Raw genomic sequence first — 60,948 nt, 5'->3', positions numbered from 1 at the left:
AGATTGTGCTGCTCATATCTGGTAGCTCTCAGAAAATCAGTCTGAGACCACTGTGACCATGACCTCTACGAAACACTGATTTAACCATTCCTCAGCGAGGTCATTGGTTTAGATGGATGCATATAAAAAGCAGAGGACTAAAGCTGTGGCAAGGCTATGACTAAGGCAAATACAGAAAAAAAGATCATAGTTTGGCAATAGTTTTATTTTTTGTATGATTGTTTCTGTAATTGCTCAGAATCAGAATCAGCAGATTTTTGCTCATGTGATCAACATTCATTTAATTGATTATTTTTAATTTGGACAATCTGTGCTGCAATTTCATGATGAAGACAAGGTGCACTCTTGCTGTATTTGAATGCTGCTGCTACACTTATGGTAAAATATTATCGCATAATTATGCACAACTCATTGTGCCAGTTGCATCTTATTTTCGGTGTTGCACATTATCTGATTCGTGTTATTCAAAGGGCCCACATCATGGAAAATCTCTTTAAAGACACAGTAGCAGCGTGTTTAATTCTAAGTGATAGGGATAAAGTGAGGTTGGAAAACGCTCATGCAAATATTAATTATGGACATTTTTGATATAGAAAACCCCACAAAGGTCATTAGTGGACTTAAAATATGCAAAAATTAAGGATATGGGCTCTTTAAATAGACAACAGACTTTTCATTTACCAATGCCAGTTTGGCCCATTAATAAAACCATTTGCCTTCTGTAAAGTACTAAAAATGTGTTAATGTGTTTCATGTGGTCATTTAGCCCACACAGTGTGAGCTGTGGGTTTAAAAAAAGGCTAATAAAAATCAGCCAAACATTGAGTCATCTGCCCAATTGGCTGTGAAGAAAATAAGAATCCGAATCTTCCAAAAAAATTAATGATGAACTCTGCGTACAGCATAAAAATTACATACATTATATACAAAACATGACAGGGAATAGATACACATAGCAATGGACAAAGTTTAAACAGCAATGGTGGAAATTATATTTACTATACAATTGAGCACAACAAAGTATCGATATAGCACACTGAAAACCAGAGAAAGGAGGTTTGAAAAAAAGAAAAGACAGTCAAGTAAAACATACAGAGAGCACAATGGAGCAAAGTAAGAGAAGTTGAAAAATGCAAGGACTGAGATATAGATATCATTTTTCCCATATTTTGCAGTGATAGCTGGCAAAAGTATGTAAAAATGCAGTGAAGGAGGGCATATGGCCATTTCACATACCAATATGTATATAATATCTACCCAAAATACTGACAAGATTCATAGTATCTTAAATGTCAGTATCTAAGTTGTCCTTAAAGTAGGTTATATCACTGCATGCATGATGGAGGAATGTTATCGATTTTTAATGACAACCACGTTTAAATATTGGACCAAAGCAAGTGACATTTGAGCATTTAAAAAAATAGATGATCAACAGTTTCAGCCATTATAAAAGATGCAAGGATCCACTTCAAATGTAAATCTTTTATGTAAAAAGTCACTAACAGGGTATCTTGTTAATGATTTTATGGGTTTCTTTAAATTTTGGAGCAATAGGACAAATTATATAAAGAAAAAGGACTTCTGCCTTGAAGGAACTGATATATTATCCCTTACAAAGCATGAATTAAAGTTCCCCAAAACTTTCTCTTTGAAAACCAAACAAAAACTCTATTATCACATTTTTTGTCCAACAAATTAACAACACCACCTCTTAGAAAAGGCAAAGAAGGTACAATTGCAGAAAAATGCATACTGCTTTGTATCATTCGAAGTAATGGGATAGGAATTGCTTTGCATATTTTGTAATACCCTTTTCTTGAAATAGTAATTTTATACTTTCTGGTAAAATCTTCAACAGATAATAGGTGACCATCTGAATTCAATAAATCATAAACAAATTTTACTCCATTGTCATACCAATCATGTTGGTCATGTTACCGCTAATAGAAAATGGATTTTCTATTAGCGGTAACAGTAACAATAAATATCATTTTACCATAATGTCAAGCTTATTTGTGGAAGTCAGACAGCTTTACAGGAATTTTAGACAGCTCAAAATCACATTTAAGCAAAATGTCAATCCCTCCATCCTTATTAAATACTTTGTTTCGGATATGGTACCACATTGATTGAGGTTGGGAAATACATTCTTTGAGCCATTTTACTCTAAAAGCGGCAATTACAGATTCAAGCTCAATGACTCTTAATCTCCCATCAACATAATCCCTGACTAATTGTGATGTACGTAGGTAGTGAGTTTTGTTCTTCCGTATGAATTTAAATAATATGGACTTAGATAACTTTATTGCTCTTGGTGAAATGCATAACGAATGGCATGGGCAAATGAACCTTGATAAGCCTTCAGCTTTAGACAAAAGACTTCTACCTAGTATAGAAAAGTCCTGCATGAGCCAATGATTTAGTGATTTCTGTACAGCTTTCAACCCGGGAGTAACATTCACGTCTTCTCTGTAATGCAATTTTGTTGTTATTACTAAATCAAGGTATTTAACCTCATCTTTTTGCTATGGGATTTTAGCTTTGGGATTTTGGCTATGCTGCCTCGATCGCTAATGTAAACACCCAGTACTTCGCATTTTCTAAGGTTTAGGGTCAGACCACATGCTTCTGAGAACTGGTTACATTTTGGGAACATAAGGGATAATTTCTGTTCAGTGATGTTTTTATTGCCTCCTCTGGTTTCTGACCAGCAGAGCTCAACCAATCAGCTGTCAGCCAGTGACGTCTGTAGCTCTCAGGAACAATGGCGTCTGTTTCGGAGCTGTACGATGTCACTTGGGAAGGTAAACAGCAGTTTTTCTGTAACTGTGTTGACTTGGCTGTTTTAATATTTTAAGTACGTTTGTTCTAACCAAGTTTTTTGTTTTACATGGTTGGTTAAGTTGTTCAGAGGTGTCTTAATTCATATATTTAAAGACGTCCGAACAAGCTGGGCCATCTAGCTTTAGGAGCTAACGTTAGCTAATGCTGGTTGGCTAGATGACCAAACAACAGCTTTTATGGTCGAGCTCCAGTTAAGACTCTGTCTAAAATGAAGTTTTGCCAGATTTACGTAGCTAAACTGGTTCCCCATAAACTACAAACACGTTAGTTCTGTACTAATCTACGAAGCTGCCCTCAGAAACCGTTAGCACCTCAGTAGCACGTTAGCCTGTAGCCTGATAGCTGCGGGTCTGTACGGGCAGAGTTACAGACAGACAGACAGCCAGCCAGCCAGCCAGCCAGCTAGCTTAGCTGTAGCTGTTGCTACTTGGTTGATTTAGTGTCTCTGCGTTTCGGATGCTGTTGATCAGACATTCTGAATGCAGCAGGTTATCGTTATTAATTTTAAAACAGAGAAAAAAGGCTCACGAATAAAGTTTAAACGGATTCTTGCTGTGGATGCATCCTCACCGCACACAAAGAAACGATAGCTAGCTGCAGTTGTTCAGTGTAACCTAGAGGTTAATTTAAATCTGCATTTAACGGGTATCTAAATAGACACACAACCGAGGTACGCGTCTTGACATTTGAATTGGGGAATAGGGAGTAAGTTGATGGTTGTATGATGGTGTACTGCTAGCAGTCTAGCTGCAAATGTGGATCTCAGAACGCCTGTCAGGATCACGAATCGTTAGGTGCCAGTTTAAGTGAAGTCCCTGTTTTCCTTGAATGTGCGTAACAAGTTAGGCCACAACATGAATACTGTTGAGATACTGTTGAGACCGTTGTATTTACAGTACGTGTCTTGCCTTTTTATTGAGTAGGATAATGGCAGACTCTAACCCTATACCAGTCGGGTCTTCGAGAGGCTTGATAAATATGAAGCAATGTTTTTGTGTGCATTATCTTTCAGAGATGCGTGACAAGCTCCGGAAGTGGAGAGAGGAGAATTACAGAAATAGTGAGCAGATTGTGGATGTCGGTGAGGAACTGATCAATGAGCATGCTTCAAAGCTTGGGGATGACAGTAAGTAGAATTTGGAAAATTGTGACCTTCTGATCCTACAGGTGTCGTCATCCAGGTTTTTTTGTGTCCCCTGTCTGCGACCTTGAATATTAAGTATCAGCCGATACCATTTTGATATTTCCATTTTAATAGATAATACAGCTACATACTACACACTTAAAGTACATTAGCATTAGTAAAACCAATCCATCTTAGGTAAGATTTTACCAGTTAATGTAATAATATTATTAATAATGATATTAGTTGGTAAATGATGTCAGTACTGTTTATAATTGGTTCTGTTTACATTCTGATAATTGGTTAATATGTGCATAATGTGACATTCTGAGCTTATATGTTTCTTGGCCTGCTGTTTTGAAATGATGGGTTTAGTCTGATGGTAAATGGACTGTTTTCAGTGATGTTCATATTAATTTAAGATGTGGTTAGATGGTCTGATCTCATAATTTGGCTGTCAGTTACTTATAAGTTGTTCAGTATTGTGGCATAACAGATACCTTTTGTTTTGTACTGCTCATATCAAATAACTCATTTATAGTGTAGTCCATATGCAGTGATTTCGAATAGCTCTAACATGCCCAAAGTAGCCTGCTCCTTTCTCTTAGCTTTGAACGTACTGTTACTGCTAGTGTCAGTTGTAAACCAGAGGCAGTGCAGCATAGATGGCTTTTATTTTTACACCAAATTTTACAAGTTGCCATTTATCATTTTAAATGGAAAACATTTATACTTATCTCAATGGTGCAAGTTATTCGGCCCGTTAAAAAAATGCCTGTATTGCTTCATATCCTCATCCTTTGGATTTGATCAGGACATCCCTACCTGATGTTGTTGCTTCCCACTTGGAACATCCATGATGAACAAACTTTAGTTTCTGAATTAATGTTAAAAGAATTTAAAGCAAGAGTATGTCCTCAGTTTGCGAAAGAAATTGTTTGGCACTATTATTCAAAGATTGGAGAAAGGGCACTGAATAATGTCAAACACACTAGTGCTGTTGAAATTGGCCAAAAATGACATTTGATTATTCCTTCTAAAAACACATAGATATTTGAATGGTTTGAACCTATTTTTGCTCGTAATGTCCATAAGAGGGCAAACCAATACAACGAGAGACATAACTACTTGTATAGGTGTGTTTATTACAACATTCACATCTTTTAAAAGATCTACTTCGCTACACATTACAAAATAAACAAATAAAAAAAAATAAGTTATGTATTATATAGTAGGACATTCAGCGCTCTGAGTGAGCTGTGCTGTGATAAACATGAAACAACAATTATCTTTTTCTTGACATGAAACAGGAAATAGTAGTCAAACCTCTGGGGATCTGCACTCTTGTTGTGCTGCAGATATTGAGCTTGTGGCAGGCATTGTAAAATCTGAGTTGAGATGTGGCTGTTTGGGTGGAATTCCTGACATCAGGCCATGCACAGTTGGGTGCATATTTTTGAGACGTGCCCTGAAGTTACTTGTGCTGGAATGGTAGGCTAACTCTAGCTTATGTAGCTTACATACAACTTTGTGTCATGGTTCCGCAGTTTTGCTGATCAAAATTTGCTGATCAAAATCCGAAGTATTTCCAAGCAGGGCTTTTTAGATTGCTTGGATTGGAAATCACTCGGTGGCCAGATTGGGTTATGAGCTCTCTGCCATCATTACCACACGGTTGTTGTTAAATTATTGGCTAGTCTCAGATTGACTTGATTTTCAGTCAATGAAAGTGACATTGTGTGACTGCTGTCTGTCATGCAGTGCTGCTTTTTTTTTATAGTAGTGCTCTGCTATAGCCATAAACTTTGACTTTGTGCGTATCATCTTTAAATGTAATTGTTGTACAGGGAAAAGCCATGTACTTTATTAATAATTTACATATGCTTTGCTGGTATGACTTTATATCCTGTGTGATGGTGGAAACGGATAGTTAAATGGTTGCATAACAGTACTGTTAATTCTAGAACAATTTTACATACATTTCCATGTAAAGTTTGACCATTAAACACTGGTAAAAACATCACATTTCCTAACTATGAGACATTTGGAAGATACCTTAGCATTCTATTTTGTACCTGCACGACTGCTCAACTGGTGACTCCATCAGCAGTTAGTTGGCTCCCAGACATGCTGAGATAATAATGGAGGGAAATGGCATCCATTAGGTTGTTTAGCACTACTCCCTTCTTAAATTTTTAAATCATGAAATTTTCTAAGCCTATAATTGGTCATCCAGCTCTCACACAGTATAGCTAGTTCCAGAGAAAAAGAATGAAATGTGATGAAATAAATTTTGAGTCATTTTTAATTCACTGAATTGGGCATTACTGCATGGCTGTTTTGTGTGTGTATATTGTAACATGTGCCATGATAGAGGATTTTGGCTGTATCGCCCACACCTGAATTTACCATACTTTCTGTTTGGTAACTTTTTGTATAATTAGTGGAATATTCTGTGACTTTAGCCCTATCTAGGATCATAATACTAGCAAAACATTTCCACTTCTGTAAAAATTACAGCAGCTTTAAAAATTATAAAATTGATATATAAAATTATCTGTAGAAATAAAGCCTAGTCTAGTCTTGTGGGACTTGACATACTGGTAAATATTCTGTCATATCTTGTGTGAAAAGAGTATTCATATTTTTTATGGAGCACTCAAGGAGGCTTTTACTCTATTTTCTGTGGTCCAAATCAAGCTGAGGGGAGATACTTCTGGCAGTTTTTGAATGGATAACCTAACATCCAGCTTAAGTTGGGCAGATTCCTGTCATGGACATATCCCTTTACTTGTCCTACAATAATAAACTCTAATGCCTGCCTCTCAGTTTTGTTAGAGCGTTTTGTTCATGAAATTGGGAGCTAAGTGAGCAAAACTGGCTGATGCAATTGTTAAATTTTTAATTGTTAAACATCATAGATATACCGTCATATGGTTTTAGCCACATTTACAAAAAAAACAAAAAAACATATGTTAAATGTATGTTTTCTGCTTTTTTCCCAGTTATTTTCAGTTTTTCTGCACTGTCAGATGGTGCAGCAGCGTTAGTTAAGAGATCGGCATGTGTAACAGGAATTTTAGCAAATGTACCAGGCCTTACAATGCTGTGGGGTTCGCTTTATTCCATCAAGCTAGTAATGTAAAAGTAATTCTAGTTTTGTTGTTTTAAAAGCATTTTAAAACCAATTGTTAATAAGTGAAAACAGTGGCGCAAAAAGATTAAAAGTCAGTGTTCCATTTTTCAGAGTATGGAAGTTTAACACCGAGGTCTCAAAATACACTATCCTTAGAAAGAGTAAAGGCTGTGTGATGAGTTGCACTTCATTGGGACCTAATTTAGCTTTGGCTGCTGCTGTCTTTATGATTCATACAGTCTTTTAAGGAGAGGGGTAAACACTTAACACTGCCTGGTTTTATTGAAACCAGCTCTTAAATTGGCTGTGAAACAAGATGGTAATTATCAAAGCGAGACTTGGAATCATAAAAACAGCTAGAAAAAGCTGCAGGCATTTGTTTCTTTTGGCATATCGCTTTTTCTTGTTCAGAAGACTTTTATTGTTTTTTTTTGTTTTTTTTTCCCTCAATTAACAAGTTTCAACTGATGAAGCATGCTCCGTCTGTTAAAACACTCGCCTGATATGGGGCATTAATTCCATTAATTTGGGTACATTAGCTGAACTCATTAATCTGTGTGTTTTTATTGTTGAAGTTGAATCGTGAAGCAAACACATTGCTATGCATTTGACTTGTATCAGCACTTTGTTGGTACCTGAGGGATGTATTTTTATGGTTGTGAATGGTAGCCCCTCCTTTAAAAAGCATACACATCGCTGTTGTCGGAACAAAACCTTGTATCTCCAAAATGATAACTACAGAGTGTCAATGTACCTTAAGTAAGTTAAGTTTGCTGTGAGTTGTCAATACACTCCTTAGTCTCATAAAAAAGACCTTACATAGACCAATATTAAAAGCAGAATCCTTTTAGCAGTAATGTTAATGATGCATGTTGAACGCTCCATCAATCTTTTCTAGAGGTGATGCCAAACAGCATACATTTTATTTTGTCAAATTTGCTACCTGACTAAAAATGGTGTCATTTTGTGTTTCTCTCCCGTGCCCAGTTTGGATAATTTACGAGCAGGTGATGATCGCAGCCCTGGACTGTAGTCGAGATGATTTGGCCTGGGTGAGTTTTTACAGTCTCTCTCCCTCCCTTATCCACTCAGCTCAAAGCCTCATCTCTCACACACGGTGTTGCTTTGTTACCCTGCTTGCCAAATGTAAAATGATTTTTATTCAGCCAGAAAACATCACTCTGTCTGTACTTTGGAAAAACAGTTTGCTGAAGATTAATCCCAGGACTGTGAAAAATGACTTCTGAAGCACAAGAGTTACTTTTAGCTGCCTTGGTGTCAGCTTTATAGGATTATATATATATAAATGCAGTCATTCTTTTCACAGCCTCAGACATTTAGAATAATTTATCTTTCTGTTAGTTCTGACTCTTGGAGTTTTTTATATGTGGAGAAGCAAGTAGAAGTGGAGTCTTCAACTGAAACACTTAGTCAGACTCTGAGGTTCGTACCAGTGGCCAAAAAAAGTGGACCATGACCATGATGGGTCAGCTAGGTTGTGCCACAGAGCAAACTTTTCATTTTGAACAGGAAAACATTAGAGTTGACGAAAACCATTCCTCACCCAAGTTATATGTGTGTTTAAAAAATAAACAAATAAATAAATAAAAAACAAGTAACGGTTCTGTATGGAGAGGGGAAAAAGCTGGTAAAAGTAGCATCCTGTTTCTGCTTTTTATAGTAGCCGATGTGGAATTGTGGGTGCCCGCAGACCAGCACTCTTAAGTTCTCACCCACGTCAGTGGCAATTTTTCATATTGTCTCTCACAGCTGTATAGCTGACCTGTTTATCATGGAAACCTCAAACTGGAAAGTTACTCTTTCATTTTATGGTCAGCAAAAACTTTAAGTGTAATATTGCTGTGTCAAACCAACCAGTCCATGCATTCTATGATAGATCTTTTGAAGTTTAAATATCCTTGGATGTAAATGCTTGAAGCCCAAAGGTATTTTATAGCCCTTGATCGATGTGAAATAACATGCAGGGTGATATAACTCTGGACAAGAACCGCTGTGTCACTTGTTGAATGTGGTAAGAATAGAAGGATAGATGACATTGACATTGAGATCCAAGATCCATCTCCTTAGCTTTTTACATGAAAATTTTATTCACAATTATATGTATTCTTACGCCAAATGTTTTTGCATTTTGTTCAGAGTTGTCTACAGGAGCTGAAGAGGCAGTTTCCAGATAGTCACAGAGTGAAGCGATTAGCGGGCATGCGGCTAGAGGCTCTGGAGAGGTAAGACTAGCACCAGCACCAACTTTAGCAACCTGGCCTTGGGTATGTGGTGGAGGTGGGGATACTGTGATCTGTAAGCAGATCGTAAGTGGCAGGATGAGTGGGATGCGGTCCTGTTTATTTAGTAAGCCACCATTCCACTGACTAAGTGGGAGAGAGAAAGATAGTTTGAGTGCTCAGTCGTCCTGTGGCTCTTTTGCCTGAGTGAGGAATTCCCAGGAAGGAAGTGGTGGCTCCCACTTATTCTGGAGGTCCCTGTTTTTTTCTCCTTATTCTTTCTCTTGCCTGGGTTCTTTTTGTCTCTAGCCCACATGTTTACATCCTTTGTTTCCACTTGGACATCTCTCCATTTCTTCAAAAAGATTAAGAATTAAGAAGAATGCTAATATGTTTCATGAGTCGTCGGTTTCGGCCTGTGTACCATATCAACTTGTTTATCGCTTATGCCATAATTGAGAGTGATTGCTCCTGCACTGTGAGATTAAATAAACTGCAAATTTGGGGCTAATTGCCATCAGACGTGCTGCTTAACTGAAGCCCTACACACATGCACATACACAAAAAACATGCCTGAATCGTACATAAATAAAGCAAAGTGGTGGTGGCGTGGTTGCCTAGTGCCATGTCAGATGTGCCAGAGAGCCGTTGAGCAATAAAGTGGAAGTGAGGGTGGGAGTGGCAGTGGAAGTGGAGCTGTTCAGTGATAATAGGAACCAGAGTCGCTTCTGTTGCCGGCTGTGGGCAAAAACAGGTTTTGATCATGAGGCCCGCGTTTGCCTGCTTAAGTGAAAAGAGAAAAATACAACCCATACAAAAAACACTAACTTGTTCTCATCCTAACACCTCGAATTGATTGGCGTTAGCAAATGAGAGCTTAGGCCATCTGGGAAAATGATATGTAGAACCGTCTTACTGGACGGTGAACATTTATTTGTTCCAAAAAACATTAACACCTATAAATGCAAATAAATATGCTTGATAAGTGTAATGGCTTATCTATTTCCAATCCTACTCTTGATGATGTCCTGTATTTACAGTGACCATACAATAAATGCTTCATCTAATTAATACTTAATTAAATTAAATAATTTGTTCTGCTGTAGGAATTTGAAAAATCGTGCAAAGACTTGAGTGCACTGAGATGTCTGGAACCAAACTGTATGGCTTTCATTCTTATTATTTTTCACTGTGTTCATGTTTATTTGTATTTATTCTAATGTTATATCATTTTTTCAGGCAAAAATGGCTGAGGTAAATAGTTTGAAACTATTTTTGTGGCTACTTAAGACTCTTGCACGATACTGTACATGGGCCAACCTACTGATTCCACCATGATTGAGAAGATGTTTTGTGCTTTAGTTTCACAATGCAGAGCAGGGTGTGTGATAGAGGTAGGTGATGTGGCTAAATGATGTAACAGCAATGTTTTGTAACTATGGTCTTACTTTGCATACTGCGTACCATAATAAAATTAAATTATTTAGCTTGTGTCTAAAATTACAGTAGTGAGTGATTCATAGTGCCTGTTGTAGCAACCTCAGTAACATAAATATGATGTTGCTGACAGTACTATAACTTAGCCAGGGACAGTTTTCTTCCAGTACTGAGGTAGGACATTGTTGCTCTCAGAACAGAACTTCATATCTCCAAAAACATTCTTAGCCTTCAATGTAAGTCAATGTAACAATTTTATTCATGTCATTTTGGATCATTTTTATTGATCCATTCTGCCTTAAATTTTGAGACTGTGTAAACAGTGGCTGGCATGTTCAAATTATGTAAAAGAAAAAGAAAAATCAACAACAATGGAGATGTGAGATTTTTGTCTCAACTGTATATTTCTCACTGCAATAGGCTTTGGCCACCTGACATCTCCATATACAGTGATATACAGTGAAAGGTCAAAGGTGTAAAGCAATTTTTTTTTGTTTACGTTGTGATAATACATCTATTGATGCACCAGGTTTTATCTGTAATACTATTAATTTAACTTTATTACCTTTATTACCTTTTCTTAATGTATTACAAACAACAAGCAACAAGTTTCTGCTTTTAATAAATTCAATAAATCATAAAGCATTTTCCTTCCATACCAAGCTGTATTTCCAAGAAGAAGTACAAAATCAGGGAGGATCTCTGAAAGCTGACTTGATGATAGGTGGTTGGTGGCGGGAGGGAGAGGTGAATCAAGAAATTATTTGTCAATATTGTTTTTTTACACCAGCTGGTACAAAATGACAATTAAAACTTGATGTTTTAGAGGCAGGCAAAAATCATTGCATTATGATAGAGGATTATGAGAAAGCAGTAGTTTGTGTTTTAAATGATAAGTTGAGTTGTGCTGTATATGACCAGGGACATGAACTAACAAGAAAAAAAGGTGTATTTTGATTTCAGGTTGATTTTAAGAGAGCCTCTCTATCACAGTTTGTGAAATACTATAACCAGTGTGGCCCCTTTCAGGAGAACAACTCCCAAGTGAGATCTAATTGTTGAGTGATTTGTTTAGGGGTGAATCAAAGCACATGCAATCATTGCAAATGCAGATCAGCAGTCTTGCCTTTGTTGTTTATGTTCGTTTGTGAGCTCGATTCATTGTTAAACTTCACAAAGGCTCTCGCTACTTACTGTTGAAGCCGCTACAGTAATGACTGTTTATTTCCTTCCTTAGATGACTTAGATCCGCCACTGATTTGTGCTAGTGTTCTCTCGTAACCATAGAGATAAGCTTTCCTGTATACAACAAGTTGATTGCCTTGAGCTTTGCTTGATTTCACCGCTGCCTAATAACATATAACTGGTGCGAGTGGTGGTGACCCTGAAACATGCTTTCTCTTTTCTTTCAAAGGTACGACGATGCCAACAAGTTGTATGATTCAATACTACAAGATGATCCCACTAATACGGTAAGTGAAGAAATAAAGCTGATGTTATAACATTGTGGTTAAAATGTATTGTGATGAAAATGTGCTGAAGTTCAGCGGTATGAATTTGTTTAGTTAAATTCTCGCGTCAACCACAATGCTGGTCTCTCCCTCTCTTTTTCTCATTCTTTCTTTCTTTCCTTCTCTCCCCTTTGCTCCCTTGCAATCAAACACATGCACAGTGTGAGGAAACAAAGTGCCTTGATTTATGTGCCTCGGTAGTACTAAACATGTCAAGCAACTTAAGCAAAAATAAATGCTGTGTCTTTGAAGACTGGGATTTATCTTTTTGCTTTAATATCCCCCCATTGCTGTCAGGTGACCTTAGGTGTTAGAATTGGTCTGTTCTTACTTGCTGTATAGTTTTATACAAAAGTTTGAATGTCCCTCAGCAAATGAAACATTTTGTTGATTTTCTAAGCGAAAAATAAGATAATACATCCTTCACAGTGAACACACTTCTGCACATTTTAATACTGTTTGTTTGCTGAATTTAACATATTTCGAGGGGGCACATAAAATGTGGCCTGTGTAAAAATTATGGCAAATTTTCTATTTTTCTATCCAGTTTGTTAAACTCAACAAATAAACAGAAATTGTCCTCTAAAAAAAAGAAAACATCATATTGAAGTTTGTTCCCTGTAGATGATGTTAACTTATTTTCACATAGGAAATCAACAAAACATAATTTAATCAGCAGTGTTCAGAATTTGTGCGTACAACTGTGTCCTCATAATCAGGTTACATCAGCTAACAGGGTCAGGCTTATTGCAATATGGATGCCTTGTGTAGTTTCTTCAATTAGATGATTTATATTGAGTTTCAGTTGAATCGTTCACAACACCCAAGTCTGCTGGATGTTTTGCCAGTCCTTCACCGCCACTCGCTCCTGCCATCACTCCAAAACTCATTGTACCTGCTGTTAATTGATTCCATACAGACATGTGGCTGTACAAGAAAATAAATGTTTTGATGGGTTTTCAAAAGAAACCAAGACCTTATTTGTTTTGGCTCTCTCCTGAAGACGCTCAACATGTTTCCCGTGCTGCTCAGACATATGGGCTTGCTTAGATACGTTAAACATTTTCGCTGGGCTGGCAAAGTGTGCAAGATGAAGCATAGACATTTGTTCTTTGGACTCCATCTGAGGATTCCACACCTAACTGTCTGTCTGTTTCAAACACACAGAGGTCTTGTTGACAAAGTCAATAAACCCTCATGTGCATTCATGCAGTCACCTCTCTCTCTCGTTCCTTTCTCTTTCTCTTTTTTTTTTGTCTGTCTTCTCCACTCTCCCGCTGCCACCCTCCGACCTATCGTCATTCTTGTCTTGCTAAAAAGATTCACTGCCTGTCCTCCATCACCTCTCATGTTCATTATATCATTACCGTCGTTATTTATTTTACTATCTGTTTCTGTTGGACCAAAGCAGCTACATCAGTCTTTCTCCATTTGAAAACGAGAGATCCTCTCTGTTTGTTTTTCAGGCTTTTTACCCGAGACACCTCCCTATTCCCATGATCACAGTTAAATTGCAAGCACATTGAACAGGGTGTAAATGGGAGGTTGAAAATACCGGAGTAAAATAGATATCGTTAAACCAGTGTGGTCAAATTATTTTTCACAATCTGGTAATCATCTTTGCCCCTCTGTTAACATTCAGAGGGTATGAAAACAATATATCTTCCTTTTTCCTGGTTTACTGATGCTGTCCAAATAAAACATTGCTGGTAAAAACGTGGAATTAATAATTAATAGAAAACATATTTCCAAAAGTGCGAGATTCTTTGTGAACCCTTCATGCCTTAGAGGAACCATATCCTTTTATTTAAATGCATTAATCTACATTTAGAAATTGTTCAGTATCTCTGTGGTCTTTTTTTTAAATGGATGTGGGCAGCACATTAAATTAGGAAGATCATTGGATAAATGCTTGTAATGTAAATGTAAAGCTATCTCTTAAATTCAAGTTTGTTCCTTTGGAAGCTATGAAATGTCCTGTTATTGGCTATCTGTCAGATGTATTGTGTTATTTGAAGAAATCACTTTTTCCCTAAACCATGTTTTTTTTTGTCTTAACCACTGAGTTGCTGCTTCCTTTAAAAGCTTTTTCAAGAGCCAAAAAGTTCAAAATGTAGTTCACCTCCGACCCCCACATGCCTTTTGCACCCTCGATAACAAAGTGAAAGTGCTTGTTCCTGTTACTGTTTTGTACTTAATTGCAATTTTATTTTATTGGTTAATGTTGTAATTTTAATTATCCTTTATGTGTAATCCTTTATTGGTTGCATTTATTTCTGCGCACCATTGTGTCCAGAGGTCGCTGAGTTCACCAGACTGGCATGGGCCTTCCAAAGGAGAACATAATTACTTAATGATGCTTGTCCCTTGTGCCTTGTGAGTAATGATTGTAAGGAAATATAGTGCTTTTTCGGTTAAGGTTATGAAAGTACAGGTGCTCTCACGCCTCTATACTAATTACATGACAAATTGAGATTAGGGCTATTAGAATTAGGGATGCACCATTCGAAAACATATGAAGCACATTAGTACATTTCCAGTAATTTCCAATAAACAATTTGAAATTACTCTTTGATTGGTCACATTAGCATTTTAAACTTTTTAACAAAAAATTAGTTGTCAGCTTGAGCAAAAATAATCAAATAAAGTGTTACAATGATGTTACAACGGGCTATTTAGCACAGCAAGATTTTGGTATAGGTGTGGAAGCATTTAAACACAGCGCGAATGTGCTTACCTGGCTCATGTTGTTTTTGTTATAAAATTGCGACACAGTTTGGCCAAAAAGGAAAGAATGAATTGGCTGAATGCGGATTGCGTGTTTGGAGCAAAAATCTACTGATTCAGATTATGCATGATTCTCATACGGTGTCCATAATTAGCATCATTTATGTCTTACGATGATATTTTTTTTATTTCCGATAAATAAACAATGTTTGGCGGTACTTGAGTTTTTGAGCTTTGATAGCAAAACTTGTGTTGCCTTCCAAACTTCCCCAACATAGCTTTTTGTTATTGCCACATCTGGACTCCTGTGCAATAGCTCGGGTTCATATATTTTCTGATATTGTCGCCAGTATAGTCAAAAACAGCAAAAGAATTGTTGGCACTGGAACTGTCCATGTCTGTGTGGTAGGATTCACTCACTTGTGGGAACGTCATATCAATAGGCAGGTGCCCTGTGAACCATTCTGACAAAATGAGGTCCAGCCCAGATGTCTCTGATGGGATCAGCCTATTTCCTGATGTCCAAACACCCATCTCCTCCCATCAGATCTTGAGTGCTCCTCAAACCTGGGGGCGGGAATGGAACAAAATAAAGCTGTGGTGTGATGTCGACCAGACTATATTTTTTTTCCTTGCCATCCCACACTCTTTGGCAGGATAGCAGGCGGGGTGGCTGAGGTTGTGGTACGGCAGGGGATGACATCATCTAGGTTACCTGTCTGTGAAAGTTGGTTGAGTGAGGCTTATCTAGACACTATTTTCTCAACATGTTCAGTGGAACTGGGGGAGAGAGGGAGGGGACGAGCCAAGAAAATGGCGGAAAATTGGCGACTACTGTGAGGACTTGTGAGGCATCCCAGCATGTGGAGCTGAGATTGGAAACTGAGCTGTTGTAATTATAGGCTGTAGAATAGATGTGGTACCCATCAACCAAAATTGTTGAATCAACAAAAATTGTTCAAGGTTTCTGTGCCATGGCGGTGTCCAAAAAATGTTAGAACTCTTAGCCCTTCCACCGTTTATTGTGTTCCAGTACCTACAGCAATGATCTGGAGAAATTCTTTGTTCATATATATATATATATATATAAGTATATGTATGTATGTGTATGTGTATATATATGTGTGTGTGTATGTATATGTGTGTGTGTGTGTGTGTGTATTTTTTATTCTTTCTCACCCTCCCTTGCTTGTCTTTGAAGTGATATTAGTTTGCTCACTTGCCATACTGTGTATTAAGGTACCTTAATTAGTCATTTATTTTAAAGCTGAATGACACAGATGGCCCAGATGATTTATTGAATTCCAGCTCATTCAGTATTTAATTGGCCTGAAAAAACATGGTATTGCTTGTGAAAGCGTTTGAGGTCACTGAGAATTCTCAAAGGATTAGACACAATTACTATGTAGAATCTGATGGCGTTTACAAGCATAGAGGAAGGATTCTTCTGAACTACAACTAAATGCTCGTCCAATTATTTGTGTGGGTTGTTGTTGGTAAAACTAGTGAAACGAACATTTGTTTGTTTCTATTGATTTGTCTTTGCACTGTTTTAATAAATCTTTGCAGTTTTGGCTCTGTGTATGGATTATTATAACTGTTATTATTTAGTTTAAGTACTCAAATTAGTGAACTATATTAGTTGAGCCACAATTTCCCTTGTAGAGAAAGCGTCAGTGACTTCTATTTGATACCTCTTAAAATAAAAACGCTTCATTCAAAAGTTTGAATGAAAAACTTTTTTTTTAATCCTCCTATGAAAATCGTAGTTTAAATCCTAGAAGTTTAAGAATTGTAGCTTAATATAGGGTGATCAGTATGCCAGTATTTTATTGTAGTTGTGATAACATCACAGTATGCTTCTCTTAGCATGTTTCAGAAATCATCCGTTTTTAAAGACCACTGAAAAACTGCCTGTTTCTTTACAAAGAGAGTAAATGGGGGTGGGTGATATGGCAAAAATATAATTTCCATGATAAATGAAATAACTCTTTTTGTAATAAATCATGCAGTTGGTCGGTATTCTGTGAGTACTGATAATATCCACAATATGCTCACAAAAGCATATTATGTTGCATGGTAATGATAAATGTTGTCATATCACCCAGCCCTATAATGAGTCTTGTTTAACTGGATTTAGAGCAGTGCAGTATGTAAATGCCGAATAGGCATTGTGCATGGTATTTTTAAATGTGACTGCTGTTACTTTTCTGTCTGTTCCAACTTACCAAACCTCAGAAAAATATCACAGTGCAATTTGTGTATTGTGACAATGCCTTAAAGTATCATGGTGTTGTATTTTTGCCATAAAACCAAGATCACTATTTTATCCTTATTAAGTAATGTTTGGTAATTCCTGAGCATGGAGTCAGATTATAGACAGTAAAGGACTGAGAGTAGACTCATCTTAAGTGTGCGAGTGTATGAGTGTATGGTGTAATTCATGTGGCCTCTGGGCCTGTAGAAACAGGGCTGCTATAAAAGCTCAGCTCCTCAGTGTGTTTGCCTCTCAAAAGCGCTAATTCAGAAAGAATCACAACAATGACAGGGTCAGCCTCTCCCGGATTGTTACTTCAAGGAGGGGAAGGGCAAGGGTGAGAGTATTTTTTTATCATGCTTTTACATGTCCTTAACTGTTTTGACATGACGTGTTTTAATCAGTCCAAGTGAATCTGAAAAAGGAGACCGTTAATTACATGATGTACATTTCCATGAGCCCATAGCTTTGATTTAGGGCCTGACTAATGTATTGGTTGGTGGATAATGATCGATTGATAACCTGCAAATTATTTGCTATTGTGAAAATCCTGCCTATAAATGACAGACATTTAGTGGTGCGTCTTTCATTGTAATTTACCTCTGATATACACTTTTGATGGGTCTGATTGTTTCTTGCCAGTCTTTACAGAGTGCTAAAGTGACTCCAGTGGCCAGTTGTGATCAGATTCCGTGAGTGGAGGTTGGGTGCCATGCATATTTACTAAATTAATCTCTCTGTTTGTTGTCAAACCGGAATGTGTCACGAGTCCCTATTCACATAAATGTAAGGGTTGTTACAAATGTTAGATTGCATGGGTTTCTAATGCATCTTATAAACAAAACAGGAGAGGAGATGAAGAAAGAAGCTACAGAGCTGCTGCTGTGGTGACGCAGTCGATTAGATGGTTCTGCATTGCTGTTGGGATTGCATCAGGACCCTTTAATGTTCACCTTACAAATGTGTGCGTTCTCGCTCATATGCTTCTGAAGGTGGTCTGAGTGATGGGATCACGATATATCTCTGATACGCATACTTAGCATTGTCTAATTATGATTGGATCACCCAGGGTGTACGTTAATGCCAGGTGTGAACAGGGTATTGGGGTTTGGTGGTTCATATGAAGCTGTTTTGAAATGTCCTCAGTGTGTGAAAGGTGCCCTTGTATGTCAGCACTACATCCCGGCCTGTTGCAGGCAGGAGAGCTGGTGGCCCTGCCTGCCTGGTTGATGGATAAGTGGATTTGGAGCAGCAGTAGTGTCGGAACAGTTCCAGATTTATGGCTGCTCAGCTGTGACTCATGCCCAGCTCAACAGGGTTTGGTCTGCTGTGTGGGAGTGAGGAAGACCCACTCTATCAAATGCCAGTCCATAAATTATCTCTGTGGCAAGACTGCGCACTTCTCTGGGTAAAGCTGCTACTCTTTGCTCTGCACTTGCGAGTACAGAAAAAAGCTGGCTCCTGGAAAAGTCGTCAAAGCAGGAGTAATGCCTTATGATTCAAATTGATGAGACTCTAATCCGCCTGAAGGTCACGTTAACATCAAAAAAAAAAAAAAATGAAGCGAATGTTCGTTGGGGCTGATGCAAGCTGGGGCTGAGAAGCCCATATGTATGCATGTAGCCCTGAGCTTTGGGTAATGTGCTATTTTCTCCACTTAAATGGGATGAGTCATCGCATATCTACTCTTGCTAAGTGTGCATAGCCCGTGTCCACTCCTCAGTAGCAGGCTAATGATTTATGTGTCGGAGTCTGCGAATGTTCTCTTCTCCTGAAGCCATCGCCTTTCATAGTGTAGTGCTTCAGGTTTGGGTGCAGCAATGTTGTTAATAAAGTGCCTTTAGTTGGACTTTAGTTTCCTACCCTTGAAAATAGTTATTACTACAATACTACTTCTGTTTATTTTAGAAGAATACCTCGGCAATACTTTTCATGTGAAAATGCGATTCTTTTTGTAGTGCTGGGCGACAGATATTCAGTACTCAATATCATTGTATTTTATAAAAATATTGCAGTATCACCATATTAGATGATATTAGGTTTGCATTGAGTTGAACCATTGCTTCCTGAGTACTGGTACTCTGTGTTTACAAACCTGATATTGTTTGTACTGTCTGACACAATTTAGTTTTGATGTATTTTGTGATATTTTTTTATTGTAAAGTTACACTGATGCTGGTATACTGGAATATATTATGGATTGCCTATATGGATACAGAATATTTAATCTGTATTGTCACACTTAGATAAGAAGACTGGCATGCACTCAGATGTGTCTTTGATAGCTGGGGGAGTTTGGGTTCCAGCAGGTTCCTCAGTGCCCTGATCATTTACACATCCTCTTTCTTTCTTTTTCTTTTTCTCTCTCGACCAAACACTTAGGCTTTAGCATGCTAATCCTCTGTTGATGTCAATCCACAGGCGGCGAGGAAGCGCAAGATCTCCATTCTGCGAGCACAGGGCAAGAGCAGTGAGGCCATCCGTGAGCTCAATGAATATCTAGAGCAGTGAGTGTTTTACAAGAGGATTTGGGCCCCATTTTCTCCTCCCCTTCCCCTCCACTTTTTAATTAAAATGGGCTTTGCATTTGATTGAGCCGCCCCTGAGCCCTTCTTTAACCCCTCTTTTGTCTGTGGAAGGACCTAACTGCCACTTTGTCTTGCAGGTTTGTGGGAGACCAAGAAGCGTGGCATGAGCTGTCAGAACTCTACATCAACGAACATGAGTAATGACAATTGATCTTATTTCTAAAGTCGTTCTGCTTGGTAACAGTAGTGATATCATTTGAAAAACTATGCTTTTCTGTTTATGCTAAACTATTCCCACTGGTAAAAAAAAGTATATAAAGCTGTTTTGGTTGGATTTGGCTTAATGGTATCTGAAGAATTTTACTAAATTAGCCCATTGTCTGCTTAATAATTGGTATTATCTCAGATTCATCCAGACGTGCTTTCAGATAACTGTCCGTTTCTGTGTCCAGTCAGATCGTTATGTGTCCTATGTGTAGGGCTTAAAGATGGTCACTTTAAGACTCAGTCTCTCACGGCATCCTTCACTGGATGTGCGCTGGCTCATGAGGGGTTGTGGGACAGCCCCAGGGAAATCCAGAGAAATGCCAATCTCAGCCAGGGGCCTGTATTGAGCTCAGGATCTGTTTGTCACATGGAGTAGGGCTCTAATAGGATTTGCTCCTTAAGCCCCCTCTCATACTCTCAGGATAAGACCTCCCTCTCCACTGATATCTCTGTTGCCAGGGGTTAGTGTCTGCCAGACATAAACATTGTTGAAAAATCATTTTGTTTGTGTCACTTCTTCTCCATCCCTCTTTAATTGTTTTTGGGATTTAGTGTGTGTGTGTGTGTGTGTGTGTGTGTGTGTGTGTGTGTGTGTGTGTGTGTGTGGGAGAGAGGTGGTCACCCTGGTTGGAGGGCACTGGCTGTAGGAATGCAGGAGCTCGGTAAGGGGGCTGTATATTGGCTGGCTCATGTTTTTGTGTGAGGGCTTTATTGCTGTAGTGGCCAGAGGAAATCCAGGGGTGAGAGGATTATCGTCCTGCTTAGTCCAACTTTTCTAATATCACACTATTCACTCTGACAACCCCCTATCTACAGGCGTGTCAATTTCTCTCTTTTTTTTCGCCTCCTTTTTCTTTCTTTGCTTTATTTTAGGTCACAGACTCCCTTTTTCCCTTCCCCTCCTCTTCCTGCAAGCTGTGTATTATCACCTCTCTTTTCCACGCTGTGAGAGAGAGAGAGAGCGGGGAGAGTGATTCCCAGGAGAAGGTGGTGGCACTTGCTCTCCCAGCCAGTAAAAACAAGACCCCACGGGGCAGAGATGAAGAGAAATAAACTCCCTCCATATCACTGCACTGCCACTCTGCCACCTAAATATATAGCCTACTTTTACCCTCTGTTGGCAGCTTACCTAATAGCAGACGTGTAAATCTTGCTGTAGATTTATTACAGTCTGTTTGGATTACAGTTCTTTAGGAATCTATTCAATGCCTCATGAAATTTCAGATTTCACTGTGATTTAAACTGATTGATATTAGTATACTTCATACATATTTTACACCTCTGTGTGCATATAGCATCCCTTACTTTTTAATACATGTGCTTGTGTGTTTGTATATACAGTGCTGTGCAAAAGCCAGAGAACAACCTTCATTCATTTAATTCCCAGTCAAAATGGCCATTAAGTACAAGTTATTCATTTTTCAGGAGATATTTCTGAGTAGACACTTAAGATAATCTACTTGCAAAAAGAAGGACAAAGTAAAAGAAAAAAAAAACAAGTTGGGGGAAAAAAACAGGAATTTCCAAAACTGGAGTTGTACAGAAAATGGGACTCCTAACAACCCTGCAAGACCAGGTACACCACCAAAACGGTCACCATCAGATAAACACTACTTAAAGCTTTTATCTTCGAGAAATCTGAAAAAATCCACAGGTGTTTCTCTCCATCCTTCCATTGTGAGAAGGGAACTCGATTAAAGTTCCTCACACAATATTGATGAACCCAGAAAATAGTTGACAAACATGCTGCACTATGCCAACAGTGGTGAATTAATTATAGTCATATCAAGGATTCAATCAATTCTGTCAATCATTAGGGACTGAGTAGAGGAACAGGGAAGGGATCAGTGGTCCTTAACTTTAGAAGCGCTTAGAAGAACTTGTCTGTGTCTTATAGTGTATATTTGGCATTGGTGTTAGATCAGGTGGGGTGTACTGAGCTCCATGGTAGTGTGGTTGATCCCTGCCCCCCATTCCCTTTCTTCCCCCTTCCTCTATTCCACCCTCCCTCTCTTTCTCTACTCTGCTGCAGCCTGGCTATGGCAGGAGCACATCTGAAAGTCTTTATGGAAAGGAAGTGGTAATTGCAAGCAGCCTGCAACCTTCCGAATGGCCTGTTCCCCTCCTCTGTGCTCGCTCTTTCTCTCTCCACTCCTTCACTGTCTGCCCCCCCAAACCAATCTTTGAAGTCTCTTAAACATACTCTACATGGTCTGATAGGTTCTTCATCTCGTGAGAGGGAGTAATGCCAGTGCTGTGTTCCCGCCAAAGGAACCTTGTTTGCGTCAAAGCGCTTTTTCCCCCCTCAGCTCGCCAGCAATAAGATTGCTTTAGATTAGCATACACAACCAATTTGGAAGCTCTCCAGTGCTCAATTTTGAATTTGACATGTTCTAATAAATCGATTTGTGCACAAGCACGTACAGTAAAGTGCTTGACGTGTGAATGTAGCACATGAAGATATGAGATAGAGACCTCTGCAACGGTAGCTAAAAACACTGTGTGGTTTGGGGACTCGGAGGCCCTGGAGGCGGTAATCAGCTCCTTAAACTCGGCTGCAGGTTTTGGACACACACTGGCCATTTTTGTGTGTTGCGGCTTTGTCATAATAGTCCTTGTGGAGCATTACTTCGTAAAATTGTTTGATTATTTGGTGGGAGGGAGCCGTTGGAAAGTCTGCGTGTATCAGCGAGTTTGTGTGTGTCGTCCTCTCTGATTGAGCCCATGAAGTGGTTGCAGATCAGACTGAGGTCCACAGCTCAGCAGCCCGCGGATAGAAGTGATCTCATCTGAGAGTGACACAGCGCGCCGCCACTCGACAATGACCTCAAGACAGTCTTTATAACTGCATATTAAGCCTGGAGGGAAAAGGCAGACAGATTGATGCTACGTGTCTAGAAATGTGGTGGAGATCTCACACTCTCTCCTCTTTCTCATCATCAGCTTCCAAGAACATAAGAGATGGGGGGAAAATAGGCCAGAGTTGCCGCTGCTGATGCAAAGCTACATCCATCATTTTACCATATGGATGTTCACACACACATTTCCATCAGCCCTCATAAAGGCTGATAAAAGGAAAACCTTAGGCGGCCCATTTTCTTGCTGTCAGCAAGACCAAGATTTACTTTACTCCACCAGCCACTACGCTACACTTAGTCAACAGTATACAGAAGTGGAGCTCTTTGTGGGTTTTTCCACAGGTGTGTTTGTGTGACTTATTTATTTAGATATGTTCTGTTTCTCTCTTCTGGTCCTCTAGTTATGCAAAAGCAGCTTTCTGCCTGGAGGAGCTGATGATGACTAACCCGCACAATCACCTGTACTGTGAACAGTATGCAGAGGTACCCTAGCTGGCAGTACTTTTCTTCCTGCTTGTCTCAGTGTTCTCGTCTGTCTGTATTGCAGACTGGCTGAGCTGTACTGTACCCTCCATTACTTGAGACTTGCTGAATCAGTCAGGTTTTTTTGTTTATAGAGATAAAACGGTTTGCTCTAGCTGTGATGTAGCTCTTCAAATATCCATGTCATAAGTTCACAGTGCCACTGTTCTGTTTTCTCTGCTCTGCTTCCCTAGGTGAAGTACACCCAAGGGGGACTGGAGAACCTGGAGCTGGCCAGGAAGTATTTTGCACAGGCACTGAAGCTGAACAACAGAAACATGAGGGCCTTGTTTGGCCTATACATGGTGAGTCACGACTCGCGCCAAAGCTAAAGACAACAAACACCTCCTCCCCTCCACCTTCTCTGCTGGCTACATAGAGGTTCTGCACAGGTTTCTGAGATGGATGAGTTCTTAGACGGGGCAGGTCACTGCTGACTCAGTTGTTGTTACCACCCCCTACCTCAAAAAAGCCCCAGCACGTATTTTTCCTGAAATGTAACTCTTCGGCCTTTTGCGGAGCATTTTTATGTTTATGGCAAAGATAAATAAACTGCCGACAACAAAAGAATGGAAGAAAACTGGCTGCTGCGCCATCCCACGTGGGCTGGCTGCCGAGCTTTGGGTCGTATCTGCGCTGAATAAGCCTTTCATCTGCGTATTTATTTAAACAGGAAGTTGTCCATTAACACCAATGCATCATTTGTAAGTGACTCCTGACATAGGAACACAAACAGCCAGCTGGGAGCAGAAGGAAGGCATAGGGTGCGTGGAGAGCCGCACACAGACACGCTCTGTTCTTTTACACACACGTACACGCATGCATGTTTCAGTAGTTCAAACACAGGCACAGGCCGTCCTGCTGCTTTGATGTGCTATTAGCATGTGTCACAGGCATGGCAGGAGCAGGAACAGACCTCCACCAAAAGGCTGCCTCCACTGTCTTCTGCAGGAACTCAGACTCTGTGTGTGCTCCGCTCTTCCATTTAGGTTCCACACAGTGCCCTTTTGCCTTGTCTTGAGTAAGGGTGGTGATTTTACAGTATGATCTTGTTTTTATAATAGTTTGTCACGTTACACCTTTCTGAGCATATTGTGGAAATCACTGGTGCTTCCACTACACTGACAAACTGCATGTTTCATTAAAAATTGCATTTGAAGAGGATTGCGCCCAAGTTTCGCTCGAGAGATTACAAATCCTAGTGATGCCGGGAGCCTAAAAGATACAGATACATAGTACAATGGGCCTTGCTTCACTGGATGTAGTGCTGTACAGTATGAGATTTGTGTCTTTTCAGACTGATCAAACCTCAGAGAAACGAAATATTGTGCTACATAATCATGTAATGGCAAAATGTCTTCAGTTTCAGGATATTTTATATTTGCCATATTGGCCATCCATAGTCTTAAGGTGCACGAGTAGTACCATTGCCCTTTCTGTGTAGAATGCAGAGTTGTGTCTTACTGTAGCCTTGTTAACCCTGTTATGCATTTCTGACCCACTGTGAGACATGGAGAAACATTCCGCTGAAACCATTCCGCTATTTATGAGAAATATCTCAAATTTAAACTGTGTCTCGGGAATCACACTTAAAGTTCATATCACCCAAATAAACTCCAGAATCCAGCAAGGTTTGTGCCAGAACGGAGGAGAGGTTGATTGGTGTGTAGTTAAAATTTCAGCACGTCCATGGAGAGGGCTTTCATGCGCTACCCAGTGGACTCCTCTGGGCTTTGCTGTGTGGGGCTGATGGCAGTAACATGGGAAAGACATGGGCTTTGTGGTTGTGGAGGGGAGAGCTTTGGGCGGCATGGAGCACATGATTCACATTGCACCACACTAGCCACACACCGCTTCCCAGACACTCGCTTCCCTGTCAGCACCGTTTATCTCTGCTGTTGGAGAAATTAGGCTGCATTAAAGGACATGCAGCACCAGGGCTTTTACCCAACCAGTAGGGAAGCACTCACTTTTTCCTTCCTCTGAAGCCTACTGTGTAGTGCCATCTCAACTGCACCATCCTTCCATGATGAGGAACTCGTTTATCTCAGCAGTTTGCTGAGATTTTGTCAGTCTCTCTCTGTCTCTCTCTCCCTCCCTCCCTCTCTCCCTCCCTCCCATACATCAGACCTTCAATCCATTCTTCAGACCATCCATCCCTTCTAGGCCTAGTTCACTACACTTGAACTAAAAAATTCCCAGAAACACTGTACTCCTCACACTACACAACAGTTATTATTTGCGATCTGTTGTCTTGTTTGCATAGCGACGTATTCCCAACAATGGGAATCTGTCCAAAATCCCATTGGAGAGAGAAATGCCTGTCTCAAAACCTTCTTCTCATTCATGCTGTTTTCTCTTTCTCACTTCCCAGTCAGCAAGTCACATAGCGGGCAGCCCTAAAGTCAGTGCAAAGGTAAAGAAGGACAATGTGAAGTATGCTGCTTGGGCTGCCTCTCAAATCAACAGAGCCTACCAGGTGAGTACTATAAAGCCCTCTGAGTGTCTCAGTGCCTCTTTTCCAGGTATGTTCTCAGTAATGAAAACAAAAATTGCAGTGGAAAAAAACAGTTAACAGTAATAAAAATAAAAGCAAAAAAACAGTTTTTGAAAACACACAAACCAAGTCAAAACTTTAGTGTCCACTGCAAGACAAACTAAAACTAAATAGTATTACAAAGACAAAAACTTTAGTCTTTGTGTTTTCAATGCATGAAGGTTGGTTTAGAAGTGGATTCTTTCTTTGTCAGACCTTAAATGCCCTGGAGATGATGTCTTTTGAGTAACACTAACGTAGTTGAGCATAGTCTACCGTTACTCTAAATTAGTGTGGTAAAAAGAAAATAACTGGAATTACCGGCCCGGTTTCTAACAAAATTTTCACCATAATAATAAAAATGTGGCAAAATAAAAAAAAAATCCTCTACAAAAAATGAAAAGAAAACTAAATAAACATAAATGCACTGTTGAAATGAACTGAAACTAAACAAAAATAAAAGACTAAATACAAATAAAAACTAATAAAAATCTAATACCTATAAAAACCCTGGTGTTTACATGGTGATGGAGTCAGAATGAGAGAGCGAGCGCAGGAAGGAGACAGACGAGTGAGCGTGTGCTCTGTCTACATGCTGGATCGGCTCGCAGCACTCCTGCCCAGGCCCGGCTCAGCTAATGTGTTGACTTAAGCCCACAGGGCCCAGCGTTGTGTTACACAGCTGTTTTCTATGTTTGCATGTTAAAGCACTGCTATCGATTCCCTTCCGCATGAATCATACCAGCCTGTGCCAAACACAGGCATCAGGGCCCGGTAAGGGGGAAATATGCAACGCTCACACCATGCATAGCTACAGAGAGAGGGGTTAAATAGCTGAGGAGAAGTAGGAAGACCGGGAGAGGAAAAACTGAAGTGCTGCTCAGATGGTATCACTAAAATGGTTTATGCTGTTGCCATGGCACATGGAGCATAAATGTACATTTAATAGAAATCTTAACTGCCATCAGGGCACTATACATTGCTTATTTAAGCATTGACAGTTAAATGTGTAATAAAGGGGTCCTTACTCAGCAAATGTGGCCAAGCCCTGATTCAGCCCACACACACTTCATGTGTGGTTGGAGGACTCCTGTCACTCTCCTGGAGCAGAAACCCCTTTTTGTGCAGTTGGTGTAAGTCTGAGCTTCTTGTTGGGATTGCCTAAGAGGTGTCTGACCATTTTTCTTTAAAGAGAGAGACAGTCCAGTTACTCCAAAATGAAGGACTAGTCTAGGAACATCTGAGAATACAGAGACAGGCAATGATGTGGTGTGGGGGGGGGATAAAATTGTAACCATTTACTTTTAAATTGATGCCGATCAGGCTGACAAGTATTGTTTTGTTATGGTTTTAAAGCCCTTTTTCCCCTTTACCAATTAGCATGGCCTATTTTCCACCACTCAAAAGTAACATATCAAACTCATGATCTCCTCCTGACCTGGGGACATATTACAATTTCAACAGTTGGCAGATAGAACTTCCCCACTAAACATAACAGATATCAATCTCGCTTGCTCATTTCTTCACCCCTGCTTTGCACAATCACTCTCTGTATCAGTGCATTGTCAGATGGGACCTTTCTTCTTGAATCTGATGGGAAACCGGTGTTTCTCAGAAGAGCCTTCACTAAAAGAGAAGGGCATTGGTTTAGGATGACAATATTTGCGCACAGTGCTTTCTCAGTGTTGGGAAAATTTCTGCTTCCATTATTTGCCCTGAGATGCTTCAAAAATTTCTCTCTTGGCCAACACAAACTTTGGCTAATGAAAACCAAAATTTCTCAGTAAACTATGTGAGGACTGTAATTGTTTTTAGGCAGAGCACTTTAAAGGGTAATGTGCTTTAGATGCCAGCGTTTTTACTAGAGCTGTCAAACTGTTAAAATTAGTGTTGCACCACTACTGATACTGCATTGGTATTGGAGCCTATATTGGCACTTGCACGCGGTATCGATATCAGTGATGGGGTTACCCATACCTATGACTGACACCATGAAGCAATTTCTGACGTGTGCATACGCGCCAGTAGACAGAAATCGGCATCACATCGGTGTGGGCTGACATGCAGCAGTAAAAATGCTAATGGCAGAATTTGTAACAGCATTTCAGTAATCACTCATCTGGCGCTGTGTGGTCACTTACAGTCTGAGTTAATGTTATTGACGGAAGAACCGTCTGGCTCTCGGCGGATCAGCAATGCTGTGTCTGATCCACTTAACCAGCGCAACACACACTAACACACCACCACCACATCAGTGTTATTGCAGTGCTGAGAATGATCCACCACTCAAATAGTACCTGCTCTGTGAGGGTCCATGGGGGTCCTGACCACTGAAGAACAGGGTAAAAAGGGGCTAACAAAGTATGCAGACAAACAGATGGACTACAGTCTGTAATTGTAGAATTACAAAGTGCACCTATATAGTAAGTGGAGCTGATAAAATGGACAATGAGTGTAGAAACAAGGAGGTGGTCATAATGTTATGCCTGATCGGTGTATATAATAGTAAATACTAAATATATACTTTAAATAAATAAAAATAAGATCTTTTTAAAGAATCTAATAAATATATTCCAGCAAGTGAATGCTAACTAGCCAAGCTGAGTGTTTTATTTGTGATGCAGAACATAAATTTTACTAAAATAAAATAGTTTTAAAATGTAATTGTGTAAATATCAGGACACAAGTTTGTTTAGATTGAATTAGTATCTGTATTGGTACTCGGTATTGGCCGATAAAGGAAGGATCTGAAGGATCAAGAAGGGATAAAGTGATATCGGTGCATCTCTTGTCAAAATAATTAATCATTAACTTGTGTAGTTAGTAATGATAGATTGTCTTATTTGCTAAAATTTGACCCTAAGAAAAGATTTACATTTTTTCCAGCTGTATAAATGTACAAAATTAGCTTTGTCAGAATATATTTATTACTTTCAGTAATTCAACATGAACCTGAAAATAAAAGCAGGTTAACTTAGAGTGAACATGACAATAAGTTTAATGCAATTTCCAGTTTTTATTACCAGTGTCTAGTGAGATTAACAGTGGCTGCATTTTTCAAAGCTCCTGATCATAAGCTCTTACTTTCATTCCATTTATTACTTTGCTGCTGGTTGATTTATCCATAGTTCTCCCACAAGCACTGTGCAGCCTGCTAAAGGCGTCCCCTGGTGCTAACGCTACTGATACTGGTATTACTGACCGCAGCACTGTGTTTTGCTTGTAAATGACACTTGAGATGTAACATACTTGGAGATAAACAAATTCACAGCATTGTAGTAGCTGCAGATAACTTCTAAAGAGAGTTTTGTCAAGAGAGCCATCAATGGGTCTTGCAATTCAAAAGCTGTATTTAAATGAGTGGGTTACGGTGGTGGAACCATAGCAACATTACTCAAGCCGCTTGGCTTCAGAGTGGAACTACGGATGGTTTGGTGTAGGAATGCATCAATACCAGGACCAGTACTGCTCATTTACTTGAACTTAACCTCAATAAATTGGCAGCGATACCAGCATGTGATACCATCCGATACCATGTGATGTAAGTGTAGTGTGCACTGCCACACTGATGAAACGACTCTCGCAGTGAAGTGTTATTAACACTGTGGCACTTGGACACAAAGCCACTGGTTTTTAGCTTCAGTGCACAGTGTTAGCAAAACGACTCTCTTTCTCACTTTCTTTGCTCAGTACTTGGTGCACAGGATGTTATTTTAAATGAAACAGGCTGTTTAACATGGCATGGACCAAGCATTTCCGTACACTGTGAATATATAAATTGTAGGCTTCATCTGTACATGATGGTCTATTTAGTTGTACAATGTAAGACACCAAAGAACAGATTTCTAAAGCGCATGCCTGGCTTTAGAGGACATTCAACTACAGCTTAACCAGGTAAACAATAGAATCCAACAATGTGTAAAGGGAGCTCCTTGGGATTTCTGCTGTCCCTGTGCTACAGAGACTGTCACTGATAGAGACAGATGAGGATCAAAACTACGAAATGTACTTTACTTACAGCTGTACAGAAGTGCTTTTCTAACATGAACAATCCCTGCTGTTGTCCATTTCAGGTTTTAATGATTTAATTTTAAGGTACATTGCACCCATTTACACTAACAACTACTTGATTCTAATTAGGTTACTAGCTATGAAATTGCAATCGGTATCGGCGAGTGCTGAAAACATGTACTCGTACTCGATATGAAAAAAAATGCATCCCTAGTTCAAAAGGTCAAAATAGGAAAGTATGTTAACTTTGTTAAAAAATGGGTGGCATTTATAGTTTAACACATTAACTTTGACATCTCTGGTTGTTACTTAAAAGAGGGTAATTCTTGAATGTTGATGTCAGAAGAGCAACGGGCAAACTACGTCACTACCACATGCATTGAAGGCATTCACATTCTTTAATGAGACAGAAGTCTTATTGGTTGGGTGTGGTGTAGAATATGCATTGTATTTACTTACCTTCAACCATTCAAAAGAAGCAGCTTGTGGCATGTGCTGCTTGCACCTTGCCATCAAAGACACCTCAGGTGTATTTGCCATGTCATTTTGTAGGAAAAAAGAGTTTTCACTTAAGTGCTTTGAAGAGCTCTAGACCACAGGGGTTGTCTGTTATGCTTTGATGTCTTCAGTGCTCTTTGAAAAACGAAGCTAGCTGAATCACTTCTTACCATTAAGCAATGTATGTTTGATTTATGGAGGTGTTTAAAGCGTGCTGGTGTCATGAGTTAGTTTTTACAGGGCTGCCGACCTAGTGCTTACCATGCCTTTGTGTGACAGGAGAGACAGGTCAGTAAGTTTCCCACCTTCATAGATGTCACATAGTCACAGTTACTACACTCATTAAGAAGTTATTAGAAATTCTTCTGACTTACACCTTTAGGGGACATCATCGCTCTTCAGTAATATCTGGCATCTGATTTTAAGCAGGCTGTATTGCCTGAATGTGATGCACTGTATTGCAATCAGCATTGCCTTTTCAGGGAAGATTAGTCTCACTAAACTCAGTCATCTGGAGTGAGTGTAGTTTCGCTGTGGAAAAGAAGTTTGTAGGAATGGCCCATTTTTAACCATTTTTGCAATCTAAAGATCCACATGTCTATATGTACAGTCTTCAAATGCCAATGAGACAAGATTTTACATTGTTCTACATAAAAAAAAACGAAAGCATATCAATTGAACTTCAGAATGATAACTTGGTTACACAGCTTTGTCACTTTTTTGGTGTGAAGCATTTCCATATAGTACCTTTGCTTGGGTATGGCCATTTCACTTAACATGAGACACAGTAGCAGCTGTATATGTACCTACAGTGTCTTTGATTGTATGTTGCATGCTTATTTTTTTCCATACTACACATGCCTTACAAATACTCAAGTAAGTAAATAAACATGCCCATCTGTTCTAATTAATACTTGAAGGCTTTTTAATGTCATACTTTAATACACTGCATTAACTACTGAACAGAAACTAGAACAGCTTGCCAGTGGCTATCAGTGCATTGTCCTCTTTGCATGTCGTGAGCCATGCTGATGGCACCTCATTTTTAGGAAGGGAGTTGCAGCACTGGAGCTTTTCTTTACCCAGGGCAGATAAAATGATGGGACAGTACCCAGAGATATGCATGTCTCCTGAGATGAGGTTGAGTGTTAAACTCCTCCATTTCGTAATGTCGTGCATGAGTCAAACTGCAGTTACCCCGCTGGCTTCTGGCCAGGACCAATTCAAACTTATTAACTACGGAAACATTGACAAAATACCCTGAGCAAAAGCAATGAAACTTGGCCTGTGTGTTACTAGCCACTTGTATAGTCGATCAGTAAGTTTAGTGACAAATGTATTTTTCTTGTATGTATAATTGGACGTCTAGGCCGTTGGTCACATTTCACAAAAATGGAAGCAAAAAACAATGCAAAACGTTGTTGAATAATTGGAATTTGCCATACTCTGAGACGAAAGGTGTTTTAAATAAAAAAAAAAAATTGACTGCTGTGTGACTATTCCTAATTCCATAAGGAATTTTACTCTGAGCAGTGTGGTATAGCATTATACGGTTTTTAACTGGATCCCAGAACTATACATACCCTGTTAATCGAGTATGTGTGTCTGTTTTCCATTGCGCAACAGAATTATGAAAGTAGGTGGGACAGAACTAAAGTGACAGTAGTGTTAACACTAAACACAAAGTTAGCAACTATGAAGGAGTTTTGAGAGCTTTGTGGATCTTCAGTATTGGTGGTTGTCTGATTCAAGTGATAATACTGTGATGATTGCATGTTCTGAGGTATTTGTAGCTCCACTCTGATGATCTGATATGCTTGGTAACCTGGCAAGAAAGATGACTAAATTCAGCATGGGTACTCGGGTACAGTATGGTTCACTTGGCAGTGAAAATGATGACAAATTGTGTGATTGTGGGTTTGTAATCGTACCATGCTGTACCACACTGAACAGTGCAGTCTAATGCGTTTGTCAGAAGGTTTTGTTTTTATTATTTTTTTTGTTTTTTGTTTTTTTTTTAAATTGTGGGCCTAAAGAATTGTCCTCTGTCTCTCTTACAGTTTGTGTTGAGGCTTAGCATGTTTGGATACTTGAATTAGGAGGGAAAAAATGGTTTGCTTCTAAGCGATACCGGAGAGCCTTGCATGTTGGAGAGAGCTAAAATGTGTTCTCTTGGCGTTCGTATCGCACATCAGTCCTATTTATCCAGCAAGGTTTCCCAGTAAGACAGTACCATTTTTCATGGTGTGTTTGTGCGCTAAGGGGCAGCGGGGAGGAGTACTATTCCTCTGGGGCTAATGAGTTATCAGTGAGGACACAGAGAAATGCACTCCGCAGTCCAGAAACAGCACTGCAGTGTGCTTGGCCATGCTCTGTCTGCTTCCCTTGCTGTTTACCCAGTGAGTTCACTCTGACTGTATGCTCCTCTCCGTGGCTAGTGCCAGTGCACCCACAGCTGTAAGCCCAGACACACACGAGCACACACCTCAGCTGCAGAGAGTGCTGAGCTAAGCGCTGAGTCCTCTGTCTCTCTTGTTTAGGACTAGCATTACATGGGACTGAATTGATTTTGGTTTTCAGACAGGGCTAATGAGGAGAAATGGAGTGCTTGACCTTTGTCCTTTTCATATTAGTCTGCTTATTAGAGCAAAGAAGTGCTTTGGGGTCCTCGAGATGAGTCAGACCGGATGGAGAAATTGTGTGTGTGTGTTAGAGAGAGGTGGCATGTTTGGGCAAGTGACCGTAAGCTAACGAGTGTGTGACTCATTAAGACGTGTCATTCTCTGCACAGGGCAAATGAAAAGAGAAGTGATGACCTCTGATACAGCAACTCAATTAGGCCATGCCAGAATAGGATCCACAGGGGTCAGAGAGCTGGCGTTAAACCTGAAGAACTATTCCACTCCTTAATAGCAAGTTTATGGCCCCAGTTAACTGCGTTCATTGCACATTATTTATCCTTTCAAGCTTTGGTCCAATACATGCAGTGAAATATGGAATGTTTTTAAATACTTGTCATTTAACATAATCTATTTGTAAGGTGATCTTCCTTTCCTGTTGAATCAAATGAACCACAAGGTTTGTGTTAAACCATGATCTGTAGAGAAGCATTATGAATTAGGCAATGTCCTTGCCTCAACCCTTTTTATTCTGTATCTCCACCCCTCCCCCTTGCTCCCCTCTTCTGTGTCTCACAGCTCGCTGGTCGTGGGAAGAAGGAGAACAAATGCTCGATGAAGGCGGTAGAGGAGATGTTGGAGTCCATGCAGATCACCATGTCCTAAGCCTCAACTCTCTCCTCTTTAGCCTCCATCACCACAACAGCATGGCAGCTCTCCCTGCACACTGCAGCACACCACCACCCACAGAGCGGACCACCCCGACCGCCCCCGCCACATTCTCCCACTCTATCTCCTCAGTTTTGTTTCATTTTTTTCTAGGCTTTTTTAGTCTAGCAGTGCAGCCCTCATCAGGACCCCTAGTCATTCCACATATTGGCTTTATTCCAAATTAGGCACTTCTGGATTCATGTAACAAGGGCTGAATGCTCAGTAAATGAGAAACTACATACACAGGTGTGCTTAGTTTGAAAGTAGATATATGAGGAATGCTGGGTTGGATAATAGTGTTTTTTGGCAGCAGGAATAGATGACTAATTTAAGATCAAGGATGCTAATGTGAATAGACTGTAAATGATATTTATAGGTGGGGCAGATGTGGCTTAGACTGAAACTGTGCTCTTTGTGTGAGATGTCGTTTTTAATATAACTGGTGTCCGTTCTGGTCACACATCTGCCTAATTAAAGAATTTCACTGTTTGACCAACATGCTGAGTCTCTAGTGTGTCCACATTTCCCTAGTAATCGGTTCCATGTAGGACCTCTGAGAAGTTTTCACCCCCCTCCCCCTCTCCTTTTCTCTCCTCCTTTTTCAAGAGATATTTGGCAAGTCATTTTCAATTGACCAGCTGCTCCCTATGTCTGGCAGATCATCTGCTTTCCACACAACGAGGAGAGCAGCGGTTAGGGAGTCTGGGCCCAGCACTCGCAGTTCCAACCAACTCTTCATATCAGACCACCCTCGCACCGCTGTGAGTGCGTCTGCGCGATGATAATGGTAATAAAGAGAATAATAATCACCATTGCCATGCTCATATAATTCACCCTCGGCTGACTCTGTCTGGAGAGGCGTAAGGGCTGCAGCAGTGGTTGAGCCTGCAGGCAGCGTGAAAGGGATCTGCTGGAACACTTAGGAGGCTCACAAACTCTCATTAAAAGAAGGCCGGGCCCATGCACAGTCAGCCTTCCAGACTGGCCATCCAACTGGAACTGCTGCTCCTCAATTACAGAAACGCCATCAGGAGAGCTGAGCAGAGCACTGCCAGTGATTAAACCAAAGACACATCCAATACACAAACCTGGAAGAGCTTTCCTTTTCTCCAGAAAGCGAGTGAGTGAGAGATGCTGTGAAAAGGGGCTTTGGTTTTCCTGCTGCAAAGCTTTTGGTTTGTAATTGTTGAATCGCGTCAGGCCTAACCCAGCCACTCATTTTCTCACTCACCCATGCAGGGTCAGCTGCTACTTCCATCTCTTTTGTTTATTAAGTCGCGGCAATTGTCTCATAATTTCACATGCAGGCCGGTGGAAAAGTTGAGCGCTGACTTTATGGCTGCTCATTTTTTGTCGCGGAGCGAGCCAGAGTTGTTGTAAAGGGGTCGAGAGCTCGAAGCACAAGCGGTGGAAACCCATATACTCGTCAGTTTTAATACTTTGCTCGGTGGATGTGTCTGCGTTTTATTCTGCATTCCAAATCCAGCGGAGCCAATGAAAGCCCAGGGACTTTTGAGGGAAGACTGACAGAGCGGTTGTTTTTACGGGAACCACTGAACTCAAGCGCGCCTTTTTGAAGAGCCATCAAGGATGTTTGATTTGAGAGAGAATATCATTTACATGTGGACTCTGTCTCCCTGGCAACTGGGCAGTGAAGAAGGGAATGGCCTCCCTTATAAAGGTCATTAAATGCTTGTAAGTGGTTTGTAAAAGAACATGTCAATCACTTTGATGTGTGAATGATAAATTCTAGGCACCAAAAGCTAACGCAATAGTGCCATCTGTAGTCCGGAGCTGGAAGGGTGGAATTCTCCCTCCTACACCACCCCCCACCCCCCCCACCCCAATTTCAGTTTTCTGAGGAGTATCAAACACGGGGCTTGAACAAATTACATACTATGCTATACCTGATGAAGAGTGAATGGAAAAAACAGGTTTATTTACCTTAAACAATTTTCCAGCCGCAGATTAACCCAAATTTAGAGGTGGCTTGGGGTAGTGTGCCATTTGCATGAAAATCAAAGTGCTTTTAGGTAACTGATGATTTGGCGTACCTGCCATAAGAACGTGTAATGGTGAAATTACAGTAAAAACTATAGACAGGAAAAATAAGCTACTTTATGAAATGCAGAACAAAGCAACACTTATATATCCAAGCCTTGGAAAAAAAAATCCCAAACAATTGTAGTATTACAGTAACAGAAAACATGGACTGTCAGCAGCCAGAGGGACAATATGACTTATTAATGTTGATGAGGAGGATGTAGCCGAAGCCTTAAACAATTTAGTTGCAGGATCTTGGACTGGAAATACTACCCACATAATTTTACCTCATCTTTTTCTAGAAGAAGTTAAAGAATTGTGAGTCAGATTATGCAGGCCCTTCTAGGAAAAGCGAGTAGTCCAGATGGCATACTACTGTCAGTGCTCAGAGTGTGCATGTGACCAGGCCTCAGCCATGGCATGCTTGGTCTGTATCTCCCATTATAAAGAAACTACCAGCTGTGTGGAAGACATCTATGTGTGTACTGCTTCAACAATAAAAGCAGTCAAAGACCAATCCCAATCTAAGTGACATCTCGTGCTGTCAAAATCCAAGAGAAGTTTGTTTTAATGGGGCATGATGTTCAGTGTAAGAACAAGAATGCCCTTCCGGCAAAGCAGAATACAACAAACGCTCTTGTCAAATGCAGGTGAGTTCACTGTGTTTTGTGTCTTTTTTTTTTACTGATATGTCAAAAGCTTTCGCCCATCTTGACCATACAAAGCTTCTAGAGTATTTACTGAGCCCAATTGTATATCTGTAGCTGGTATCCTGGATACAGAATAGAAAATAGAAGTAGAAATTATAGTATATGGGGGGAAAAGGGTTCATCAGGGGATCCACAGGGAGGAGATGTTTCTCTATACTTGTTTTTGCTTCATGTCCACTCATACGGCTCTGTCTGAGGATGAGTAATTAATGTAATGTTCCAATGTATGAGTAACAAATACTGAAAGTGATATATCAATGGAAAGAGGCAGTGGAATTGAAGAATTGGGGTAAACCAACAATGTATTTTCTAAATGGAGAATTTGCTTTACTAAAGACCTGTCTCAGCCTCCGTTCATTTTGATGACCAGCTCAGCTGAGACCTCCATGTTTAACAGGCAATGAGAAAGACCTTGGAATGAATGGACTGGACACAGTGCAACAGAGAGCTCTGAAAATCATGCAAAGTAAGAAATCTTGCATTCTGAAGGCCTCTCTGAAATAAACTACCAGGATGCGCTGACACAGTCACCCTCTAAACGACCTTCAACAAAGGAAAAACAACAAAAAAAGGCTTCTCTGGAATCGAAGTGAACTTTCTATATCTAAATCTCAGACCAATCATTTAATATATTGTTGCTGTATTGAAAACCATGTAGCTCTAAAATAATACTTTATAAAGGAGAAGGTAAAAATGGGCTTAACTTGGATAGCTTCTGTGTTCAAATGATGTCGAAAAATGAAAGGCAATGAAAATGGTTTTAATACGACAGCAATGATATATAGTGTACACACACTGATCATTTTGTTAGGTACACCTACCTTATATCGACACTCATTGTCCATTTTATCAGGTCCACTTAGGTGCATGTTGTAGTTCTACAGTTATAGGTTGTAGTTTTACCTGTTTCTCTTCATAATTTGTTAGCCCCCCTTTATCCCATTCAACAACGGTCACAACTTGGCCCATTATCACAGGCCCTTTAGTAGCAGAGCCATGCCCCAATAAACCCCCCTTTCTTATATACATGTGACATTGATTATAACAGGAGGGTTTGCGTGCATCACTTTGTATTGACTGCATTTTAGGGATGTGCTGTATCTTAAAGATAAATTCAAGATAAATTTGAGTTCTTACATGGGTAGCCTTTTGGTGATTTGCTTTAAATGTAACTCTTGTTTATTCTCTCCTGCCCCTCCATGGTTTTTGAGTGCAGTGACACCGACGTGGTGGTGACGTTAGCATGTGTTGCACTGGTACGAATGGATCAGTTTTTAAATATGATGTCCACTTACTGTCCACTTTATTAGACACACCTACCTTTTTGGTCCACTTTGCAGATGTAGAGACAATAGCTCATCTCTTGCTGCATAGTTTGTGTTAGTCATCTTCTAGTCCTTCATCAGTGGTCAGTTGCAGGATGCTGTTGGTGGGATATTTTTGATTATTCTCAGTCCAGCAGTGATCTGTGGGGGTGCTGACCATTGCTGAATGAGGTAAAGTAGGGCTGACAAATTAGGCAGAGGAACAGATAGACTAAAGCCTGCCATTGTAGAATGACCTAATGAAATGGACAATGAGTATATGTACAATGCAGGTGTACTTAATAAAGTGTCCAGTGAGTGTGTATAGTGTTAAGCTTTCAACCAAAAATAGTTAATTGATTAATGTGAATCTTATTGGTATTAGGCTGCCAAGGTTGTTGTATACCATATACTGTTTTAAATGGTATTTGTATTTTAATTTTAGTTAATATTACTTCACTGAACCATTTTTGTACATCCTGCATAATTCACTTTCTATTGCAGGATAGCATGAAATAAAACTTGAGTTTTATGTTTCCTCTGGGCCGTGTTCTGTCTAACTGAGTAAAGTGATGTAGTGTTAAATGAGTAAGCACAAGTTCTTTGTTTCCAAACATAACAGGGGACTGTGGGGTTATCTTGTGGCACGTGTTACTTGTGCTGGTAGCAGGAGTCTTTTAGTGGTGTTATGTCTCCAGCTCAGCTGCTTTCCAACCGTAGTATGTCACGGCCAAGACTCTTTACTGTGTCCTCCAGATAAGATGGCAAACCGCATGGCTTTGTCCCAAAAGCAAAGTGAATTCATGGAAAACAGGTGATTCTGTGCTAGTAGGAGACACTGGAAGTCTGCTATATATTATACATTTAAGCCCCTGTGGATTCTCCCCCAGGTGATGACGCAACAGCAGTATTAATCATGAGTAGTCTGTATCTCATCACCATATCCGCCAGCTTTTACTGAAAGAACAGGAGACACCAACAGCAACAGTATCCAGAGAAAGAGTTCCATTGGTCCAAGCAGCTTCTTCACTAGGATGAAAACCCAGTGATCTGAAGGGTACAGAGCAGACAGGGTGCAAACAGACGAGTCTCTCCATGGCTAGGGTGGAGCCATTTTCCAGATCAAGAATAGGGTGAATGGGGTTTGTGAAGAGAAGTGGTACATCCATCTCTGTCTGTTTTAGGAAAGGGTTTAGATGTGCTGATGATAGATCACCCTTTTTTTTTGCTAAACTATACACTCTTAAAAATACAAATTGGTAAAAGGGTATCTTTGAAGTGATGCCACTCAAGAACCACTTTTTGACTTCACAGTTGAGTGTTTTCAACTGAGATTGTTTAAGAACCATCCACTGAAAAGTTCTAAAAGTGGTTCTTCTGTGACATCTCTACAAAAAGCCCTTTATGGCACCTTATTGTACCAAGACCAATTACAATGAAACATGCAGTGATGAAGTATTGTTTGTAGTGTCTAGTGAAGTTGTCTCTAACCCCACCCCCCTTACTTAACTCTAATACATCTGATCCAGCAGGTCAAGGCCTTGGGAAGAGGTTGATTAGCAGGGGCAGGTGTAGTAAACTGTGGTTGAAACTAGGCTATATATATATATATATATATATATATATATATATATACAGTGTAGGTTGAAATAACATAATACTAGAAGCTATTTTAAGATGTTTTATTTAGTATTTGAGTCATTCCACGAAGTGCCATTTTTTTAAATCAGGGAAAGGACACTTTGATATTGCTCTAACTAAAGTAATAGCTTTTTTGTCCATACACAATGTCAACAGTGAACTTTAAATTTATAAACTCAAGCTTGAAGTACACTTTGCGTCAGATGCTGTAGACCCAAATGGCTCTCTTTTCACAGAATAACTAATTTCAGTCTTTTTGGGAACACCAAGAAGCTGCTGCATAATAAATAATATTCTGCAATCATGAATAATATACTCCTGATCTCCACAACAAAATTGGTTTTGTTAGTGAAAAAAAGTGATTCCAGACTGTTGAACAGTAATATACATATACACTTGGTGACCTACGTTCACTTCATAAACATGCATACCACTGAATGAGACGAAAGAAGAAGAAAATCACTAGAATTCTTGTTTAGAACCACAAGTAAGACTTTAATCTTTTGCATAGAAAATTTAATTATTTGTGGCTTCGTGGATGAACAGGATCGCATCCAGTGTCTGAACTGAGCTCTTTGGCAGCGTAGCAATCAGCCATGAAGTTGTCTTGTCAGGCAAAATGTTCCGAGACCACGGCAGCTCCACTGTGGTCTGTCTCTCTGTTTTCTCTTTGACTGATTCTCTCAGTTTCTGCTGTCTTACTCTCAGGAGAAGCTCTACAGGTCTACCAACAAGGAATCCTCTCAGGATGTCAATTTCTAATAAAAGATTGATTTTTCTTCATACTTCCCCACCTTTTTTGGAGAAGAGATGTCCTAGCTTGGCTTATAATATGCAAAGGTTTTATTTTAACACAAAGTTTGAAGGCAATACATGTGTTTTTGCTTGGTTAGCATACTATAGAGCTGAGGAGGTTTATTATTAAATGCTACGTTCTGCTATTTTTCTGGTCCTTCATGCAAAGAAACATATGTTACATTTGTTCAACAATATTTCATTGTCTTCAGACTCTCCTGTTGTTGAGAGCGAAATGCACAATTTCCTGGAACAATGTGTTTTCATAAGTAATGATCCTCCAAGAACAGAGCTGGCCATGAAAAACACCCCAGACGTTTTCGAATAGAGCGTTGTCTTGTAAGTTTACCCCTCATTTACCGAACTGTCCAAGCATTTATGCAATACCAAGGCATATTAACTACTGGGTAAGATGGTTATTTCCAGGCCTAACTGATTCAGAATGGCCTTTGCAAGAAGTAGTTTTCTGCTCTATGAAGGACAGATATATATTGCTCCTAAAATGCAAACAACATCCTTTTGCTGTTTTTCTTTCTACTACATATAGTGCTATGCTAAATACTTTTTTGCTTATATTTTTTGAGCAGGCAAAAGTGAGTTCAGACTGTTCAGCGTTGTAGTATTACATTGTAATTTCATATTTATAGACAATGCTTTTATGTAAATGTCTACTTAAAAGACCGGTTGTAATCTCATTGTATGAACTCATTAAACATACATTAGACCAAAGTGGAACCCTTGATTTACATAACACACAACCCAAAATTACGAATTACACGTTGAGGTTTAACCTCAAAAAGACAGTAATAAAGTAATATTGTTATAATGTGATGGAAATAAAAATTCAAGAGCACATTTTGGTTTTGAGTTTGGTTAGGAGCTGATTCAGAGTATGATGATCTGGATTTCACCTCAGATACAAGCAATGGGAATGGGAATGACCAGTGGGAATGACCAGTAATAAACAGTTTTTTTTTTTCTAAGGGAACTATTCTAGGAATTTTTCATTCCAATTGCTCTTTTTTTTCTCATGAAAGTAAATGCTCACTTTTATGTAATATTTGGCTTTTCAATTACGACTCTTAAATGTAACAAACAAGATCTAAACATTTAATTAGAGTAAGCAAAAAAAGTTAGTGAAGTTCAAAATACAAATCAAAGTTCAAAATCTTCAAATTCTCTGAGGGACAGCAATTGACACATATTAATTTGCTTTCCTGCCACTTTCCATGTTTTATGTTAAAATGTTCATCCCTCTGGTAAGGATGGTGAAGTCCAAAAACTGCCCAGCAAGCGGCACCCCCTCCACTTCCTCTGTCACAGCCCATGACATGTGTCAGATCAGAGGAGGGGAAGGAAAGCCTCATGCTCCAGGCTTCACTGCACAGTTGTTTTTTCCACCCTAAACCCACAAAACCACAAATCCCCTCACGGATCGTCTTCTGAGCTTTAAGGCATGCAGCATGCCCCACACCAGCTTCCCGACCTGGAGGAAAAATTAGCCTTGCCACTGATTAAGCTTTCCTGGGTGAACATCGCTGGTGACCACAGGGAGATACTTTATATCCATAGGATGGTTATAAGATGGAGATGGAGCAGGAAAAGAACATGAGAGAGGAAAAGCTGCATCTTGGTAAATTCCGAATGGGGTACTGTGATATTGTGTGATGCCTGAGTGGGTTTAGAAAGTGGGTTCGCTACAGATGGACCGCACAAGTTTGTCCAGGTAAGCTCCAGTGCTCTCTTTACTGATGTGACCAACATCCAAACAAACAGACATTATTTACAGTCCTGGGAAAATAAATAAAATAACAGTTTTAAAGTGAATCCATTAGTCCCTTGATTAATCTCCAGCAACCACAATCACAAGCAGCTTTAAACCGTTTGGTTACCTGTGTCTGACTGCAAAGCGAAACAGACCACACATAGTAGCATTTAGATTCAACTACATGGAAAACTCCCAACACATTCGATCCCAATGCTTTTATACCAGAAACCTCACCCTCATTTAGGGTTTGGATCCCACCACTATCTCTCAATACAGCAGAATATTTATAAAGTGTTTAACAAATCTTTTAGACATCTGTTTGTAATTTCATAGTTTTTATTTAGTTACAGTTACTGTTAAAGCCACACTATGTAATATTTTTACTGAGTATGGAGTAAAAAATAACACACTAAAATACGGTGTGTGTGCGCTGCTGCGAGTCGCCCTGTAAAACCTGAAAGAGCAATTTAGAGGTACTGGGATGGATTTGGCAGGAGCAGACCAAGTCAAACATCTTTATGTATTAACATCACACACACAGGCTCAAAAAAAAAAAAGGTCTGACTTAATGTTTAAGTCTCGAATGCAAGATCAACATTATCCTGATGAAGATCTGACAACAAAAGTAGATCATTCATTCACATCCATGGAAGATGCGTCCTTCACGGATTTTTGACTGAGTTCCCTTCAAATACTCTGTCAACATGCTCGCAAAGATTCATTCACTTGTGGGAGTCCAAAGCACAATCAATGTTACAAAATGTTTGTACATTTGTTGTACATGCACATTGCATGCAATTACATATTTCCACCAGAGAGGTCTCCAAATCCCCAAATCCTGCATAGTGTTGCTTTAAGTACATTCATACTGTATATTCATAAAATAATATTTAACAATATTTCCCCTCTTACAGGTTTTGCTGTGCTCCCCCTCCCAGGATTACCATGGAGCCTCCCAGCCCCTAGAAGAAGATGCACTTGATGCACATGTAACTGTACATCCAAACCAGGAGCCTTCCTTTACAAGGATTTGGCAGGATTCTGTGAGTGGTATTCAGGTCGAAGCATGTTCAGCTCTGCTGAGGAGATCTGAATCCGTGTTGAGTTTCACACGCCAGCTTTGCGCTCCTCTTCACAACCAGTTCACTTCTCTCCTCATTTCGTCTTCCTCAACAATAATGCCTTTCAGCTCATGGACAAAGGAGCCTTTAGAAGTGTGCCAGCGAAGTTTCTGATGGCAGTTATTTGGGGGGTGACGGGAATTCCTCCACATTTCCCTGCTTTGACGTTGATGCTTCCTCTCGTAGGTTTTGATATCCTGTGAACAGCAGGAACCAGGAGACGCACACATATCACACTTTTTAAATCATGACTCAGCCAGCTGAGCTTACGCGGCAACTTCTCATCATAATATTCTTCCCAAAGGGACCTTCAGGGCTCCTGGCTTGGACATACAGTACTAGGAAAAACCTTTAGTATAGAACTTTATGTTGCTATGTTTATGTTTACATTATCTGGAGGTTCTTTAAACTTTAAAGACTCACACTCACACATCTCATTTACATTTACATCCGTTGAAGAGTTTTAAAGCATAAGTCTTCAAATACAGACCATACTTCAATTGTCAAGATGTATTTCAAGTGTTTTGATGTGAAATGGTGCATCGTTGATTAACTTACTGATTCTGATTTTTGTTCCCACTAGTGGTGATAAGAACCAGGGGTCGTGAATCTTGAAAAGAAAGTACTCTTTGGGAACTTGTTTTGACTAACGGCATGCATACAGTCTCGCCACCATTAATGGATTTTAAAAAATACATTTCAAGCCAAAAGCTTTTCTCAAAGCTTCTCTCATAAAACAAAGTCTTAGGAATCAGACAACATATTCATAACCACTTCATTAATAACTTTCTGAGGGAGCTTTTAGAGGCATTAAACTCTTCAGACATCTGGTTCCTATCACCATCACTGTAAACACTTCTGACTCAGTAAGTTTCTCTAGAACAGCGCATTCCATTTCAAACCACTCTGAATGACTTTGTTTACATCTTCATCATTTATTTGTGCAGAAATTTTGAAATGTTTGAGGATATTCCCCTTTAATTTAACTGCTGATGGCCATCTATTGTTATACCTACCTGTGATTACAAAATCTAGGACCAGAATCTGGTTTCAGGGTCATATTTTAAGACCTCTGGTTCTTCTATGATGTCGCTCCACAGAATCCTTTTTGGCACCTTTTTTAAGCATAAAGTCTAGAAAATAAAGTTGTTCATGGAATGGCTTAATTTCCCAAAGTTACTTCATTCTCAAAGTTTTTTATGTATGTGCATGTGTTCGTATGTGTGTGTGCGTATGCTCCTTTCAGCACTTAAACTAACAATAGCATTATTGATGGCCTCCACATGTTCCGAAGATAACTGTGGATGCGCATGGTTTGATTTACCAGTAGGCTGTTTAGTTTTCCTTGTGGAAGAGGTTCAGTCTGTCCACAGAATTGGAAGTAATTGGCCACTGCTAATTTAAAAAAATGATAATTGAGAGACATGGGGAAGGGTTTAAAAACCCCCATGGATACGATCTAAACAACTCTAGCTCATTCTCTCCCTCTCTTTTTTGTTTGATTTTGCTCCCTGAGGCAGATCCCTCTGCACATCTGTAGGGCATACACCGTTCAGGGTGACAGGCCGGTCACTGTGCTGCAGGCCCACGCTTGCACACATATGTTTTTAGGGCAAGCTGAGGCAGAATTTCAGTAGTGTGATGTGACCCATCATGACACTGTGGACAGGTAACACCTCTGCACTGTTGCACCTTTCAAGCCTATTACGCAATGCTAAACAAGTACAGCTCTGCACATGGGCTTCTCCTTTGAGGCCTTTTATTTGAAAATAAATGTTATACAAAAGAAAAAATCCACAACAACATCCTGAGTACATTTTTTTAACTTAAAAGTTTCTTCCCTGGACTGATGAATGAGGATTTTATAATTTAAGAGATCCTTTAACCCTCTGGGGTCCACAAACTCACCTGTGTGCCAAATGTGATGTTTCTATATACACTATATTGCCAAAAGTATTCGCTCGTCTGCTCTCACATGCATATGAACTTGAGTGACATCCCATTCTTAATCCATAGGGTTTAATATGATGTCGGCCCACCCTTTGCAGCGATAACAGCTTCAACTCTACTGGGAAGGATTTCCACAAGGTTTAGGAGTGTGTTTATGGGAATTTTTGACCATTCTTCCAGAAGTGCATTTGTGAGGTCAGACACTGATGTTGGACGAGAAGGCCTGGCTCGCAGTCTCCGCTCTAGTTCATCCCAAAGGTGTTCTATCGGGTTGAGGTCAGGACCATGCCCAAACTGTTCCCACAAAGTTGGGAGCATGAAATTGTCCAAAATCTCTTTGTCTGCTGAAGCATTAAGAGTTCCTTTCACTGGAACTAAGGGGCCGAGCCCAACTCCTGAAAAACAACCCCACACCATAATCCCACCTCCACCAAACTTTACACTTGGCACCATGCAGTCAGACAAGCACCGTTCTCCTGGCAACTGCCAAACCCAGACTCATCCATCAGATTGCCAGGCGGAGAAGCGTGATTCGTCACTCCAGAGAACACGTGTCCACTGCTCTAGAGTCCAGTAGCGGCGCTTTACACCACTGCATTTGATGCTTTGCATTGCGTTTGGTGATGTAAGGCTTGGATGTAGCTGCTCGGCCATGGCCATGGCACACTATGGCCTCAGCATCAGCTGACCCTGCTTTTACGTGGCCTGTCGTTCCCAATCGCTTCCACTTTGCTATAATACCACCGAAAGTTGGCTGTGGAATATTTAGTAGCGAGGAAATTTCATGACTGGACTTGTTGCACAGGTGGCATCCTATCACGGTACCACACTGGAATTCACTGAGCTCCTGAGAGCGACCCATTCTTTCACAACTGTTTGTAGAAGCAGTCTGCATGCCTAGGTGCTTGGTTTTATACACCTGTGGCCATGGAAGTGATTGTAACACCTGAATTCAATGATTTTGATGGGTGAGTGAATACTTTTGGCAATATAGTGTATGTTTAATCCTGTCTTCCGGCCAGTGACCGCTGGGATAGGCTCCAGCACATTCCCGCGACCCAGGGGGATAAGCGGTTTAGAAAATGTGTGTGTGTGTGTGTGTGTGTGTATGTATGTTACTCTATTCTTGCAATAATATAGCAAAGAAATACAGTTCAAACATTTCCTGAATCTGTAGAGCCTACCCTTTTGACTTATTGAGAGATCATACATGACTCACGTTCAGAGTTATAAGATTTTGATGAGGGGTTGAAATCTCACCGTGTGTAATTAGTGAATTTGTGTGCCCATCTACATTTTGTGTGAAACTGACCAGTGGACACTCAGGAAATCACTAAGGACTCATTGTGTCAGAAATCCTCTATTCTTCATTCAGGCGACATCGGAGACACGTGTGAAATGGCTTTCAAAGACACATGAAATGACAATTGGAAAAATATATGAAATGGCGTGCAAAGAGTTTTCAGCAGTTTTGGAAAGTAGTGATGAAGATAACGGAGCTTTTTGATATGGAACATACGGGTATCATATTATATGCAAGTGCCTTTGAAGGCAAATTTAAGAAGATATGCAAAAATCAAGAATATGCCTTTAGACCCCAGAGGGTGAAGGTTCTTGTGTTTGTTTTGTTTGATGCAGGTTTATGGTGACTCTATGGCTTGATCATACTCTACGAATTCACCACTTGTTTCCTTGTTTGTAGTTCTCTTGGTATCTTTTTACCAAGCACCTTGTTGGACAGTAAAGTTGCAGCAGTTTAACTATGTAAAACAACATCTAGAAAACATAACTTTTGAAGGATAACTTTTATTAAACTACCATATTCAGCACTCTTAACAGTAAAGGTGCTAAATAGGGGTCTGCTGTGGAGTGATGTGCCTTAGGATGATTCTATAAAAAAAACAATATTGTAAATTTTAAAGAAGCTCCACATCACGTAACGGTTCTACATCAAAGCCAAGAACTGTATAGGAACCTTTACTTTTAAGAGCATACCTTTTTTTCTGTGCTTTCTCTCCTTCCTCTCTCCTAGTCTTTCTGGCCACAGCTTGCATGGAGCAATGAGGTTGCACAAAAGGGAGCCAGACGTTGTTTCCGTGGAGCTGTGAGCTCAACAGATTAATGCTAAAATATTGGTGCAGAGAACACACTGCGGCTTCTCCTCTCCCTAAATAGTTGGCAGGCGGCGGAGGCTACCATCTGTTTGTGGGGAGGGAGAAATGGCAGAGGGGCGACCGCAAAAAGCCAAGGTAATAGTGATGGGTTCCACTGAGTCTCTATCTCCCTCCACAGTCATCAGCAACACGTGGCCAACTGCAGAAATTACTGTCACAATTACCCCCTCAGCTGGACTAAATACCATCTCAAACAGACATGCCCAGTTTCTTTCTCTCTTTTTCACGTTTGCAATTTAGGCATTTTTGGACCTACTAAGCAATAATTGTTTTCATAAGGATCTGCCAGACAGAAAGCCACAGCTGAATAAGTTTTATGTTGGGTAAACAGAAAAATAAACTTGGGAAGTGCCAAAGCTTAGACAATGAATACTTCTAGCTGCTCTTTACCAAATCACAAAGAAGAAAAATGTCTTTATTTGCATTCTCTTAAACAGCTTCTACAAATACACTGAAATGCCTAGATTAGTCATAATTTCAATAAAGATTCATAGCACTCTTCACACATTATTATCATTAAAGGTCATCAAACAGATTGTCAAGGTTTTATGAGCTTATGACATGTTTATTCCTTACCACATGTAGCATAAACAGACTTGATTAAGTGTTAAACCCCCTTTTAAGCCTCCAGGTTTTTTAATACTAAGTCAGAAAATGAACTAAAATTTTGTTTCTGACACTGATCTTACTTAGACAAGACATTTTATGAGTTGAATTATACAATTACAGAAATTCAGTTAACAACAAGTTCACTATAAACATAATTTGCACTTTATACAACCAATGTACAAAAATAACTTTGTGAATCTAATTTTGTATGTGCCTCACAAACATTTTGGAGAAACTTTGTAAACACTATAATTAACCTGGCAGTGGAAAGACTTCTCTTAAAAGATTTAACTGCCTGAATGATGTTCATTTAAAGTTAGCTTCTAGATCTTAATCTGTATTCAGGCGATAAATGATTTTAGACATACTGATGGAACTGCATGATAAATGGCATTAATAGGCAATTACAAAGTAGGATTAGAATGAAAGAAATATATCTTATACCAACAACAATTATATTGGCAAGAAAAATGCAGTTCAGAGAGTCATACAAACAAAATCATACCAGAGGTGCAGAGTAAGGAGTTTGGGTTACAATTTCTATGCATACCTATGAGCATCTATAAATACATTCATAACATGTTATAATGCATTCATCAGGCACACATAGCTATAAATATTAATAACATTTAATAACACGTTATAGCCATGTTTAATATGAGTTATGAATTGTTAACATAAAGCATTACATGTATGTCAGTAACAAAGAAGTTAGTCCCAGCTTGCAGAATGCATTATGATTAACAAACTTACCTACTCATAAACACACACAGAATTTATTTGTCATTATGGGTACAGAATGTTACTGATAGACATATGATATTATAACCCCATTATAAGTGGTATTTCTCAGCTCTATATAAGGGCGACTTATAGGTTTATTTACCACTAGTGTCAACTCTGAAATTTGAAGCTTGTAAGACATTCTTTACTTAGCAGTTTTTCAGTGAATCTTTCAGTACATACTTCAACTTGAAGCCTCACTTATAAAATTGGAGGACACTTTAGTATACAATATCTCAATTTACTTAGAGCTGACAAATACAACTTACAAGCTCTTATAATGGGGCCATAATATCATATATCTATCAGTAGTAACCTTATAATAATAATGTCCATAATACAAAATATATAAATTCTGTGTATGTTTATTACTAGGCAGATTTATTAGCCACAATGCACTCCATAAGCTGGGAGCTTCTTTGGTAGAATATAATGTGTTATCAACATTACTTATAATGTGTTAACAATTCATAATGCATAATAAACATGGCTATAAAGTGTAATGCATTTTTATAAATATTTGTAGCCATTTTTATGTTGCACTGTGAATGCATTACAACATACTATGGATGTTATCATAGATTCTTAAAGACAAGGTATTATTAGAAAGTGTTACCAGAATTTGTATTTTAGGACAAGTCTATGCACCTCACATAGACACTATTCCCATGTGCATCATTAAAATCTGATTGGGCCTTAAAATTCAACCTCGAGAAAAACTGCAGTACTGCGACTCAGATACAGAAATATGATCCCTACTATTTCAGTGAGACCTGCTGCTATATCATCATACATCATAGACCTGCTGCCATATCATCATACATCAGTGAACTGGGATGGGCCGCTGGTGTATGATCCATCAAGTTTGTTGATTTAACTTTTGACAGCGTGCAGGCAAATCAATCTTTTAAATGACTGCATAATACTCAAAAAACGTTACAGTGGGGCTTGCTTTCTCCAGGCTGTACTCACAGTCTCACTCTGAAAATGCAGGACAATACAGAGCCTTGTGCAGAGTTTGGCCAAATTGAGCTTGCAGATTGTATTGTTCTGTATTGTATTGTATTTTGATTAGCTAAGTGCTGCAAATTATACCTTTACTCAAAATTTCCAGATGACAAAAACCTTTTTTGTCTTGTTTGTTTCCAGGCACGTAAAGAGCAGCTGTCTGTTGAAATGACTAATTAGTGAAATGTCTTTCAAATTAAATAAAGTACACAATACAGTAAATACACCACCAAAAGCAATCTAATCTGGGTATATTTAGCCCCTTTTGGAAGGAAATTAAATCTGTCAACTTGGCTGCTATGTTTTCTATTGCAGGTTAAAATGAATTCTACCAAATCCTATCAGTTACTGTTCACCCCCGTATGAGGTACTTTTGTTGCTTTAGGGCCTACAGCAATGCCAAAGATGTGACCACCTCTTAAAACCTCAAATTGTAGTAATTTCCTATTCTCTTGGAAGAAAATTAAAGATGAGCTGGAGATCCAGTGAGAGACCATCTTCACCTTCTGCTAAGTGCAGATATTCGACCTGAAGAGCACAACACTTTTCCAGCTCCTACTTTTGAATAAAAGATTTAAAGAATGAAAACAAAATATTGGATTCCTGTGCATGTGGAGTGAGGTCCATATGGACCCTTTGGTTTTGATCTCAGGAGAAATGTGGGTGCCAAAGCATTTTTGGATTTGTGGGGCGGCGAGCTTTGAGGCCTGCTAGTATGGGAGCAGGGAGAGGGTAGGGGCTTGCTACTCTCAGGAAGCCCAACCCTGTTACATGTGTACTGGGGTATGATCAACCCTGGCTCAGCGTGAGACGCAGTCAGCCGAGATTAATGAGCTCAGCTCCATAACCCAGAATGTCCTGGAGACAGCTCTTCCATTTTTCACCTCTGACAGATCAAGCACTTGCATTTTTCACATTGTTTCTCCTAACACACGTCTCTCTATGGCAACGCATGCCATCCTGCTTTGGAAGAGGTGCAGTTTCCACAGAAATCTAAAAAAAAAACAGTGGCATGAAACTGTTACACCTGTTGACGTCATCACAGTGACGCCTAAAACTGTTAAAGTACACTTTTAGAACTTGGGCTGGAGTTCTGGGCAGCTTCTGCTTGGAGCTCTCCCTCAATCACTCTCCCCTCATACTACCACCATATGTTAAAGGCACAGTCTAAATTCTCAAACAATACTAAAAACAGCAACAGGCATCATCAATTTTTGCTTTTCTAGAGAAAAGACTACTCTTAAAACCTCTTTTAAAACTACTGAGAAAAATGCCCAGTGCACTGTTGGCTGGATTCCCTCTGAGGTGAATCTTGTGCTAAGTGGAACACGTTCATGCCAAACATATCGGATAGCCTGTCACACAACCCAAGATTGTCTTTTAACATTACCTTATACTTTCCTGTCTGGTTAGCTTTAGCATTAGACTCATGAGTAACCTGTAGTAAGGGCAGCCTAAATGAGCCACTTTTGAGGCCTATAATATTATAGTTAATGCACTGGAAAAGTTCTGACTTCAATGCTGCTTCTGAAGTGTGATTTTCTACAGACCAACAAGCGTTTTGCTATATAACTGAGTTGAATGAGATTCTCAAGGCACACAGATGGAGCTGATGTGTGCTCTGTATGTTCTACTTGCCATTCTGTTTCGCATCATCTATGGTACTTTCTAAACTCCGACACTATGCCAGTTTGGCTGGCTGGCTGCAACCTTCCCTTTCTGAAGTCAGGGCTTGTGTCTGAGAAGGTGGAGCTACTGCCAATCAAATGTCCACCATTGAAGTGGAGAGCCAAGTCCTGATGATGAATGGGTGTGAGGGCCATATTCATACTCCAAGAGTTTTATAAAGGCAAAAAACAGCTTCAACTATGTTTCTGCAAACAGATCCTAAACATGCTAGAGTCATATTCCCCCTGTACCCATGTAATCTGCCCTCATGGGCTTCAAACTGATATGATGGCTTAATAAATAGAACAGAGGACGATTCCTGGTTTAAGGAAACCAGAAGCTTTAAGCTGCCATGAACTTACATCTGGAGATTATGAAATAATTTAATCTTGCAAGCCACAAATAATGTATCCCCTAAAGTCTCTATGCAATTTATGGTAAAACTGGAGAAAGTTGCAATACTTCTCATAACATCTGTCGTTATATGTCTTACATTTGATTTAAATACTAAATGTATAAAGTAAGTAATGATTAGTTTCCATTCAAATCAGACATGCAAGAATTCAGGACTCAGTTCAGCAGACTGTCAGCAAACTGTTTTATAAATTACCATCAATAGCTGTTCACTGTAACTAAAGTGGCATGTAGCTGAAGCTGCTATGTGTATAGGTGTTTAAAGGGGAAATTCCACTCATGTTTCCAAATTCTTGTGTAATTCAATGGAAACACAGTCATTCAGAGTAGTTTGATGTGAAATGGTGCATTGTAGAGAAACTTACTGAATCTGATTTATTTTTTTGGTGATATGAACCAGCGGTTGCAATGTCTACAACACAAATATAGTCATTTTATTTACTATCCAACCAATGAACCTACAAATGTCTTCTGAGTTTTATATGTGATGTTGATAGAGTTGATATAGTTATGATGGTATAGTCCTTTGCCTTACTAGTGACTAGTATCATCCTGCTTCACTTCACTCAGTGCATATGTTTGTTTTGGTACTCATGAGTAAAAAAAAAACAAAAAACAACAACAAAAAACTAGCAAGTATTTATCTTAGTTGTTGTTTAAATAACTTTAATGTAAGATATAAAGACAGTAGGAAAACACTGATATCCCTAAGAGTGCTTTATATAACTCACTTTAAAGTTGAAGTGCACTCAATTAGTTTTTTTTTTAGATTGGGTAATGCCTTTCTTATGTTTTTATTTCATATTGTGTCTTGCCCTAAGTGACCTGACATTTAAGATATGTAAAATTAATATACTGTGAGAGTGAACAAGTGGAGTGGACACTGTGTGGTGAGTGAGACAGAAAACCTGGAGCGGAGTGATTACAGGGATTAATGCTATGCATGAGTAGCAGAAATTGCTGCCACCCCATTTCACTCAAATACTCTGCACTGTGTATAGCTTTAACAAGAGTCAGTTCATGATGGCATGGCAATCTTAAAATTGAAAAACCGCTGCTGTGTGTAATAATTGCAACGGATACAGTAATTTGTTAGGATATTCAGTCTGTAGTGTATTATTTGCATATTAGCAGAAGACTTAAAAAAGTTCATGTTAGCATGTTAGCTTGGGTTTTTCCTTCAGCCTAGTTTATCTCATAACAATTTTTATTTTTTAATTTTTTTTTGGGTGAGGTGAGTACTGAACTACTCGACTGTGAAGATGTTACCTTCACATTTTTAAGCTTTGACACAAACAAATAAGACACACACTTTGTATTCCTTAAAAAGCATTTTATGTAGAATTACAGTTTCACACAATAAGCATTTAAGAAAATTCAGCAGAAAATCATCTGACTTCTCTTGCCAGAATTTAAATCGCTTTGAAATTACTTTAATTGAAAGTTCCATTTTCGTTGATATTCAAATGCTTATATAAAAACCACAAATTATGTAGTTAAATATTACATGATTGTATGATTGTAGTTTACATACATGGATAAATATAGCAAACCCTGATTTCAAGCATGTGTGCTCAAACTTTTGACCTGTATTGTATGTAAATTTTCATGGACAACAGAACACATTTCTATCACACAGACTGTCATGTTTGTGGGAGCCCCTGTGAATGTGAATGTAGTCTGTGGATGGTAAATGCTGTAGGTGAACGATTTGTGAAAAGCAGACAGGGGCCCCAGGGTCATTTGCGGCTCCTAGAGAGTTGCTGGCTCTATGTGAGAGGTGCAGAGTTACTGAATGGGGTCATTAGGGCTGACATTGCTCTTAAGACTGCACAATGATGGGAAGCGAGAGAACATGAAGCTCAGGACACATGGCCTTATGCACGGAAACAAGCCTGCAATGCGCAGCCTGGGAATACATGTGCGTGCTTTACACCCATCACACTCTCTTCTCCTCTCCGTCTCCTTCACTGTTACTTCTTCTCCATCTGTCTTCACAAACCCTTCTACCGCCTTTTCAAAACCATACTCCTCTTCCACTCTCAGTCTTCCCTTCACCATTTCTCAGTTTAGAATTCTTTATGCATAAAGATGATGACAGTTGGGGTCTAAAAAGTCAGTTAAATATTCTTCAAACACATTGAATAATTCCTGCTATGGTCTGATCATTATAATCCTTTATGGAGAGAAAGCTGTTACCCTGTAAAAAGAATTTAGCTAGCTTAGATAATTTGATAATTGCTGTAACATAAATTTGTCAGCCATCTATCTAAATAATGAACCAACAGCGCTTAACACTTACTTTTACTAAACAGTGGCACAAAAGATTATTTTATAGGAAATGAGTACATTTATAAGCATTATTTTTTTTTAAAAATCTGCTTTTGCCATTCAAAAGTGAAGGCAAATCTTTTAGCCACTGTTGGTTGAATCAGTAGACAAGCTAATGCAAGAGTGCAGTGTAACATTAGACGAGAGGTAATAATCGTCTCCTGCACAAGGCAATTCATTTTCTGCTCAGTGGATGATCTGGGATAGAGAAATATCCTTTTTAACTTTAGCTATCATGGTTAGCCTAGCTGAGTTCTCAGTCATATCCGTGGAGTGTTAAGGCACTTGTTTCTGAGTAACAAAATGAAGTAATATACAGTAGTAAGACACTGAGTAAGTGAGTGAGTGATAAGGGTCCATTTGCAATCTGCAGAGTTGCCACATTCTTAGGTACAATCACCTTACATTTACCTTACTTTACATTTTATTTGGTAATCACTGACTAAACACCAGTGGGTTGCTGGCCAAATGTTGGGACATAACTGTAGTGACATGCAAAAAACGTTTATACAGCATAACATTTTTTGTCAGCGTTAACTTTTAACATTTACAGTTGTACATGTGAAAGACTGACCCTGTGCATGTCTTGTGTCAATAATTTTCATTACACTGGCCTAAACAAACCTAATAGAGTTTTACTGCATAGTATGTAACTAATCATAGAATCTATAGAGGACCAATCAAATAAACCAAGAGCACAGTTTTATAAGAAGCATAATGCCTATTTTAATATGCCACCATGAGTGATACAAGTTAACATTGTAACCTGCTATTTGTACCATTTATGGGCCTCTCAAGTTCTGGACTCTAGATTCCATCTTGTCTTTAGGTTATTTTAGCCAGCATATTTAATAAACAGTGGATATCACTTCAAAAACATACCGCATATTCTCCTTCTCAAGATGGGTTAAGCTGATGGCATTTGAAAGTCTACCCAAAAGCCAACCATTAATTTGTTTACTTTCAACAGTGTTTTTTGCCATGAGATCTTTTTGTTTCAGAGCTACTGGCACCAGCGAGAAGTTGAGAAAGGATGGGGTCAGCTGCCCTCAGTGACTCCATGAAAGGCTGTGAACTGAGGAGGCCTTATAAATATGTCCAGTCATGTGAAGTGCCATGTGAGTAAATGATAGCACTTTACACAGTGCCACATCAGAGACTGCGTACGGATCAGATTTTAGTTTACCATACTTGAGTGATCCTATCTTATCACGATCGTATTACCCCAATCAATACATCATTTGAAGGATCTGACATATTTCAGATGGTCATTTGATCCATGGATATATATACTATCTGCATCGCAAACAAAAGCATGAACACATCTCCACTAACCACTTCACATATATAAATCATCTTATTCAACAACCCATTGGTCAGCATGTCCCTTAAATTATTGATCTTTGAATTACTGAAATCTGACAGTTTTTCCTACACATTATGTAGATATGCATCTGTTGGATGACAAATGCCCATGATTCTCTCAATCCATAGCATTGGAATAACTGTGCAATGTGAGGGGATATTTTCTATCATCTTACCACAATCCTTCACATAATGAAGGCATGGTTTATGCTCATGGAGAGAGATGATACATGGATGATACATGCTCGTTTGTAATCCCATAGGAGCTTCAAGTTCTGGGCTGTACTGCAACAGAAATTAATGACTCTCTGTGCTGTCATGGATATCTACTGAATTCTGTATGCATGTAAAGCCTTATTTTTAATTTTCTTTTCCTTTTTTACCATTTACTAACTCCAAGCTGAAAGCAGCAGGATGAGGGACAATCAGTGAAGCAAGTGTCACATGCAGATGCAGGATTAGAAAAAAATGAAATGTTAATCTAGCAAAATGCTTGGTGCCATTGGTACAACAGAATGGTAAGCCTTACTAGAAATGTCTAAGGAGAACTGGTAGAAGAAGAAGAAGAAGAAGAAGAAGAAGAAGAAGAAGAAGAAGAAGAAGAAGCTTGAAATACTTTACTTGGATGGTCTATTTCTGACAATAAATGGAGCATACACTATCAATCAAATGTTATGGAGCTGTTCCATGATAAACAGCTTCTACTCCCATACGTGTTATGAAATTATATCGTAAACATGATCAGATGAGTGTCAACTACATCTCAACTTTTCTACAGCAAGAAACTACATCAACACTAATAAGTTTATTATCAACTGAGTGTAATAAGACACCCATACATTATCAACTGACACTCTACATTGTATATCTTCACTAGGCCTATCTGTTTAATCTATGCTGACCCTCAAAAACCCATCATTTTTATGCCTTATAATCACCAAATGGATGAACCAAATAAATTGTTCAGTTTGACAGAGTGATTTTTTTGTCTCAACTGACTATCAGCATTGTGTAAATTCCATTTCTAAAAGCAGTAGTTCTCAAACTGGTCCTCAGAGACCTCCAGACAGTCCAGATGTTTGCTTTAACCTAACTTGCAGTACATGGGGATGGAGCAAAAATGTGGCCTTGTTGGACCAATTTGAAAACTACTGCTAAAGGCACTCCATAAATAGTACATTATCTATCCAGTGAACATCTGAAAATTTACCTTTTCATAACCTCGAGTTGAACCCCTGAATGAATTGAAAGGTATTAGTTACATCCACATTTTGAATGCTTGCCCTTCAGTATTAAAAAAATCCCCCAAAAGTGATTTTACTGGACAGAAATGCTTATTTGTGACACACAAGCATGAATGATTCTTTAAATGTAATTCAATGTGTTTAGTGTTTTAAGAAATGAAAAAATAGCCAACACTTTTTAGACAATCTGTAGTTTTGCCTTATTGTGAATCAGTCGACATGTAGCTGGAGGTTTATGTGGATAACGTTGCAAGAAAAGGTTCATGAACCCATTGGAATTACCTGAATTCCTGCATTGCTTGCTCATAAAATGTGGTCTGATCTTCATTTAAGTTACAATAGGGAGGAATGTTCCAAAATTCCTCCTCGTTGTTGTGCAAGTCTCATAAGCAACTATTAGAAATGTCTGGTGGAGGTTCTATGAGTTAGTAAATTCAGGGGTTCACATACTTTTTCCAGGCTGGAATGTGAATGATTACTTAATGTGCTCGATAAAGACATGAAAAATACAGCGCTACTGGAAAGTTTGTGAAGCCTTCATTTGTTCAACTCTGTAATATTGATGGGATTTCTAGGTTCTGCCTCAACATTTCCATTGGACTAAGATTTGCACTTTGACTGAGCCATTCCAAAGTTCAGCGTTTCTTCTGCTTTAACCATTCTTTGTAAAATAACTGGTGTTTTTAGGGTCATTGTCTTTCTGCAGGGCCCACCTTCTGTTGAGGTTCAGTTGTTGGATAGATGCCCCAACATTCTCCTGTAGAATTTCTTGATACAATCCAGAATTCATAGCTCCATCAAATGATGGCAAGCTGTCCTGACCAACAGCAGCAAAATAGCCCCAAATGATGATACTACCACCACCATGTTTCAAAGTTGGGATGAGGTTCTTATGGTGGAATGTAGTGTTTGGTTTTGCCAAACATTTAAGCCATGAAAATCTCTTTTTGCCTTTTCTGTCCACATAACATTATTTTATAAACCTTCTGGTTCATCCAGGTGGTCTTTATTAAACTTTAAACAGAGAGAAATGTTCTTCCTGGAGAGCTGGTTCTTTCTCCATGCTATCTTTCCATATATATTAATGTTGTTAAGTGTTTGTTCTGGTTGTAGACTCATGCACATTGACCTTAGCCAGTGTAAGAGAAGCCTGCAGATCCTTGGATGTTACGCAGGATTTTTTGTGATCTCCCAGAATATTCTATGCTTTAGTCTTGGAGTAATTTTTGTTGGATGACCAAGGAAGGGTAACAACGGTGTTAAATATTCTATATTTGTATACTGTCTGTCTGACAGTGAATCACTGAAGTCCAAACTCTTCAGAAATAGTAATGGAACCTCTCCTGGCCTAATGAACATTGATGAATGATTTTCTGAGGTCCTCAGAAATCTCATTTTATTGAGACATGGCATGGACTAACAAATGTGGGTAAAAAAGGCCAGACTTTGATGATGAAGACTCAGGTTGATAGGGTGATAGGGTAAGGTCAGCCACACTCACAGTTGATTGTCATTCAATTGATTGAACCTCCTGACAGTAATTATTACCTATACCAAATTGATAATTCTAGAGGTTCTGTCAACAAAAACATTTAACATGGATCACTTGGTTCAATAAATGGATGAAAAACTGTTTGTTTGTGTTATTTGTTTAATTCAGTTCTCTCATTGTTATGACTTAAATGAAGATTTGACCATACTTTAGGTCACATTTATGTAGAAATTCACAAAATAATAGAGTTCACAAACGTTCAAGCAGCACTGTACAACTGTTTGTGTGTTATAATTTAGTCAGACCACATTTTATTAGTAATCCATACAGGAAATCAGGTAATTACAAAGAGCAAACAAGAACAAGAACAAAACTTTCAATTTATTTGGGGGTCCAAATGTGCAACCTGAGACTATGAAAAGGTGAATGTTCTGAGGTTCAGTGAATGGAACTTACTCTTTGTTAAGAGTCTTTAGAAACAGAACTGAAACCATGTTGAGAATCACTGAGTTTTTGAGTGATAATGTATAGTTAACACAGCAGCTGGCATTATGGTTTCTCTGTGACTTAATATCACTAGAGGGTATGGACTTTTGGCTGTCTTAATACACTTAGTTGATAAACAGGTGAAGTTTTGGCTACACATGGCTGAGAATTTATTGATGTATAGCTTTTTCTGCTGTAGAAACACTGTTGAGATGTAGCTGACACTCATCTGATCACTTTCTGATGTGATTTATTAACACTTCTGGTTCTAGTAGCTGATGCTCTTGGAACAGCTCTGTGACATTTGATTGATAGTGTATAATCAGTTTATTGTCAGAAATAGATCATCCAAATAAAGTATTAACTCACTCACACTTTCAATTAATTTCTAAAAGACGAAGACTCTACTTTTCATTACTGTGTAATAAGCAGATGGTCAATTTCAGTCAGAATATGTTTAACTGTGAGTGGTTCACTGGCATCCTCCTCCTCCATAGATGTTCTTTCTCCACTCTTTCAACTTTATGGCTTTGCCTTTAACACCTTACAATTTATTGAAGAGAGCAATTCAAACATCCATGAAAGGTTTATGAACTCAGTAAAATGTTATTGTACACAGCTTTCCAACTGGTCAGGCCACATAATACACAATCACAGCAGTAAGAGGCAGTTTTGACCTGGTTTTCAGCTGAAGACTTCTCAGATTGCCTGCAGTCAAAGCCACTGAAGAGAGCTGTTCCACCCAAATCTTAACAGACTTGGACGTAGCCAGCAGCGAGCACACAGAGAGTGCGCCTGTTCATCAGAACTCTTCCAGTGGTCTTGGACATATTCTGTGTTCTTTTTTTCCCCACTGCTCAGGCCTGGTTAGGTGCCTGCTGTGAGCAAAGCATCAAACCGTCAGTCGCTGAGATGTTTTCACATAGCCTGAAGTGAACCATGGAATGCATATATTCCACTGATTTTTGATCCACAGCCAGCAGGAAAAAAAAAGCAAAAGGTGAAACCTTTGATAAATCTGTGGAGTGGAAAAATGTTCTGCTAGCGGCAAATATATTTTCCCATCAACAACCCAAGGCAGAGTCTGCTGCTTGACCTTAATGCACTGCTGTCAAACCAACATCATCAGCAACGCAGTGGGGAACTACAGTATAATAATCATAATGATAATTATAATGTTTGGTGTTTAGCTTCAGTGTTATGGAATGTACAGCAGATGACCTGAACTTAATGACTGCTTTAGCCTTAAATATGTATCATGACTGTACAGTATTTTTAATCACTGAGGGTGGCTTTACACAGTGAAACTTTCATGCAACTTTGGTTGCTTGAAACCTACATGAAACTAAACTTGATGGTACTACTGATGGTAGGCACTAACATTGCACCATCTTCCCCACAGCCAAGCACAGAATAGCACATCATTAGGCTAACAACAACAACTTATGTACAATAAATGTCTCTCCTACTGCAAATGAGGCACTTTCCAAGGGCCTCTTCGTATAGCCACTCTGCATGGCCATGCCACCTGCGGGCCCACGGCAATGCTACCCAGTAGCGGGAGGCTACAATTTAGTAAAGAACCACAGATAGATAAAAGACAGATACATGGATATATAAATGAATAGTAATGACAGCTGGAAAAAAAAATGAAAAGATGATAAAAAAATACTTAAATATACTGCAAATATGTAGTGAGAACAATATGGTGTACCTAAACATGCGAGTTGCTAATTTGGCTAACTATTGAAGTAACTGAATATGTTGAATGCAACTTTGATTGTTTTTTATTTGCTTTGTTTAACTGTCAAGTTGCATGGAAATTATGTTGCAGGCAACTCACAACATGCAACTAGTCACTGTACAAAGCCAGCCTAAGAGGTTTCTCTTTAAATGAAAGAATAAAAGCAGGACCAGAATTTGAAGATGAAGAGTTAGGTCACAGTATCTATTACCATATTAGAAAAAAGATAAGAAAAAAGAAAAGCACACAATATCTTTGTAAATGTATCAATAGTTTTAGATATCTTAAAAGACTATGATAATAAGAGAAATTATAGCATCTCAAATATCAAAATGATGTATAATAAATATCAAAATAATTGAAACTTCTTTCATGGCACATTTTTTATCCAAATCATGTCAAATCCTATATCCAATCCACTATCAAATACAATATACAAAATTTGTTGTACATCATTACAAACATAAAACTAGG

The 60,948-nt window shown here is 39.2% G+C and overlaps 1 protein-coding gene across 1 annotated transcript; it reads left to right on the top strand.

Annotated features, from left to right (window-relative positions):
- Window positions 1-2,712: 2,712 nt before the first annotated feature.
- Window positions 2,713-34,322, top strand: emc2 (ER membrane protein complex subunit 2). Its single transcript, XM_036587819.1, has 11 exons — window positions 2,713-2,804; window positions 3,857-3,970; window positions 8,091-8,155; window positions 9,261-9,346; window positions 12,195-12,252; window positions 19,697-19,782; window positions 19,941-20,000; window positions 23,330-23,411; window positions 23,645-23,755; window positions 25,825-25,929; window positions 33,693-34,322. Exons 1-11 carry the CDS (start codon window positions 2,765-2,767, stop codon window positions 33,777-33,779), a joined length of 894 nt encoding a protein of 297 aa, XP_036443712.1. The 5' UTR covers window positions 2,713-2,764; the 3' UTR covers window positions 33,780-34,322.
- The last annotated feature ends 26,626 nt before the right edge of the window (window positions 34,323-60,948 follow it).

This window comes from Colossoma macropomum, unplaced genomic scaffold (assembly GCF_904425465.1).
Source record: "Colossoma macropomum unplaced genomic scaffold, Colossoma_macropomum, whole genome shotgun sequence".
Taxonomy (NCBI): domain Eukaryota; kingdom Metazoa; phylum Chordata; class Actinopteri; order Characiformes; family Serrasalmidae; genus Colossoma; species Colossoma macropomum.
The sequence above is the reverse complement of the archived record's forward strand: the minus strand, read 5'-3'. Positions and strand labels throughout refer to the sequence as shown.

What these genes read in the sequence shown, in the direction of transcription:
- emc2 (XM_036587819.1), top strand. Translation starts at nt 2,765, where the DNA reads ATGGCGTCTGTTTCGGAGCTGTACGATGTCACTTGGGAAG. An exon ending in TTCAAAGCTTGGGGATGACA is followed by an intron (nt 3,971 to 8,090) that starts GTAAGTAGAATT and finishes TCCCGTGCCCAG; the next exon opens with TTTGGATAATTTACGAGCAG. An exon ending in CGGCTAGAGGCTCTGGAGAG is followed by an intron (nt 9,347 to 12,194) that starts GTAAGACTAGCA and finishes TTTCTTTCAAAG; the next exon opens with GTACGACGATGCCAACAAGT.